Source organism: Salvelinus alpinus, chromosome 15 (genome assembly GCF_045679555.1).
Source record: "Salvelinus alpinus chromosome 15, SLU_Salpinus.1, whole genome shotgun sequence".
Lineage (NCBI taxonomy): Eukaryota > Metazoa > Chordata > Actinopteri > Salmoniformes > Salmonidae > Salvelinus > Salvelinus alpinus.
This window is the reverse complement of record NC_092100.1, coordinates 5,537,141-5,609,229: the sequence shown is the minus strand read 5'-3', so window position 1 is coordinate 5,609,229 and position 72,089 is coordinate 5,537,141. Positions and strand designations below refer to the sequence as shown.

At 43.7% G+C, this 72,089-nt stretch overlaps 1 protein-coding gene across 1 annotated transcript; it reads left to right on the top strand.

Annotated features, from left to right (window-relative positions):
- The first annotated feature begins 22,642 nt into the window (after positions 1-22,642).
- klhl30 (kelch-like family member 30) lies at positions 22,643-36,370 on the top strand. Its single transcript, XM_071342310.1, has 9 exons — positions 22,643-22,775; positions 26,513-26,560; positions 26,997-27,865; positions 28,110-28,296; positions 28,559-28,645; positions 29,154-29,307; positions 32,179-32,369; positions 32,812-32,957; positions 34,612-36,370. The coding sequence occupies exons 3-9, from the start codon at positions 27,092-27,094 to the stop codon at positions 34,858-34,860; spliced, it is 1,788 nt and encodes a 595-aa protein (XP_071198411.1). The 5' UTR covers positions 22,643-22,775; positions 26,513-26,560; positions 26,997-27,091; the 3' UTR covers positions 34,861-36,370.
- The last annotated feature ends 35,719 nt before the right edge of the window (positions 36,371-72,089 follow it).

Below are 72,089 nucleotides of genomic sequence, written 5' to 3'. Positions count from 1 at the left end.
CTGTAGATGTATGTATTTACTGATTGCTTACCCATGATAATGGACAGTCAGACGAGTCAACTTATTACCAATTCATATGGTGTTCATTATCTGTGTTGTTGAGTGACATATCGTTATTTTTACATTTACATTATTTAGCTGACGCTCTTATCCAGAGCGACTTACAAATTGGAAAGTTCATACATATTCATCCTGGTCCCCCCGTGGGGAATGAACCCACAACCCTGGCGTTGCAAGCGCCATGCTCTACCAACTGACCCACACAGACCACTGTGGGTCTGCCAAGCCACGGGATCCTGATGGATGATAGAGGGACTAGTCTACAGCTTAAAAAGAACATACTGTGATTTTTGTATCTCACACCAATATGTTGTTGAATAGTGAGATTATGACAATGATGCTTTAAAAAAAGAAAAATGACTCTGTACCTTTAAGAGAAAAATACATTAAACATTGATTCATGCTTTGAAATGGAACGTATCTCTCATGAGACAGGGTTGGTTGTAATTTCATGCACAGGCACACCAATCTGTTGTTGAATAGTGAGATTCTGGAAGGATTCGTTAGTCACCCGTTACAGTTAGCTGTATTATGTATTCATGAGTAGCAGCTGCATTTGGGCTGGACCTGTGTGGCTGATGACATTAGATACAAAAGCATCAACCCTGTAATTTGTGGGGCAGTTCTTGGCTTTAAAGTGTACAGCATGTCACTGTGTAGTAGGTGTGGTAGATGTGTATTTACATTCAGAATATTCAAGTTTACATTCCATGTTTACAATTGATCACCTTAAACCTGAACGTTTTCATTTATTTTAAGCTTTCTTCCTGTAGGATCCCATGTACTTTGACCTTATATCAAAGTATTTAGGATTAGTAGACTCTTTGCAAAATAATCTGTATTTTAAACTCCCAGACCTTCAACGTGATGGAAAAAAGCAGCTTTAGTTTGTAATGGTAGCAATAATGAGTGGCATGAAAGTTGAGACCAATGTAGTTGGGAATGTATACTGAAAAAACATGGAAATGCAACATGTAAAGTGTTTCATGAGCTGAAATAAAAGATCCTAGAATTTTTCCACCCGATGAAACTGAGGAGTATTTCTGTCTGTAATAAAGCCCTTTCGTGGGGAAAAACTAATTCTGAGCCGGGCCGGGCTCCCAAATGCCCTCCCAGGCCCACCCATGGCTGCGTCCCTGCCCAGTCATGTGAAATCCATAGATTAGGGCCTAAAGAATTTATTTCAATTGACTTAGTTCGTTATATGAACTGTAACTCAGTAAAATCTTAGAAATTGTTGCATGTGGCTTTTATATTTCTGTTCTTTATAAAATAGTTACAGGACACTGCATATGGTGCTCCATGCTGGGGTAATAAGGGCTGGGGTAATAAGGGCTGGGTTAATAAGGGCTGGGGTAATAAGGGCTGGGATAATAAGGGCTGGGGTAATAAGGGCTGGGGTAATAAGGGCTGGGGTAATAAGGGCTGGGGTAATAAGGGCTGGGGTAATAAGGGCTGGGGTAATAAGGGCTGGGGTAATTAGGGCTGGGGTAATAAGGGCTGGGGTAATAAGGGCTGGGGTAATAAGGGCTGGGGTAATAAGGGCTGGGATAATAAGGGCTGGGGTAATAAGGGCTGGGGTAATAAGGGCTGGGGTAATAAGGGCTGGGGTAATAAGGGCTGGGGTAATAAAGGCTGGGGTAATAAGGGCTGGGGTAATAAGGTTAATAAGGGCTGGGGTAATAAGGGCTGGGGTAATTAGGGCTGGGGTAATAAGGTTAATTAGGGCTGGGGTAATAAGGGCTGGGGTAATAAGGGCTGGGGTTATTAGGGCTGGGGTAATAAGGTTAATTAGGGCTGGGGTAATAAGGGCTGGTGTAATAAAGGCTGGGGTAATAAGGGCTGGGGTAATAAGGGCTGGGGTAATAAAGGCTGGGGTAATAAGGGCTGGGATAATAAGGGCTGGGGTAATAAGGGCTGGGGTAATAAGGTTAATAAGGGCTGGGTTAATAAGGGCTGGGATAATAAGGGTAATAAGGGCTGGGATAATAAGTGTAATAAGGGCTGGGATAATAAGGGTAATAAGGGTAATAAGGGCTGGGATAATAAGGGTAATAAGGGCTGGGGTAATAAGGGCTGGGATAATAAGGGTAATAAGGGCTGGGGTAATAAGGGCTGGGATAATAAGGGCTGGGATAATAAGGGTAATAAGGGTAATAAGGGCTGGGATAATAAGGGCTGGGATAATAAGGGTAATAAGGGTAATAAGGGCTGGGATAATAAGGGCTGGGATAATAAGGGCTGGGATAATAAGGGTAATAAGGGTAATAAGGGCTGGGATAATAAGGGCTGGGATAATAAGGGTAATAAGGGCTGGGTTAATAAGGGCTGGGATAATAAGGGTAATAAGGGCTGGGATAATAAGGGCTGGGATAATAAGGGTAATAAGGGCTGGGGTAATAAGGGCTGGGATAATAAGGTCTGGGATAATAAGGGCTGGGATAATAAGGGTAATAAGGGCTGGGGTAATAAGGGCTGGGATAATAAGGGTAATAAGGGCTGGGGTAATAAGGGCTGGGATAATAAGGGTAATAAGGGCTGGGATAATAAGGGTAATAGGGGCTGGGATAATAAGGGTAATAAGGGCTGGGATAATAAGGGCTGGGATAATAAGGGTAATAAGGGCTGGGATAATAAGGGCTGGGATAATAAGGGCTGGGGTAATTAGGGCTGGGGTAATAAAGGTAATAAGGGCTGGGGTAATAAGGGTAATAAGGGCTGGGGTAATAAGGGTAATAAGGGCTGGGATAATAAGGGCTGGGATAATAAGGGTAATAAGGGCTGGGGTAATAATGGTAATAAGGGCTGGGATAATAAGGGCTGGGATAATAAGGGTAATAAGGGCTGGGGTAATAAGGGCTGGGATAATAAGGGTAATAAGGGCTGGGGTAATAAGGGCTGGGATAATAAGGGTAATAAGGGCTGGGGTAATAAGGGCTGGGGTAATAAGGGCTGGGATAATAAGGGCTGGGATAATAAGGGTAATAAGGGCTGGGATAATAAGGGCTGGGATAATAAGGGATGGGATAATAAGGGCTGGGATAATAAGGGCTGGGGTAATAAGGCTAATAAGGGCTGGGATAATAAGGGCTGGGATAATAAGGGCTGGGATAATAAGGGTAATAAGGGCTGGGGTAATAAGGGTAATAAGGGTAATAAGGGTAATAAGGGCTGGGGTAATAAGGGCTGGGATAATAAGGGTAATAAGGGCTGGGGTAATAAGGGTAATAAGGGCTGGGATAATAAGGGCTGGGATAATAAGGGCTGGGGTAATAAGGGTAATAAGGGCTGGGGTAATAAGGGTAATAAGGGCTGGGATAATAAGGGCTGGGATAATAAGGGTAATAAGGGCTGGAGTAATAAGGGCTGGGATAATAAGGGCTGGGATAATAAGGGTAATAAGGGCTGGGGTAATAAGGGCTGGGGTAATAAGGGTAATAAGGGCTGGGATAATAAGGGCTGGGATAATAAGGGTAATAAGGGCTGGGGTAATAAGGGTAATAAGGGCTGGGATAATAAGGGCTGGGATAATAAGGGTAATAAGGGCTGGGGTAATAAGGGTAATAAGGGCTGGGGTAATAAGGGTAATAAGGGCTGGGATAATAAGGGCTGGGATAATAAGGGTAATAAGGGCTGGGGTAATAAGGGTAATAAGGGCTGGGATAATAAGGGCTGGGATAATAAGGGTAATAAGGGCTGGGGTAATAAGGGTAATAAGGGCTGGGGTAATAGGGGTAATAAGGGCTGGGATAATAAGGGCTGGGATAATAAGGGTAATAAGGGCTGGGGTAATAAGGGCTGGGGTAATAAGGGTAATAAGGGCTGGGATAATAAGGGCTGGGATAATAAGGGTAATAAGGGTTGGGGTAATAAGGGCTGGGATAATAAAGGTAATAAGGGCTGGGGTAATAAGGGCTGGGATAATAAGGGTAATAAGGGCTGGGATAATAAGGGCTGGGGTAATAAGGGTAATAAGGGCTGGGATAATAAGGGCTGGGATAATAAGGGTAATAAGGGCTGGGATAATAAGGGCTGGGATAATAAGGGTAATAAGGGCTGGGGTAATAAGGGCTGGGATAATAAGGGTAATAAGGGCTGGGGTAATAAGGGCTGGGGTAATTAGGGCTGGGGTAATAAGGGCTGGGATAATAAGGTTAATAAGGGCTGGGGTAATAAGGGCAGGGGTAATAAGGGCTGGGGTAATAAGGGCTGGGATAATAAGGGCTGGGGTAATAAGGGCTGGGGTAATAAGGGCTGGGGTAATAAGGGCTGGGATAATAAGGGCTGGGGTAATAAGGTTAATAAGGGCTGGGATAATAAGGTTAATAAGGGCTGGGGTAATAAGGGCTGGGGTAATAAGGGCTGGGGTAATAAGGGCTGGGGTAATAAGGGCTGGGGTAATAAGGGCAGGGGTAATAAGGGCTGGGGTAATAAGGGCTGGGGTAATAAGGGCTGGGATAATAAGGTTAATTAGGGCTGGGGTAATAAGGGCTGGGGTAATAAGGGCTGGGATAATAAGGGCTGGGTTAATAAGGGCTGGAGTAATAAGGGCTGTGGTAATAAGGTTAATAAGGGCTGGGGTAATAAGGGCAGGGGTAATAAGGGCTGGGGTAATAAGGGCTGGAGTAATAAGGGCTGGGGTAATTAGGGCTGGGGTAATAAGGGCTGGGATAATAAGGTTAATTAGGGCTGGGGTAATAAGGGCTGGGGTAATAAGGGCTGGGATAATAAGGGCTGGGATAATAAGGGCTGGAGTAATAAGGGCTGGGGTAATAAGGTTAATAAGGGCTGGGGTAATAAGGGCAGGGGTAATAAGGGCTGGGGTAATAAGGGCTGGAGTAATAAGTGCTGGGGTAATTAGGGCTGGGGTAATAAGGGCTGGGGTAATAAGGGCTGGGTTAATAAGGGCTGGGGTAATTAGGGCTGGGTTAATTAGGGCTGGGGTAATAAGGGCTGGGGTAATAAGGGCTGGAGTAATAAGGGCTGGGGTAATAAGGGCTGGGGTAATAAGGGCTGGGGTAATAAGGGCTGGGGTAATAAGGGCTGGGGTAATTAGGGCTGGGGTAATAAGGGCTGGGGTAATTAGGGCTGGGTTAATAAGGGCTGGGGTAATTAGGGCTGGGGTAATTAGGGCTGGGGTAATTAGGGCTGGGTTAATTAGGGCTGGGGTAATAAGGGCTGGGATAATAAGGGCTGGGGTAATTAGGGCTGGGGTAATTAGGGCTGGGGTAATTAGGGCTGGGTTAATTAGGGCTGGGGTAATAAGGGCTGGGGTAATAAGGGCTGGGTTAATAAGGGCTGGGGTAATAAGGGCTGGGTTAATTAGGGCTGGGGTAATTAGGGCTGGGTTAATTAGGGCTGGGGTAATAAGGGCTGGGGTAATAAGGGCTGGGGTAATAAGGGCTGGGGTAATAAGGGTTGGGGTAATAAGGGTTGGGGTAATAAGGGCTGGGGTAATAAGGGCTGGGATAATTAGGGCTGGGGTAATAAGGGCTGGGGTAATAAGGGTTGGGGTAATAAGGGCTGGGGTAATAAGGGCTGGGTTAATAAGGGCTGGGGTAATAAGGGCTGGGATAATTAGGGCTGGGGTAATAAGGGCTGGGGTAATAATGGCTGGGGTAATAAGGGTTGGGGTAATAAGGGCTGGGGTAATAAGGGCTGGGATAATTAGGGCTGGGTTAATTAGGGCTGGGGTAATAAGGGCTGGGTTAATAAGGGCTGGGGTAATAAGGGCTGGGTTAATAAGGGCTGGGTTAATAAGGGCTGGGTTAATAAGGGCTGGGGTAATAAGGGCTGGGGTAATAAGGGCTGGGGTAATAAGGGCTGGGGTAATAAGGGCTGGGTTAATAAGGGCTGGGGTAATAAGGGCTGGGGTAATAAGGGCTGGGGTAATAAGGGCTGGAGTAATAAAGGCTGGGGTAATTAGGGCTGGGGTAATAAGGGCTGGGGTAATAAGGGCTGGGGTAATAAGGGCTGGGGTAATAAGGGCTGGAGTAATAAAGGCTGGGGTAATTAGGGCTGGGGTAATAAGGGCTGGAGTAATAAGGGCTGGGGTAATAAGGGCTGGAGTAATAAAGGCTGGGGTAATAAGGGCTGGGGTAATAAGGGCTGGGGTAATAAAGGCTGGGGTAATAAGGGCTGGGTTAATAAGGGCTGGGGTAATAAAGGCTGGGGTAATTAGGGCTGGGGTAATAAGGGCTGGGGTAATAAAGGCTGGGGTAATAAGGGCTGGGTTAATAAGGGCTGGGGTAATAAAGGCTGGGGTAATTAGGGCTGGGGTAATAAGGGCTGGGGTAATAAGGGCTGGAGTAATAAAGGCTGGGGTAATAAGGGCTGGGGTAATAAAGTAATAAGGGCTGGGGTAATAAGGGCTGGGGTAATAAGGGCTGGAGTAATAAAGGCTGGGGTAATAAGGGCTGGGGTAATAAAGGCTGGGGTAATAAGGGCTGGAGTAATAAAGGCTGGGGTAATAAGGGCTGGGGTAATAAGGGCTGGGGTAATAAGGGCTGGGGTAATAAGGGCTGGGGTAATTAGGGCTGGGGTAATTAGGGCTGGGGTAATTAGGGCTGGGGTAATAAGGGCTGGGGTAATAAAGGCCAGTATCTTGTAAAGCACTTTTGACCAATTCTAAGCATTTGTCTTCAAGGTATGGCACCACTGTATAGCTATCTACTTTTCATGTGTTACTGTGATGGACATTACGTCCGGTGTACCTCCTTTAACATCACCTGCTGTTTAATACATCACTGAATGGCTCAGCTCTGTTGAATTGGCTCTGTATTAATGTAAGATACGTTTAATACGATCAACGTGGGATCTCTCCTGTTTTCCTCCCGAAATTCTGTTCGGGAGAATAGGCAGCTCATATCATAAACTCTGTTTGTCAGTCAGCGTTTTTTGTAGCCTTTTTTTTTAGACCCAGAACAGAGTGGGACCAGGGGTTAGTGCATTAATGTCTATGTCTTGTTTTTCTATCTCTCCTGGTCCAAAGTAGTGCACAAAATATGGAATAGGGTGCCATTTGGGAAGATGTAAGTGTCTGTGTGGCCTTAGAAACTGAGAGCAGAGCAGAGTAGTATGCGGGTTGTGGTTAGTAAAGTTGGTGTTATTAACCAATAGGGTTAGGGTTAGGGCGAGGGTTAACCAATAGAGTTAGGATTAGGGCTAGGGTTTACCAATAGGGTTAGGGCTAGGCTTAACCAACAGAGTTAGGATTAGGGCTAGGGTTTACCAATATGGTTAGGGCTAGGCTTAACCAATAGAGTTAGGGTTAGGGCTAGGGTTAACCAATAGGGTTAGGGCTAGGCTTAACCAATAGAGTTAGGGCTAGGGTTAACCAATAGGGTTAGGGCTAGGCTTAACCAGTAGAGTTAGGGTTAGGGCTAGGGTTAACCAATAGGGTTAGGGCTAGGGTTAGGGCTAGGGTTAACCAATAGGGTTAGGGGTTAGTCTAGTGGTTGGAGCGTTGGGCAAGTAACTGAAAGGTCGCTGGTTTAAATACCTGAGCCAACAATGTGAAGGCACTTAATAACCCTAATTTGCTCCAGAGGCTCTATATTACTATGGCTGATCTTGTTCCTCCAGAGGCTCTATATTACTATGGCTGATCTTGTTCCTCCAGAGGCTCTATATTACTATGGCTGATCTTGTTCCTCCAGAGGCTCTATATTACTATGGCTGATCTTGTTCCTCCAGAGGCTCTATATTACTATGGCTGATCTTGTTCCTCCAGAGGCCTTATATTACTATGGCTGATCTTGTTCCTCCAGAGGCTCCATATTCCTATGGCTGATCTTGTTCCTCCAGAGGCTCTATATTACTATGGCTGATCTTGTTCCTCCAGAGGCTCTATATTACTATGGCTGATCTTGTTCCTCCAGAGGCTCTATATTACTATGGCTGATCTTGTTCCTCCAGAGGCTCCATATTACTATGGCTGATCTTGTTCCTCCAGAGGCTCTATATTACTATGGCTGATCTTGTTGAAACAACCTTTTTCACTGCACCTATATGGTCTATGTGACAATATAAAATATTTAATTCCTTTTTGATTTGACTGATAGGGGTAGGGTTTGGGCTAGGGTTAACCAATAGGGTTAGGATGAGGGCTAGGGTTAACCAATAGGGTTAGGATTAGGACTAGGGTCAACCAATAGGGTTAGGATGAGGGCTAGGGTTAACCAATAGGGTTAGGATTAGGGCTAGGGTCAACCAATATGGTTAGGATTAGGGCTAGGGTTAACCAATAGGGTTAGGATTAGGGCTAGGGTCAACCAATAAGGTTAGGATTAGGGCTAGGGTTAACCAATAGGGTTAGGATTAGGGCTATGGTTAACCAATTGGGTTAGGATTAGGGCTAGGGTTAACCAATAGGGTTAGGATTAGGGCTAGGGTTAACCAATAGGGTAATGATTAGGCATATGGTTAACCAATAGGGTTAGGATTAGGGCTAGGGTTAACCAATAGGGTTAGGATTAGGGCTAGGGTTAACCAAAAGGGTTAGGACTAGGGCTAGGGTTAACCAATAGGGTTAGGATTAGGGCTAGGGTTAACCAATAGGGTTAGGATTAGGGCTAGGGTCAACCAATAGGGTTAGGACTAGGGCTAGGGTTAACCAATATGATTAGGGCTAGGGTTAACCAATAGGGTTAGGATTAGGGCTAGGGTTAACCAATAGGGTTAGGACTATGGTTAACCAATAGGGTTAGGATTAAGGCTAGGGTTATCCAATAGGGTTAGGATTAGGGCTAGGTTTAACCAATAGGGTTAGGATTAGGGCTAGGGTTAACCAATAGGGTTAGGATTAGGGCTAGGGTTAACCAATAGGGTTAGGATTAGGGCTAGGGTTAACCAATAGGGTTAGGATTAGGGCTAGGGTTAACCAATAGGGTTAGGGTTAGGGTTAGGGTTAGGGCTAGGGTTAACCAATAGGGTTAGGACTAGGGCTAGGGTCAACCAATAGGGTTAGGATTAGGACTAGGGTTAACCAATAGGGTTAGGATTAGGGCTATGGTAAACCAATCGGGTTAGGGTTAGGGCTAGGGTTAACCAATAGGGTTAATATTAGGGCTAGGGTCAACCAATAGGGTTAGGAGTAGGACTAGGGTTAACCAATAGGGTTAGGATTAGGGCTAGGGTTAACCAATAGGGTTAGGACTAGGGCTAGGGTTCACCAATGGGGTTAAAGATTAGGGCTAGGGTTAACATATGGGGTTAGGATTAGGGATAGGGTTAACCAATAGGGTTAGGACTAGGGCTAGGGTCAACCAATACGGTTAGGATTAGGACTAGGGTTAACCAATAGGGTTAGGATTAGGGCTAATGTTAACCAATAGGGTTAGGATTAGGACTAGGGTTTACCAATAGGGTTAGGACTAGCGCTAGGGCTAGGGCCAACCAATAGGGTTAGTATTAGGACTAGGGTTAACCAATAGGGTTAGTACTAGGACTAAGGTTAACCAATAGGGTTAGGACTAAGGCTAGGGTTAACCAATAGGGTTAGGATTAGGGCTAGGGTTAACCAATAGGGTTAGGATTAGGGCTAGGGTTAACCAATAGGGTTAGGATTAGGGCTAGGGTTAACCAATGGGGTTAGGATTAGGACTAGGGTTAACCAATAGGGTTAGGATTAGGGCTAGGGTTAGGGTCAACCAATAGGGTTAGGATTAGGGCTAGGGTTAACCAATAGGGTTAGGATTAGGGCTAGGGTTAACCAATAGGGTCAGGATTAGGGCTAGGGTTAACCAATAGGGTTAGGATTAGGGCTAGGGTTAACCAATAGGGTTAGGATTAGGCTTAGGGTTAACCAATAGGGTTAGGATTAGGGCTAGGGTTAACCAATAGGGTTAGGATTAGGGCTAGGGTTAACCAATAGGGTTAGGATTAGGGCTAGGGTTAACCAATAGTGTTAGGATTAGGGATAGGGTTAACCAATAGGGTTAGGACTAGGGCTAGGGTTAACCAATAGGGTTAGGATTAGGGCTAGGGTTAACCAATAGGGTTAGGATTAGGGCTAGGGTCAACCAATAGGGTTAGGACTAGGGCTAGGGTTAACCAATATGATTAGGGCTAGGGTTAACCAATAGGGTTAGGATTAGGGCTAGGGTTAACCAATAGGGTTAGGACTATGGTTAACCAATAGGGTTAGGATTAAGGCTAGGGTTATCCAATAGGGTTAGGATTAGGGCTAGGTTTAACCAATAGGGTTAGGATTAGGGCTAGGGTTAACCAATAGGGTTAGGATTAGGGCTAGGGTTAACCAATAGGGTTAGGATTAGGGCTAGGGTTAACCAATAGGGTTAGGATTAGGGCTAGGGTTAACCAATAGGGTTAGGGTTAGGGTTAGGGTTAGGGTTAGGGCTAGGGTTAACCAATAGGGTTAGGACTAGGGCTAGGGTCAACCAATAGGGTTAGGATTAGGACTAGGGTTAACCAATAGGGTTAGGATTAGGGCTATGGTTAACCAATCGGGTTAGGGTTAGGGCTAGGGTTAACCAATAGGGTTAATATTAGGGCTAGGGTCAACCAATAGGGTTAGGAGTAGGGCTAGGGTTAACCAATAGGGTTAGGATTAGGGCTAGGGTTAACCAATAGGGTTAGGACTAGGGCTAGGGTTAACCAATAGGGTTAGGACTAGGGCTAGGGTCAACCAATAGGGTTAAGACTAGGGCTAGGGTTAACCAATAGGGTTAGGATTAGGGCCAGGGTTAACCAATAGGGTTAGGATTAGGGCTAGGGTTAACCAATAGGGTGAGGATTAGGGCTAGGGTCAACCAATAGGGTTAGGATTAGGGCTAGGGTTAACCAATAGGGTTAGGATTAGGGCTAGAGTTAACCAATAGGGTTAGGATTAGGGCCAGGGTTAACCAATAGGGTTGGGATTAGGGCTAGGGTCAACCAATAGGGTTAGGATTAGGGCTAGGGTTAACCAATAGGGTTAGGATTAGGGCTAGGGTTAACCAATAGGGTTAGGATTAGGGCTAGGGTTAACCAATAGTGGTAGGATTAGGGATAGGGTTAACCAATAGGGTTAGGATTAGGGTTAGGGTTAACCAATAGGGTTAGGATTAGGGTTAGGGTTAACCAATAGGGTTAGGATTAGGGTTAGGGTTAACCAATAGAGTTAGGAGTAGGGCTAGGGTCAACCAATAGTGTTAGGATTAGGGTTAGGGTTAACCAATAGGGTTAGGATTAGGGTTAGGGTTAACCAATAGGGTTAGGACTAGGGCTAGGGTCAACCAATAGGGTTAAGACTAGGGCTAGGGTTAACCAATAGGGTTAGGATTAGGGCTAGGGTTAACCAATAGGGTTAGGATTAGGGCTAGGGTTAACCAATAGGGTGAGGATTAGGGCTAGGGTTAACCAATAGGGTTAGGATTAGGGCTAGGGTTAACCAATAGGGTTAGGATTAGGGCTAGAGTTAACCAATAGGGTTAGGATTAGGGCCAGGGTTAACCAATAGGGTTGGGATTAGGGCTAGGGTCAACCAATAGGGTTAGGATTAGGGCTAGTGTTAACCAATAGGGTTAGGATTAGGGCTAGTGTTAACCAATAGGGTTAGGATTAGGGCCAGGGTTAACCAATAGGGTTAGGATTAGGGCTAGTGTTAACCAATAGGGTTAGGATTAGGGCTAGTGTTAACCAATAGGGTTAGGATTAGGGCCAGGGTTAACCAATAGGGTTAGGATTAGGGCTAGTGTTAACCAATAGGGTTAGGATTAGGGCTAGTGTTAACCAATAGGGTTAGGATTAGGGCTAGTGTTAACCAATAGGGTTAGGATTAGGGCTAGTGTTAACCAATAGGGTTAGGATTAGGGCTAGTGTTAACCAATAGGGTTAGGATTAGGGCTAGTGTTAACCAATAGGGTTAGGATTAGGGTTAACCAATAGGGTTAGCACATCAGTCTGGTGATTATGAGGAGTTGTTAATGAAAACCAAATGCACCGCTGAGGCCACAGCACACACACACACACACACACACACACACACACACACACACACACACACACACACACACACACACACACAGACACACACACACACACACACACACACACACACACACACACACACACACACACACACACACACACACACACACACACACACACACACACACACACACACACACACACACACACACACACACACACACACACACACACCCCAGCCCCCTCCCTGTTCATCTCTTCATGTATTATATACCACTTCTGGGAAGTTAACAGCGAGAGCAAAAGCATTAATATCACAGCATATTCTGTTCCACATCAGAGTGGCGTGAGGAAATGCCCCTTGGAGACAAAGCACAACAGTGTGCTGCAACGCATCAGCCCTTGCCTTTGATGTTGCCTACGTCCCAAACAGCACTCTATTCCCGATAGCACACTGGAGCCCTATGGACCCTAGTAAAAAGTAGTGCACTATCATAGGGAATAGGGCACTGTGGGACCCCCACCGTTGTGTTTTAATCCTGTCCTTGGAGAGCAGAATTTGATCTGCCTCCATTAGGACATTACAGGTTCATTAGGGAAGATCTAAACACTTCCATATATCCTGCATCCTCCCCCGGTGGGGGTGTGGCATCCTGCCAATACATTCAACGTTTGTTCTTTTTCTCTCCTCGTCCTGTTGGTTTCCTCTCCTCTCTCTGCTCTGTTCTGGTTTCCTCTCCTCTCTGTTCTGTTCTGGTTTCCTCTCCTCTCCTCTCTCTGTTCTGTTCTGGTTTCCTCTCCTCTCTCTGTTCTGGTTTCCTCTCCTCTCTCTGTTCTGGTTTCCTCTCCTCTCTCTGTTCTGGTTTCCTCTCCTCTCCTCTCTCTGTTCTGTTCTGGTTTCCTCTCCTCTCTCTGTTCTGGTTTCCTCTCCTCTCTCTGTTCTGGTTTCCTCTCCTCTCCCTGTTCTGTTCTGGTTTCCTCTCCTCTCTCTGTTCTGGTTTCCTCTCCTCTCTCTGTTCTGTTCTGGTTTCCTCTCCTCTCTCTGTTCTGGTTTCCTCTCCTCTCTCTGTTCTGGTTTCCTCTCCTCTCTCTGTTCTGGTTTCCTCTCCTCTCCTCTCTCTGTTCTGTTCTGGTTTCCTCTCCTCTCTCTGTTCTGGTTTCCTCTCCTCTCTCTGTTCTGGTTTCCTCTCCTCTCCCTGTTCTGTTCTGGTTTCCTCTCCTCTCTCTGTTCTGGTTTCCTCTCCTCTCTCTGTTCTGGTTTCCTCTCCTCTCTCTGTTCTGGTTTCCTCTCCTCTCCCTGTTCTGTTCTGGTTTCCTCTCCTCTCTCTGTTCTGGTTTCCTCTCCTCTCCCTGTTCTGTTCTGGTTTCCTCTCCTCTCCCTGTTCTGTTCTGGTTTCCTCTCCTCTCCCTGTTCTGTTCTGGTTTCCTCTCCTCTCTCTGTTCTGGTTTCCTCTCCTCTCCCTGTTCTGTTCTGGTTTCCTCTCCTCTCTCTGTTCTGTTCTGGTTTCCTCCTCTCTCTGTTCTGTTCTGGTTTCCTCTCCTCTCTTTACGTCATACTATGTCTATATACAGTGTTATAATGATGTGTAAATAGTTAAAGTACAAAAGGGAAAATAAATAAACATAAATATGGGTTGTATTTACAATGGTGTTTGTTCTTCACTGATTGCCCTTTTCTTGTGGCAACAGGTCACAAATCTTGCTGCTGTGATACTGTGGTATTTCACCCAATAGATATGTGAGTCTATCAAAACCGGGTTTGTTTTCGAATTCTTTGTGGGTCTGTGTAATCTGAGGGAAATATGTGTATCTAATATTCTCATACATTTGGCAGGAGGTTAGGAAGTGCAGCTCAGTTTCCACCTCATTTTGTGGGCAGTGTGCACATAGCCTGTCTTCTCTTGAGAGCCAGGTCTGCCTACGGCGGCCTTTCTCAATAGCAAGGCTATGCTCACTGAGTCTCTACATAGTCAAAGCTTTGTAAATTCTTTCCAATGTGTCAAGTAATTATATTTTAGTTTTCTCATTATTTGGTTGGGTCTAATTGTGTTGCTGTCCTGGGGCTCTGTGGGGGCTCTGTGGGGTCTGTTTGTGAACAGAGCCCCAGGACCAGCTTGCTTATGGGGCTCTTCTCCAGGTTAATTTCTCTGTAGGTGATGGTTTTGTTATGGAAGGTTTGGGAATTTCAGTTGGTTGTAGAATTTAACGGCTCTTTTCTGGATTGTGATAAGTAGCGGGTTATCAGCCTAATTCTGCTCTGCATGCATTATTTGTTGTTCTACGTTGTACACAGAGGATAGTTTTGCAGAATGCTGAAGAAAAAAAAAAAAAAAATTGTGAATTATTGGTTGGTGAGCCGACCCCAGACCTCACAACCATAAAGGACAATGTATGGTCCTGTATGTATGTATGGGTATTTTTAACCAGATCCTAATTGGTATGTCAAATGTTTGTTTCTTTGACTGCCTTGCTCAGGGGCAGAATGACAGATTTTTACCTTGTCAGCTCGGGGATTCGATCCAGCAGCCTTCCGGTTACTGGCCCAACGCTCTAACCACTAGGATATCTGAGGCCGGGTGCTGAAGACTGTTCTAGTGCCCTCACCAATTCGTTGATATATATGTTGAAGAGGGTGGGCTTTAAGCTGCATCCCTGTCTCACCCCCCGGATTTTATGCCAAATTGAGTCGAAAGCTTTTTTGAAATCAACAAAGCATGAGAATACTTTGCATTTGTTTTGGTTTGTTTGCTTGTCGATTAGGGTGTGCAGGGTGAACACGTGGTCTGTCGTACGGTAATTTGGTAAAAACGCGAATTTGACATTTGCTCAGTAAAATGTTTTCACTGTGGAAATGCATGAGTCTGCTGTTAATGATAATGCAGAGGTTTTTCCCAAAGTTGCTGTTGACGCAAATCCCACGGTAGTTATTGTAGTCAAATTTATCTCCACTTTTGTGGACTCTCTCTCTCTATCTTTCTTTCTCTCTCTCCTCGACTTTCAGCTGACTGGCCGATAGAAGAACTAGGTCCGGTTGAGGAGGACGTGAGGGGGAGACAGGCTGTGACGTAGCGGACCAGCAAAGAGGACTCCTACCGTCGCCTTCAAGACCTATTCTGGGACTACTCTCCACAATAGCAACGTCACAAAAATGGAAAGCCTGAAGGTGATTGGCTGACATACCGATGGGCCTCCACTCTGCCTGGTTCCTCTCAAGGTTTCTTCTTTTAAGGAAATGTTCCTGTCCCACTGTGCTTCTGCTCTCTGAGGTATAAGCAATGTTACTGTTAAGCGTTTGGACATGTGTTGATTTCCAAAATATATTTAAATACATTTGATTGATATGGGTCATATTTTTGCCATAGAAGTCAATATGTCTACTGTGCAGTTGTCACGCCCTGACCATAGTTTGCTTTGTATGTTTTATGTTTTGTTTGGTCAGGGTGTGATCTGAGTGGGCATTCTATGTTGTATGTCTAGTTTGTCTATTTCTATGTGTTTGGCCTGATATGGTTCTCAATCAGAGGCAGGTGTTTGTCATTGTCTCTGATTGGGAGCCATATTTAGGTAGCCTGTTTTGTCATTGTGGGTTGTGGGTGATTGTTCCTGTTAGTGTTTTGTGTCAGCACTATTATTCGGTAGCTTCACGTTCGTTGTTTGTTATTTTTGTATAGATCGTTCAGTGTTCTCTTTTGTAATAAATATCAAGATGAACACTTACCACACTGCATATTGGTCCTCCGACTACTCCTCCTCAGACGAGGAGGAAGACGAACGTGACAGCAGTATATATTACAAGGCCTGACCCAATGCTTCTGTTCTGTCACCCAGCAACCAGAGACAAAAGTGTCTCCCCAGGCTAAATACCCTTCTCCTCCTGCACCTCCTCAACCCCTACACCTCCTCCTCTCCTCATCGCAAGCCTAACCATCTACCATCTCCAGTGTATAACATGTTAAAGTGGCATCAACTGGTGAGGATAACACCTATATATATATATAATATTTCTACTTGGTTATGTTTATTCATTCAACATTCTTTCACAAAGCAAGTCACTACTTCTAATAGTTGGTTTGGGAATTGATGTCACCGTTGGATCAATTCAATCATTGGTCAATCCATGATGTTTGGAATTTGATGTTTTGTGTCTGTTGTTGCCATGTGTTAATAACACGAGTAGGACACTGCTCTCATCCAAACACACAATAACAAAACACATCTGTCACAGTTTTCTTTCAGTTGTGAAAACTTTAACTGAGAGTAGCAAGGAGGTGAAAACTGTCCATATGGTTTCAGACAAAAACCTCCTCCTCGTGATAAAAAATCTCCTGACAGAAATGAAGTCGATGATTAGTTTAAACAAATCAGAGCTAATAGCAAGACAAGCAATAAGCGTCACATTACCTACCCCTTTTGATATGTCTCTTTCTATTTTTAGGATGATTTACCAGGCTGCTATACCGATAAATAGTTTTTGTCTTCTACAGAATAAGATAATGGCGGAAGAGATGACTGTCGATCTCACGAAATGTTCAACTGGGTGGCAAAAAGTCTTCAGCAGCTACAGCAGTTATATATTACAAGGCCTGACCCAATGCTCTGTTCTGCAACCCAGCAACACCACCAATCTGTATTTCTACTTCTTCCTCAGATGTTTCTTACATATTTTTTTAACCAAACACCTGTTTTGCTGCTCTTGAATTAATACGTCAACGTGTTGTGCTGATGAAAGTCTTTACATTTGGTTTCCATTGTATTTCCTCTTTCCTCAGATATGTGTTTTGGTTCTAATACTCCATTCTGTTATAATTATGGTGTCCTTTTTAGGACATCCGGATGTTGCAAACAAGTCCTGCTGAGAATGAGACTGTCCTAATATGGACACTGCATAATAACTGATGAATGATATGACTCAACAGAGTAAAATGGTGTCGTTTTCCACAGAAGAGGTCAAGCCTTCTGAACATCCTATTGTTGACCTGACCAACAACATCCTTGGGTTTGGTGGCAAATGCTCCATTGTGAAATGAGATCTCCGGAAGCTTCGACAAGCACCTTAAGTCCATATCTCTCCACTCTCAGATATTTTTTGGTTTCTGTTCTTGGACTTATAGGTCTATTTGACCAAGTTATTTTAACTGATGTGCGGTCTTGCCTTGTCTTCTTCAACAGAGTAAAATGGTGGTGAGACACGGCCTCTGCAAAAGGAGTCATTCAGAACAGTTCAGAATAGTTCTGCCCACAGAAGAGGCCAACCTGTCAGACATTGACTACCTTGTTCCCACTCATGACGAGCGGGGTCGGCCAATCGCTAGAGTGCAATGAGCCAAGCAAATTCCCCCCCGGCTAAACCCTCTTCTAACCAGGACCAATTATGTGCCGTCCTATGGGGCTCCAGGTCACGGCCAGTTGTGACACAGCCTGAGATCGAACCCGGGTCTGTAGTGACGCCTTAAGCACTGCGAAGCAGTTCGTTAGACCGCTGCGCCACTCGGGAGTGTGAATACCTTTGTGTTCTTTGTGAATAGTTGTAACAGCGTTTATTATTTAAAGAGAAGACCTACAGTAAACTTTCCAATCTCAGAAACTGGTAGTCAACTGCATAATACAAGCTATAACATTATTACAATAAATGTCACGTTCTGACTATAGTTCTTGTGTGTTTTTCTTGTTTTAGTGTTGGTCAGGACGTGAGCTGGGTGGGCATTCTATGTTGTGTGTCTAGTTTGTCTGTTTCTATGTTTGGCCTAATATGGTTCCCAATCAGAGGCAGGTGTTTTGTGTTGTCTCTGATTGGGAATCATATTTAGGTGGCTTGTTTTGTGTTGTGGATGGTGGGTGGTTGTTTCCTGTCTTTGTGTTCGTTTCACCAGAGAGGACTGTATCGGTTTGCCACATTTTGTTATTTTGTATTTGTAAGTGTTCACTGTTTATTGTCTTAATTAAACATGTTGAGCACAGGCTACGCTGCGTGTTGGTCCAATCCCTGCTACACCTCCTCTTCTCGTGAAGAGGAGGAAGGCTGCCGTTACAATAAATTAATTTAAAGGACTTTTTTTTTTTTTTTCTTCTTCTTCTTATTAAATTTTTTTTTTAATTGAATATCCGAAAAATACATTATACTTGCAGTGAAGCCGCTCAACAACTACATCATACAAGTCATCCAACAGACTCCCATTCAGAGCGACACACAGAAGCATCCAGGGTCAATGCCCTGCTCAAGGGCACGTTGACTGATCTACCACCAGGCCAAAAAAATGTGAACCCGAACCCTCCAAGATCCCCACCACAGTTCCCCAATAGCTGTCCCTCCACCATTCGAGACCCCTCCCACACTCCACCCCCCAGGAAGAAAAATACAATTAATTCCATTCCCCCAAGAACTCCTCAATGCACCAACATCCAAGAGAATGAACTAAAGAGAAAAAAGAAGAAGACAGAAGAAAACAGCAAAAAAAAACAAAAAAAACAAAGGACATCAAGGACAACTAAAATCATAACAGCAATGCCAACTGTATATGTTTGTAAGCATGTCTGGCACTATTATATGTATGTGTGTGTTATTGTATGCGTTTATTTGAATGAGTGTGTATATGCATGTGTACAAACACCTGCACGGCATCAGCCTCAGGCAAACCGGCATTAGCTGTAAAAACACTGCCGCTCAGTGTCATTCAAACATACTTTTTATTATGTTTTGCAATCTGTATGGCACAGTTGTCAACATCCTGGTTCTCAAATTAAACTGGTATACTTTCCTATTTATGCTATTTTTATTCCTCCGCATGTTTTGACCCTTTATATTGGGCAGACAGACCAGTTCCCTACCTCCTCCCGCTGCCACCTGCCTCCTCCATTTCTGGGGTAATGCTGTAATCAATTGGTTGTACAGACCTTCCCGTACAATTCTGATAACTCCATATAAGACAAAACTCTACCATTCCAATTTACAATATAATTTAAGAACAAAATACCCTTTTCGAACATCTTTCCCATAAATAGATATATTTTGTCAACCAGCACATTTGAGTTCAGCCATAATATCTGCTGTAATATTTGTTCTATCTTTTCTGGGGGATGAAATTGAAATTGTAGCCAGCTCTGTAATGCTTGTTTGAAAAAGAGAAAAACTTTGAAAGAAGTATTATTTTAAATTAATTGAAAATGAGACATGGCAATCTGCACAAAGGCAAAAATTGACATTTTTTAACAATGGATGAGCTTTTCTTAGTAATCTACTTGAGAACCATTTAGGGTTCAAGTAAAACTTTTGAATAAGTGAAGCTTTTAGAGAGAGGTTTAGTGCTTTTATATGTAATAATCTCAACCCACCCAATTCATATTCATTATATAGATAGGCACGTTTTATTTTGTCTGGTTTAGCGTCCCAGATAAAGCTATAAAAAAAAAATTCTCATATGATTTGAAAAACGAATCATCAGGACTAGGCAGGGTCATAAGTAAGTGAGTAAACTGAGATATGACTAAGGAGTTCATCAGGGCAATTTTTCCATAAATAGACAGGTATTAGGTATTTACCTCTCCATGGTTGCAGGATCTTGTCTATTTTTACAAGTTTTCTATTGAAATTCATTGTGGAGGGCTAATTTATATATTTTGTGATATGAATACCGAGTATGTCTACTTCACTATCAGCCCATTTTACAGGTGAACTGCAGGGTAATGTAAAAGTTGTATTTTTTAAAGATCCAATATGTAATATTGTACACTAGTTTTTAGTCCAGAGAGTACAGCAAAGTTATTTAGATCTTCAATGAGACATTGCAGGGATCTAGCTTGCGGACTTAATATAAAACTTGAGTCATCGGCATACATGGACACCTTTGTTTTTAAGCCTTGGATTTCTAATCCTCTAATGTTGTTATTGGATCTGATTTCGATGGCCAAAACGAATAGATATGGTGACAGCGGACACCCTTGTTTAACTCCTCTTGACAATTCAAAACTCTCTGAGAAGTAGCCGTTATTTACACCTGGGGTTGCTATACATTATTTTTACTCATTTTATAAGAGAATCACCGAAATTGAAAATATGTATATTTATAAATAAAACCAGTCGTACTTTATCAAATCTATTTTCAAAATCCGCTATAAAAATCAGGCCTGGCTTCTTAGATGTTTCATGATGTTCTATTATTTCTAGTGGTTGTCGTATATTATCTCCAATGTATCGTCCATGTAAAAAACCTGTCTGATCAGGATGAACAATACCTGGTAAAACCCTTTTAATTCTGAGTGCTATGCATTTTGCAAATATTTTTGTATCACAACATTGAAGTGTAAGGGGCCTCCTGTTTTTTAGATAGACTAGGTCTTTATATTTGCCATCCGGGTCTTGTTTTAATAATAGAGAAATCAGACCTTCCTGCTGAGTACCTGACAGACTACCATTTCTATAGGAGTAGCTAAAACAAAAGGACAGCTAGTGTCATGTGATTTCTTCTGAGAAGTGCCTTTACTGTCCACCTACTAATATCATAGCAGTAAACCACCCTGCATCCCACTGCTGGCTTGCCTCTAAAGCTAAGCAGGGTCGGTCCAGTTGGTCCCTGGATCGGAAACCAGACACTGCTGGAATTGTGACGTCTTTCGGAGGGTACGTTAAACGGGTGTCCTGACACTCTGACTCTCTCATAAATAGTCCCATGGCACTTATCGTAAGAATATGGGTGTTAACCCCAGTGTCATGGCAAATTCCCAACCAGGCCCCATTCTATCATGGCCACCTAATCATCCCCTTCATTCCTAATTGGCATATATGACTCCTCACCTCTCTATTGGATAGCTGATGAGCATTAGCTGATGAGCATTCTGGCCAAAAAATGGCCGCCGTGCATCACCCAGGTGGGTGCTACACATGGCTAGTGGATGAGGTAAGTTTCCCCCTACTATGTAAAGCGCTTTGAGTAACTCAGTTGGTGTCACACCCTGATCTGTTTCACCTGTCTTTGTGCTTGTCTCTACACTCCTCCAGGTGTCTCCCATCTTCTCCATTATCCCCTGTGTGTTTATACCTGTGTTCTCTGTTTGTTGCCAGTTCGTTTTGTTCATGAAACCTACCAGCAGCTCTTCTCCTGCTCCTGCCTGTTTTCCTGCTCCTGTTTTCTAGTCCTTCCTGGTTTTGACCGTTGTGCCTGCCCTGACCCTGAGTCTGCCTGCTGTTCTGGACCCTTTACACCCTCTCTGGAGTATTGACCCCTGCCTGCCCTGACCCTGAGTCTGCCTGCTGTTCTGGACCCTTTACACCCTCTCTGGAGTATTGACCCCTGCCTGCTCTGACCCTGAGACTGCCTGCTGTTCTGGTCCCTTTACACCCTCTCTGGATTATTGACCCCTGCCTGCCCTGACCCTGAGACTGCCTGCTGTTCTGGTCCCTTTACACCCTCTCTGGAGTATTGACCCCTGCCTGCCTTGACCTGTCGTTATGCCTGCTCCTGTTGTTAGGAATAAATGTATGTTTCTTCTACTCTGTCTGCATCTGGGTCATAATGTACCTCAAACGTGTTAGTTGGTAGAAAAGCATTATATAAATCCAATCAAATGAATTATTATAGCTTTTTTTCATCACTCACAATCCTAAGACACATCAGTATCATTACTGATATCGTGAAGTGTCACGATCGTCGTAATGGGCGGACCAAGGCGCAGCGTGAGTATAGTTCCACATATTTTTAATCTCCGTGAAACAAACAAAGCAATAAAGAAACAACGAAACGTGAAGTCATGACGTGCACACAGGCTACTAAACACAAACAATAACCCACAAAACACAGGTGGGGAAATGGCTACCTAAATAAGAGGCAACGATAAACTGCCTCTAATTGGGAACCATATTAGCACCAACATAGAAATAGACATACTAGAACACCCCCTAGTCACGCCCTGACCTACTACACCATAGAGAACCAAGGGCTCTCTATGGTCAGGGCGTGACAGTGAAGAGTGGCCTTAATACCATCATATTATAACACAGTGTTGAGTATTAGCCTATAACATCTCTACCCCCGGAGCACCGAGTCTGCTGTATCTTATCTATCATGGAGCCACTGTAACAGTAACAAATGAAACTGTGTTACTCCTTGACAAGCAGTTGTTATTTAAATTACAGTATCTCATTAACCACCTTCTAATTCTCCTGAGAACGGAGAGAGAAAGAGAGAGAGAGGGACTGAGAAAGAGAGAGGGGGGGGCTGAGAGAGAGAGAGAGAGAGAGAGAGGGGGGGACTGAGAGAGAGAGAGAGAGAGGGGGGGGGGTACTGAGAGAGAGAGTGAGAGAGAGAGAGAGAGGGGGGGGGTAGAGAGAGAGAGAGAGAGAGAGAGAGAGAGAGAGAGAGAGAGAGATAGAGAGAGAGAGAGAGAGAGAGAGAGAGAGAGAGAGAGTGTGTGTATGCATGTATGTCTGTCTGTGTTTGTGTATTTGTGTGTGTGTCCCTTTAACAGCAGGTGTGGAGTGTGTTGAAACCCACCATGCTGTTTGGAATCTGACTTTAGTCCCGAGTCTTTTGGCCATCCTAAAAATAGCCCTCTGAAAGACCAGCAGCTGCTGCCTCAATGGTACTCTAGCCTCCATAGAGCTCTGGTCCAAAATAGTGCACTACATAGGGAATAGGGTGCTATTTAGCCGAAGTAGTCTGGCCCAATGACTTGGCTCTAACAGTTGTCCTCCATACTGCCAACTACATGTTGTTCTAACTGGCCGTCCACTGAACCACACACTTCCAGTTACCGGAAATATGAGCAATTATTCCCTTTAGTTACCCTCTCTGGTAAGTCTTTCATTTCTTTTCTCCTGTTTGAAGATAGGAAATGTAATTTACTGTGGGCCGGAGGGAGCATGGGATACGGCTAGCTCCGTGACTGTTGTTCAACACGTAAACAGAATGCTATGGACTTAATTATGACACTAGAGTTTAGAAATGTATCTTGGTTCATAAGAACAAGGTTTGACTTTTTTTTTTAAACATTTCATGTCAACTCTCCTAGGATGAAAAGGAAATGTTATGAAATTCCACATACTATATAAAGTTTTCACAAAAGGTTGTGATCTTTCACTGCATGGCTCTACATTTAAGGCCTAGGTGTAAAAATCTCCCAAACTATTTTGTATTTTAAATTGGGCCGTGGCTGCTGATCTGACTTTTTCGGGAACTTTAATCCACGACTAAAAGATCCGAAGCTTCCTGAAGATTCTGGGCATGTGTGGATCACGTTCTGCGCATGTCTATATTGTCTATAGAGAACAGGCTACTCAGGCCAATGGTGCTCGTTTAATAAAGTTAGATTAAGCTGAAATCAATGTCTGCAATATCTCACGTAATGTTCACAGTATTCTTCATAACAGAACTGAATATAATAGCATAACGTTACTGTAAGACAAAAAGCACGGGCATTCAATCATGAACGATTGTTCTTTAAGTTTTACCCTTCTCAGTATGCACTTAGATCTTAGATTTCTGTTTTGAATGACTCACAGTGTTATTGTGAATGACTCACAGTGTTATTGTGAATGACGTACAGTGTTATTGTGAATGACGTACAGTGTTATTGTGAATGACTCACAGTGTTATTGTGAATGACCCACAGTGTTATTGTGAATGACCCACAGTGTTATTGTGAATGACTCACAGTGTTATTGTGAATGACTCACAGTGTTATTGTGAATGACTCACAGTGTTATTGTGAATGACTCACAGTGTTATTGTGAATGACCCACAGTGTTATTGTGAATGACCCACAGTGTTGTTGTGAATGACGTACAGTGTTGTTGTGAATGACTCACAGTGTTATTGTGAATGACTCACAGTGTTGTTGTGAATGACTCACAGTGTTATTGAGAATGACTCACAGTGTTATTGTGAATGACTCACAGTGTTATTGTGAATGACTCACAGTGTTATTGTGAATGACTCACAGTGTTATTGTGAATGACTCACAGTGTTATTGTGAATGACTCACAGTGTTGTTTTGAATGACGTACGGTGTTTAAAGATTTGAAGGTGCCAACACATTTTGTAGCCATCAGAAAAAAGTTGTACTGTCAAATACAAAAAATCTGCTCGTCCCTTTAACAGGGATCATCAACCTCACGTGTTTCAGCTTCGGCCCACCAATTTAAACGGAGGCATAGCCTTACCTGTGTATTTTGCCGAGTGGCGTGCACTGTTTGAGTTTTGGCCACATGAAGAAAAAAAACACGGTGGGTGTTTTTTGTCACACAGTAACGTTATACTATGCAATTATAAGCGGTTTTGTTATGTAGAATACTGTGTGATCATGATGTGATCTTGCAGACATTGCTTCAGCTTGATCTAACGTTGATCTAACATTGATCTAACGTTGATCTAACGTTGATCTAACGTTGATCTAACTTTGATCTAACGTTGATCTAACTTTGCCTTAGTTGCCTGAGTTGCCTTAGTTGCCTGAGTTGCCTTAGTTACCTGAGTTGCCTGAGTTTCCTTAGTTACCTTAGTTACCTTAGTTTCCTGAGTTTCCTTAGTTACCTTAGTTACCTTAGTTGCCTTAGTTAACTTAGTTGCCTGAGTTGCCTGAGTTCCCTGAGTTACCTTAGTTACCTTAGTTACCTTAGTTGCCTGAGTTGCCTGAGTTGTCTGAGTTGCCTTAGTTACCTTAGTTGCCTGAGTTGCCTGAGTTGCCTTAGTTGCCTTAGTTACCTGAGTTACCTTAGTTACCTTAGTTGCCTGAGTTGCCTGAGTTACCTGAGTTACCTGAGTTGCCTGAGTTGCCTGAGTTGCCTGAGTTGCCTGAGTTGCCTGAGTTGCCTGAGTTACCTGAGTTGCCTGAGTTGCCTGAGTTGCCTGAGTTGCCTTAGTTGCCTTAGTTGCCTGAGTTGCCTGAGTTGCCTGAGTTGCCTGAGTTGCCTTAGTTACCTGAGTTGCCTGAGTTGCCTGAGTTGCCTGAGTTGCCTGAGTTGCCTGAGTTACCTGAGTTGCCTGAGTTGCCTGAGTTGCCTGAGTTGCCTTAGTTGCCTGAGTTGCCTGAGTTGCCTGAGTTGCCTTAGTTACCTGAGTTGCCTGAGTTGCCTGAGTTGCCTGAGTTGCCTGAGTTGCCTGAGTTGCCTTAGTTGCCTGAGTTGCCTGAGTTGCCTGAGTTGCCTGAGTTGCCTGAGTTGCCTGAGTTGCCTGAGTTGCCTGAGTTGCCTGAGTTGCCTGAGTTACCTGAGTTGCCTGAGTTGCCTGAGTTGCCTTAGTTGCCTTAGTTGCATGAGTTGCCTGAGTTGCCTGAGTTACCTGAGTTGCCTGAGTTGCCTGAGTTGCCTGAGTTGCCTGAGTTGCCTGAGTTGCCTGAGTTGCCTGAGTTACCTGAGTTGTCTGAGTTGCCTGAGTTGCCTGAGTTGCCTGAGTTGCCTGAGTTGCCTGAGTTGCCTGAGTTGCCTGAGTTGCCTGAGTTGCCTGAGTTGCCTGAGTTACCTGAGTTGCCTGAGTTGCCTGAGTTGCCTGAGTTGCCTGAGTTACCTGAGTTACCTGAGTTGCCTGAGTTGCCTTAGTTACCTTAGTTGCCTGAGTTGCCTGAGTTGCCTTAGTTACCTGAGTTACCTGAGTTGCCTGAGTTGCCTTAGTTACCTGAGTTACCTGAGTTACCTGAGTTGCCTGAGTTGCCTGAGTTGCCTGAGTTGCCTGAGTTACCTTAGTTGCCTTAGTTGCCTGAGTTGCCTGAGTTGCCTTAGTTGCCTGAGTTGCCTGAGTTGCCTGAGTTGCCTTAGTTACCTTAGTTGCCTGAGTTGCCTTAGTTGCCTGAGTTACCTGAGTTGCCTTAGTTACCTTAGTTGCCTGAGTTGCCTGAGTTACCTGAGTTACCTGAGTTACCTGAGTTGCCTTAGTTACCTGAGTTACCTGAGTTACCTGAGTTACCTGAGTTGCCTGAGTTGCCTGAGTTGCCTGAGTTGCCTGAGTTGTCTGAGTTGCCTGAGTTGCCTTAGTTGCCTGAGTTGCCTGAGTTGCCTGAGTTGCCTTAGTTGCCTGAGTTGCCTGAGTTGCCTGAGTTGCCTGAGTTGCCTGAGTTACCTTAGTTGCCTTAGTTGCCTGAGTTGCCTGAGTTGCCTGAGTTGCCTTAGTTACCTTAGTTGCCTGAGTTGCCTGAGTTGCCTGAGTTGCCTTAGTTGCCTGAGTTACCTTAGTTGCCTGAGTTACCTTAGTTACCTTAGTTACCTTAGTTGCCTTAGTTACCTTAGTTGCCTTAGTTACCTTAGTTACCTGAGTTGCCTGAGTTGCCTGAGGACTGGATTGGGTTCAATCAGTGGTCCTGATGATCCCATCCCAGCTAGCTAGTTTATGCCGTAGGGGTCATCAGAAGCTTCAGGAAGTTCTGGTTCTTTTAGTCGGTGGATTAAAGATCCCCGGAAAAAGTCAGATCCGCATCCACTCCGTATAAAATGTTCATTATTTCCAAATAAGTTGTTGATTACTTTGTGTATTTTGCTTTTTTCCCCATTCTTTTTTTCTTGTTCTTTCTTTCTTTCTTTCTTTCTTTCTTTCTCTTATAGTTTCTCTTGTTTGAAAGCTGCAAAACACATTTTAACAACACTCTAGGGGTAGGAAATAACTTTATTTTGTTTGTTTCTTAATTCATTAGAAAATCAGCTTTAAAGTAACAAGTTGTTATTATGAACGCGACAGATTAATAACAGCCTTTTGCAACCACCTGTGTTCCCGAGCTTGTTGGTTGTTGTGTTCTATGAATAAACATGACGTGTATTCTGGCCATTTGACCGTACTGAACTTGGATGATCTAGCAAAACCGCTCTCAGGCCACTGCAGTTGTCATCCCCGGGTCTGTATTCACAAAGCGTCTCTGAGTAGGAATGCAGTTTTGCCTTTAATTTAAAAAAAAATCATAATGAATGAGAGGGGGGGGGCAACTTGATCCTGAAGATCAGCATTCTTACCCAGAGAACGCACTTTGTGGATACGAACCCTGAAGATTAAGTTTTGTCAGAGAAGTCTCATCCCTCATCTCTCCTCTTGTAGGTAACATTGACAGCAGCTGTTGGGCAGAGGGCTCTGAACAGATTAAGAAGTTAGAGATCAGAAGGGTAAAGGTGAAAAAAGGGGTCGTGGTCACCATGGTGCGTAATGTGGACGATCTGGACTTTTGCCTTGCCTCCCACCCCCAGAGCATCCTGGAGGGGCTGCGCTCCCTCTGCTGCAACCCCAAACTAGTGGACGTGACTCTGGCCGCGGGCGGCCGCGACTTCCCTTGCCACCGGGCCGTCCTGGCGCTCTGCAGCGTCTACTTCCACTCCATGTTCTCCGGGGACTTCGTGGAGAGCATAGCTGCCCGGGTGGAGCTGCACGGTGTGGATCCTGACGTAATGGCTTCCATTCTAGACTTCTGCTACACAGGGAAACTCACCATCAACCAGGGAAACGTGGAGGGCCTGATACGCACGTCCAGTCAGCTACAGTTCCAGGCGGTCCGGACTGTGTGCAGCCGTTATCTCCAGCACCAGATCGATGCCACCAACTGCCTGGGGATCCTGGAGTTCGGGGAGGTACACGGCTGTCCCGAGGTGGTAGCCAAGGCCTGGGGATTCCTTCTGGAGAACTTTGATGCCGTACAGCGCTGGGAGGAGTTTCCTCTGCTGGAGAAGGAGAGGTTAGTGGCATGTCTGTCCAACGAGAGGCTACAGACCAGGACAGAGTGTACCCGTGTGGAGGCAGCCCTGGCCTGGGTGAGACACCGCCAGGAGTCCCGACTCCCCCACCTCCCAGAGCTTCTGGGGCTGACCCGCCTGGCCCTCCTGTCCCCTGACTACCTCACTAACACCCTAATGAAGGACAGCCTGGTCCTAGCCTCTCTCAGCTGTGTGGAGGTGGTGGAGAGGGTATGCAGAGAGGTAAATGAACAACATAATAAAGTACCAATGTTTTAATCTTTTATACTTAACGATCCAATTTCCCAACCACCAATACGCCTAGTCCTTGACTCAAATACACTTTGAATGGGGGTTCTACATTGAGTTTATTTTTTATTCCAGGTCGAGGCTTGATCTGTGTCTAGGAAACAGGAACCTTAAGTTTTATCAGGGCAGAGAGAACTTCCATATTTCCCAACATTTCCAAATCACCGTCTTTGTGTAGAAAATGGAGGTGAAGCCAGGAGATGTGGTCCAGATTGGCAGCCCGAGTCCCCAACCCAACCTGGAGGAGGTGTTATTCGTGATGGGAGGACGCTCGTTGGACGACTCAGATGACGAAGACGACGATGATGAAGACAGAGATCCCAGGCTGCTGCCCGGGAACTGTGGCTTCTACAACCCTAAGACACGTAATGCTCCACTTCCTTCTCATCTTCCTCTTCCTCACTCATGTGTTCTGAGCATCTGTGTCCCTATAACCTGGTTCCAGATCTGTTTGTGCTGTCTGGCCAAATTTGTCATGTGACAATGACCATAGGAGTTGACAAGACAGCACAAACAGATCTGGGACCAGGCTAGAGTCCACCTAACAAAAACCCTATAGATAATGTGCATGTTGTGATGTCTCTCTCTACAGAGGAGTGGTATGAATAACATCATGTCTCTCTACAGAACAGTGGTATGAGCTGCCAGTCTTCCCCAACCACAACAAGTACGGATACTCTGTGGTCTCTCTGAATAATGACGTTTACGTCACAGGTCAGTTGGCTTTAATTTAGGGGCACTTGATTTGAAAAAATAAATGCATAAAATAAATATATAAAATGAAAGTATTCATTGTCAGTAAACCAAATTCAGATTTCCTCCAACTGGTGAAGTGTGCTTACTTGATAAATATAATTGATGCATCCAGTATCCTCAGTGTCCTGAAAAGAGGATTGACAATGATCTGATGGCCACTCTCTCTCCCTCCCTCCCTCCCGTCATCCCTCTCTCCCTCTCTCCCTCCCTCCCTTCATCCCTCCATCCATCCCTCCCTCCTAATCCTCCCTCCCTCCCCGCCTACCTAATCATCCCTCCCTCCATCCATCCCTTCATTCCGTCATCCCTCCCTCCCTCCCTCCCTTCATCCCTCCATCCATCCATCCCTCCCCGCCTCCTAATCCTCCCTCCCTCCCTCCATTTATCCTGTCATCCCTCCCTCCCTTCATCCCTCCTTCCCTTCATCCCTCCTTCCCTCCATCCCTCCTTCCCTCTCTCATCTTAGGGGGCTCGAGGGGTTCCCAATCCAACACCTGGTCGACCACAGAGACCTGGAAGTACATAACCAGAGAGGGACGGTGGGTGACGGTGGCTCCCATGCTCCGGCCCCGGACTAACCACACCTCAGCAGCCCTCAGTGGAGAGATATACGTCATCGGAGGAAAGAGAGAAATAGGAACTAGACCTCTAATAGGCCTATAATAGACCTATAATAGACTAGTCCAATAGGAACTAGAACAATAGGAACTAGTCCAATAGGAACTAGACCTATAGGAACTCGACCAATAGGAACTAGAACAATAGGAACTAGAACAATAGGAACTAGTCCAATAGGAACTAGTCCAATAGGAACTAGTCCAATAGGACCTAGAACAATAGGAACTCGTCCAATAGGAACTAGAACAATAGGAACTAGAACAATAGGAACTAGAACAATAGGAACTAGTCCAATATGAACTAGAACAATAGGAACTAGAACAATAGGACCTAGAACAATAGGAACTAGAACAATAGGAACTAGAACAATAGGACCTAGAACAATAGGAACTAGAACAATAAGAACTAGAACAATAAGAACTAGTCCAATAGGAACTAGTCCAATAGGAACTAGACCAATAGGAACTAGAACAATAGGAACTAGAACAATAGGAACTAGACCAATAGGAACTAGACCAATAGGAACTAGACCAATAGGAACTAGAACAATAGGAACTAGACCAATAGGAACTAGACCAATAGGAACTAGACCAATAGGAACTAGTCCAATAGGAACTAGACCAATAGGAACTAGACCAATAGGAACTAGAACAATAGGAACTAGACCAATAGGAACTAGAACAATAGGAACTAGAACAATATGAACTAGACCAATAGGAACTAGACCAATAGGAACTAGACCAATAGGAACTAGAACAATAGGAACTAGACCAATAGGAACTAGACCAATAGGAACTAGACCAATAGGAACTAGAACAATAGGAACTAGACCAATAGGAACTAGACCAATAGGAACTAGACCAATAGGAACTAGACCAATAGGAACTAGAACAATAGAAACTAGACCAATAGGAACTAGAACAATAGGAACTAGACCAATAGGAACTAAACCAATAGGAACTAGTCCAATAGGAACTAGACCAATAGAAACTAGACCAATAGAAACTAGACCAATAGAAACTAGACCAATAGGAACTAGACCAATATAAACTAGACCAATAGGAACTAGACCAATAGGAACTAGACCAATAGGAACTAGTCCAATAGGAGCTAGAACAATAGGAACTAAACCAATAGAAACTAGACCAATAGGAACTAGACCAATAGGAACTAAACCAATAGGAACTAGACCAATAGGAAGTAGACCAATAGGAACTAGACCAATAGGAACTCGACCAATAGGAACTAGAACAATAGGAACTAGAACAATAGGAACTAGAACAATAGGAACTAGACCAATAGGAACTAGACCAATAGGAACTAGAACAATAGGAACTCGACCAATAGGAACTCGAACAATAGGAACTAGAACAATAGGAACTAGACCAATAGGAACTAGAACAATAGGAACTAGAACAATAGGAACTAGTCCAATAGGAACTAGACCAATAGGAACTAGAACAATAGGAACTCGACCAATAGGAACTAGACCAATAGGAACTAGAACAATAGGAACTAGAACAATAGGAACTAGAACAATAGGAACTAGTCCAATAGGAACTAGACCAATAGGAACTAGTCCAATAGGAACTAGACCAATAGGAACTAGAACAATAGGAACTAGACCAATAGGAACTCGACCAATAGGACCTAGACCAATAGGAACTAGTTCAATAGGAACTAGACCAATAGGAACTAGACCAATAGGAACTAGACCAATAGGAACTAGACCAATAGAAACTAAACCAATAGAAACTAGACCAATATGAACTAGACCAATAGGAACTAGAACAATAGGAACTAGACCAATAGGAACTAGTCCAATAGGAACTAGACCAATAGGAACTAAACCAATAGGAACTAAACCAATAGAAACTAGACCAATAGGAACTAGACCAATAGGAACTAGACCAATAGAAACTAGACCAATAGGAACTAGACCAATAGGAACTAGACCAATAGGAACTAGACCAATAGGAACTAGAACAATAGGAACTAGACCAATAGGAACTAGACCAATAGGAACTAGACCAATAGGAACTAGACCAATAGGAACTAGACCAATAGGAACTAAACCAATAGGAACTAGTCCAATAGGAACTAGACCAATAGGAACTAGACCAATAGAAACTAGACCAATAGGAACTAGACCAATAGAAACTAGACCAATAGGAACTAGTCCAATAGGAACTAGACCAATAGGAACTAGACCAATAGGAACTAGTCCAATAGGAACTAAAGCAATAGAAACTAGACCAATAGGAACTAGAACAATAGGAACTAGACCAATAGGAACTAGACCAATAGGAACTAGACCAATAGGAACTAGAACAATAAGAACTAGACCAATAGGAACTAAACCAATAGAAACTAGACCAATAGGAACTAGACCTATAGGAACTAGACCAATAGGAACTAAACCAATAGAAACTAGACCAATAGGAACTAGACCAATAGAAACTAGACCAATAGGAACTAGTCCAATAGGAACTAGTCCAATAGGAACTAGACCAATAGGAACTAAACCAATAGAAACTAGACCAATAGGAACTAGACCAATAGGAACTAGTCCAATAGAAACTAGACCAATAGGAACTAGACAAATAGGAACTAGACAAATAGGAAGTAGACCTATAATAGACTAGTCCAATAGGAACTAGAACAATAGGAACTAGAACAATAGGAACTAGACCAATAGGAACTAGACCAATAGGAAGTAGACCGATTAGATCTAGACTAATTCTCTATACTGTACAGACCTCTAAACCACTGCAGCCTGCCGATCTGTAGTGATAGATATGCTTTGTCATAATAAGTCAACGTTTTTTTCTTAACATTGGTCTGGTCAGATAACACCAGTGTTTTCTCTCCACAGGCACTACAATGGACTTTGTAGACATTGAGCACTACGACCCATACAATGACACCTGGGCCCGAACATGCCCTGCAGTGAAATACGTGACAAACTTCACAGCGACTGCCTGTCATGGTAAACTATACGTGATAGGCTCCTGTGCTGTTAAGTACAACGCCTTGACTCTGCAGTGCTACAATCCTGTTATAGGTAGGTAGGAACGACATGGATCATCACGTAGGTTAATATGCTCACAACATGGAACCGTCACCAGTGTTTTTGCGAGGGGGGGGTCGATTCCATTTTCATGTTCACGTCTTGAATTTTACTAAATTGAAAGGGAATTGACCCCCAAAAACATGATCCCCAATAATTGATTATCACTTTAGAAATGGTGCAGGAAATGGTGCTCAAAACTGATTCCTTTTTCAGATCCATTTGAAATCTCTTGTCAGTGTAATCAATCATGTAGCCTACCTCTCAGATGTAACATGTGTTGTTCAGATTCACATCTCCACCTTTGTCCATTAAAAACCAAAAACAGTTTTAGTAAGAATTAAAGGAAATTCAAGTGGGCTTACTACACTTCTCAGATTCGCATCAGATCCTATCTCATATCTTTGCCCCCGTTGTGCCTCTCTGTCCCCTTAAGACGGGTGGAGTGTCATCTGCTCTCCCTTCATCCCCAAGTACCTGTCCTCTCCTCGCTGTGTCTCAGTGGAGGGGCTCATCTACCTGATCGCTGACAACACCAAGAAGGTTTACTGCTACGACCCACTGGCTAACATGTGGCAGAAGGTGGGTTAGGGGATAGACTGGCTAACATGTGGCAGAAGGTGGGTTAGGGGATAGAGTTAGGGTTAGGGGTTAGAGTTAGAGTTAGGGGTTAGAGTTAGGGTTAGAGTTAGAGTTAGAGTTAGAGTTAGGGGTTAGAGTTAGGGTTAGGGTTAGAGTTAGAGTTAGGGGTTAGAGTTAGGGTTAGAGTTAGGGGTTAGAGTTAGCGTTAGGGGTTAGAGTTAGGGTTAGGGTTAGAGTTAGGGTTAGAGTTAGAGTTAGGGGTTAGAGTTAGGGTTAGAGTTAGAGTTAGAGTTAGGGGTTAGAGTTAGGGTTAGAGTTAGGGGTTAGAGTTAGGGGTTAGAGTTAGGGGTTAGAGTTAGGGTTAGAGTTAGGGGTTAGAGTTAGGGGTTAGAGTTAGGGGTTAGAGTTAGGGTTAGAGTTAGGGGTTAGAGTTAGGGGTTAGAGTTAGGGTTAGGGGTTAGAGTTAGGGGTTAGAGTTAGGGGTTAGAGTTAGCGTTAGGGGTTAGAGTTAGGGTTAGGGTTAGAGTTAGGGTTAGAGTTAGAGTTAGAGTTAGGGTTAGGGTTAGAGTTAGGGTTAGAGTTAGAGTTAGAGTTAGGGTTAGGGTTAGAGTTAGAGTTAGGGTTAGGGTTAGAGTTAGAGTTAGGGTTAGGGTTAGGGTTAGAGTTAGAGTTAGGGTTAGGGTTAGGGTTAGAGTTAGAGTTAGAGTTAGGGTTAGGGTTAGAGTTAGAGTTAGAGTTAGAGTTAGGGTTAGGGTTAGGGTTAGAGTTAGAGTTAGAGTTAGAGTTAGAGTTAGAGTTAGGGTTAGAGTTAGAGTTAGAGTTAGAGTTAGAGTTAGGGTTAGGGTTAGAGTTAGAGTTAGAGTTAGAGTTAGAGTTAGGAGTTAGAGTTAGGGGTTAGAGTTAGCGTTAGGGGTTAGAGTTAGCGTTAGCGTTAGGGGTTAGGGGTTAGGGTTAGGGGTTAGAGTTAGCGTTAGGGGTTAGAGTTAGAGTTAGAGTTAGCGTTAGGGGTTAGGGGTTAGGGTTAGGGTTAGGGATTAGGGTTAGGGGTTAGAGTTAGCGTTAGGGGTTAGAGTTAGGGGTCAGGGTTAGAGTTAGAGTTAGAGCTAGCGTTAGGGGTTAGGGGTTAGGGTTAGGGATTAGGGTTAGGGGTTAGAGTTAGCGTTAGGGGTTAGAGTTAGGGGTCAGGGTTAGAGTTAGCGTTAGGGGTTAGAGTTAGCGTTAGGGGTTAGTGTTAGGGTTAGGGTTAGAGTTAGAGTTAGCGTTAGGGGTTAGAGGTTAAAGTTAGGGTAAGGGTTAGGGGTTAGAGTTAGGGTTAGGGGTTAGGGTTAGAGGTTAGGGTTAGAGGTTAGAGTTAGGGTTAGGGGTTAGGGGTTAGAGTTAGGGTTAGGGGTTAGGGTTAGAGGTTAGGGTTAGAGGTTAGAGTTAGGGTTAGGGGTTAGGGGTTAGAGTTAGGGGTTAGTGTTAGGGTTAGAGGTTAGAGTTAGGGTTAGGGGTTAGGGGTTAGAGTTAGGGTTTAGAGTTAGGGTTAGTGTTAGGGTTAGGGGTTAGTTAGCATTAGGGTAGTGTTAGAGTTAGGGTTAGCGTTAGGGTTATGGATGGATGGAGAGATGGATGGATGGACTGATTAATCCTCTCCTCCTGTGTATTCCCCCAGGTCCAGCTGCTGCACATGCTCCATGAGAACGGAGATCTTGTGTCGTTGGACAGTCAGCTCTTTGCAACGGGGGGTCACTGGAAGGGCATGGAGGGGGACTACGGGGTGGAGGTGGAGGTGTATAACAGAGCTTCTAACAACTGGAAGGTGGAGTGTTTCCTACCAAGGCTCTGGATCTACAGCGGCGCCTGTTCTGTCTTCCTGGACCCCTCCCAGTGGTCCGACCCATTCCCCCTCGATGAAACCTAAATGGAACGGTCGGGTCCATGGCATGCAGCACTTGAAGTGGAAAGAGGAAGGTGCCAATACTCACTTTAGGTGCCGGAAGGCTGCTCATTTTAGGTACAGATTTTAACTTAAAAGTACTGGTGTAGTCGACCATATTTTAGGGGGGGAATATTCTAGATGTGCAGTTAGCACTTAAAGGCTCAGTGCAGTCAAAAAACATGATGTGCCTGTGTTTTATTTATATTTATTTACACACTCTGAGGATGGAATAATACTGTGAAATTGTGAAAATTACGACTGTGCCCTTTTAGTGTAAGAGCCTGTTTGGATGGGATGGAGTTTTGGTCTGCCTGGTGACATCAACAGACCGTAAATTAGTTAATAGACCAATAAGAAAGAGAGTTACAAACCTCTCTGCCAATTACAGCTAGTTTTCAGTTTCCCCCTCCCCACCCAGACAGTCCTTGCAAAATAATTGATTGAGAAATTGCTCTGTGCTAATTCAAATAAACCAGAGTACTTAATTGTTACCCAGAAATGATTTAATATGGAGACCTTTAAGCAGTAGATGCAGATCTAATTCAAGCACTGAGCTCAAAGCACTGAGCCCACAGCACTGAGCCCACAGCACTGAGCCCACAGCACTGAGCCCACAGCACTGAGCCCACAGCACTGAGCCCACAGCACTGAGCCCACAGCACTGAGCCCACAGCACTGAGCTCAAAGCACTGAGCCCACAGCACTGAGCCCACAGCACTGAGCCCACAGCACTGAGCCCACAGCACTGAGCCCACAGCACTGAGCCCACAGCACTGAGCCCATGGCCATGACAGACTGATCTCAGGGTTATAGTTCACAGACTATTGTCAGACTTTTATGTCCGACCGTCTTGGCTGTCAGTAGCCTAGACTACTGTATGCATGTGGAATGTTGTTTCATCTCTAGATTATGGAGGATGTCTTTGTGCATTACAATAGCAGGTTACTTGATCCTCTATGCTGCCTTGCCCAATTCTTCTTCTCTTGTTTTTTTTTGTAACATTATACTCATGTAACGATGTGTTTATTTATATGGTTACATCCTGACTTCCTGAAACATCTGGTGGCATCTGCATTATTGAGTTTGTTTGTTTGTTTGTTTGTTTGTTTGTTTGTTGACTTATTCAAACTTTGTAGAAAATGTGATGTTTAATCAAAACATCTTTGTAAATATGTTGTTGTTTTTTATGGTGGAAAACATGGAATATTTCAGTATTTACAGTATATGCTTTTGTGTTATTATGCAACAGTGGCTTTCAACCTGTGTTTGTTTATAAGCAACTCGCTGGACACAGTGTCCGTTCAACATCTACTGGACACAGTGTCCGTTCAACATCTACTGGACACAGTGTCAGATCAACATCTACTGGACACAGTGTCAGATCAACATCTACTGGACACAGTGTCAGATCAATATCTACTGGACACAGTGTCAGATCAACATCTACTGGACACAGTGTCAGATCAATATCTACTGGACACAGTGTCAGATCAACATCTACTGGACACAGTGTCAGATCAATATCTACTGGACACAGTGTCAGATCAACATCTACTGGACACAGTGTCAGATCAATATCTACTGGACACAGTGTCAGATCAACATCTACTGGACACAGTGTCAGATCAACATCTACTGGACACAGTGTCAGATCAATATCTACTGGACACAGTGTCAGATCAACATCTACTGGATACAGTGTCAGATCAACATCTACTGGACACAGTGTCAGATCAACATCTACTGGACACAGTGTCAGATCAACATCTACTGGACACAGTGTCAGATCAACATCTACTGGACACAGTGTCAGATCAACATCTACTGGACACAGTGTCAGATCAACATCTACTGGACACAGTGTCAGATCAACATCTACTGGACACAGTGTCAGATCAATATCTACTGGACACAGTGTCAGATCAACATCTACTGGACACAGTGTCAGATCAATATCTACTGGTCACAGTGTCAGATCAACATCTACTGGACACAGTGTCAGATCAACATCTACTGGACACAGTGTCCGTTCAACATCTACTGGACACAGTGTCAGATCAACATCTACTGGACACAGTGTCAGATCAACATCTACTGGACACAGTGTCAGATCAACATCTACTGGACACAGTGTCAGATCAACATCTACTGGACACAGTGTCAGATCAACATCTACTGGACACAGTGTCAGATCAACATCTACTGGATACAGTGTCAGATCAACATCTACTGGACACAGTGTCCGTTCAACATCTACTGGTCACAGTGTCAGATCAACGTCTACTGGTCTTGCCACGAGGCACGCTGCTGTAACTGCTAAACTGCTTTTTGTACCCTGTACTGCACGATTGTAGTGGGTTCTGGTAGTTATATTGACTATGATGTTAGCTAATATTGTGACAATGATGTAGGCTGTGGGTAGTGGGTAGCGGTTATGGTATGAAGTTTTGGCTTGTAAAGGTTTTTTCACCCTGGTCATAGACAGCTGATGTGTTGTGCACTGAAGTCCATACATGAAGGGAAAAAGGTGAGAGGAGGAGAGAACGTAGATGCAAGAAGGAATAGAATGAGCAAAGGTGTCATGCTGTTACGTGGCTGCTATGAAAGTGAACTGTGTGTGCAAGATCAGGGGTGTATTAATTTCCGTCGATTCTGTTGAAAAACATTTCTTAAACAGAAGCAAAACGCAACAAAACGGGGATAAAGATACCTGAATTTGTCCAATAGCAACTTTTGTTTGCAACTGTTTGGACTAATGATTACACACTAGATCAGCTAGGTGCAGGCAAGAGTGTGCAAGGTGGTATTGAATGTGTCAATGTCTGTCAGCTTGTTTACTCTAATGTCTCTTGACCTGTGTGCACCTACGTTGTAAAGTTTAATTCGTAGGCTAGGTTGTAGTAACCTCGTTATGAGTATAGGGAAAAATGTTGTATCATGTAGTAGCTTAAACCTATGGATGTTACATTGAACTGGGTGAATGGAATATGAATGACAGTCATCCAATATGCTGTAATAGAAATAAGGCCGTGTTCATTAAAAAAATGTAAAATCATCCTCCCTAATCTTAAACGGCACCAACAGCCATTGTCGTATACCCACTTTGTTGTTGTTGTTGTTGTTGTTGCTGTTGTTGTTGCTGTTGTTGTTGTTGTTGTTGTTGTTGTTGTTGTTGCTGTTGTTGTTGTTGTTGCTGTTGTTGTTGTTGTTGTTGTTGTTGTTGTTGTTGCTGTTGTTGTTGTTGTTGCTGTTGTTGTTGTTGTTGTTGTTGTTGTTGTTGTTGCTGTTGTTGTTGTTGTGGGTATTGTTGTTGTTGTGGGCATTGCACACACTCACTTCTTACTGATCAAAGGGTGGCTACTTTGAAGAATCTCAAATTTAAAATGCATTTTGATTTGTTAAACACTTTTTTGGTTACTACATGATTCCATATGTGTGTTATTTCATAGTTTTGATGTCTTCACTATTATTCTACAATGTAGAAAATAGTAAAAACAAAAGAAAAAACTCTTGAATTAGTAGGTGTGTCCAAACTTTTGACTGGTGTTGTATAAATAGAAAATACACATGTATATTATTATTGTTTATTTTTTTACATTTGACTTAGAGATTGAAAATGGAACAAATCAGAAATCTGTGATTTTCTGACTCAGTTGACAGAGCCTCAATTACCTATTTCAATAATAGGCCTACTATTAGCCTTCTTCCACAGTACAGCTTGGGTTGGCCTGACTGTGAAAGACCAATATGGGATTCCTCATTTTCGGTCATTCAGAGTGTATGTCACTGTTTGTCAGAAGTTTTCACAAAGGTGCTTTTCCTTCAACCGGGGCGGCCGTTAGCGAAATGTTTATTTTATCCACTTCGCCAGGCACCACTACACCACAGCGTAATTCATCCCGTTTTTGCCCCATTATCAAATGGCTCATTAGATTTAGGCAATTAGAACCAATGATGTATACCATCATTTATATATGGTGTATATATAAATCATTGATTAGAACTCTATTGATCTGCCACGGAGGTCTTCAAATATTGATATCCCGCAGAAAGTCTGTTTCCTCCCGCTGCAGCAAAGGATTTGATCATTAACCAATTTGTATCGAAGCGAGGCCACAAAGTAGCCCTCCACTCTACCCATCGAACTCACCGCGTCCCTCTTGCTATGGAAACGGCCAAGCCGCTTTCTATTACTATGGAAACGGCCCGGGAGCGTCTGGTTACCCCGGCAACCTCTGCTGAGATTTGCCTCGCAAGTTCGCACTCTGTTGTTTGTCTCTGCAAGTTCTTTAAAAAGTTTTTATGGTGACTAGCAAAAGTTAGGAAATCGTTATTCGTCGTAGAATGCTTAGATTCAGTTAAATAAAAAAAATAGTATGCCAATTAGTTTATGCGTTACAACGACTTACTTTGGTTTTAAAAGCAATGCTTTTTGAAATAGTTTTTTCTTTTTTTCTATGACCAATTTGACCTTGCACGTGTGTTTTATGGATTGTAGCTAATCCTCTCTTGTCGGGCACAGTGTAGAAGTTCATATCAGTTTTTTCAATGAGTTCTCAAGGAGACCAACGCCAACCAACATCGCCTGGACTGGAAGCTGTGATTCAGGTTTGTGCAACAGTCGCCTGAGATTGAACATAATCTTGAACATGAGCTCAAATTGTGCATTTAAGATAGTTTTGCAAATAGAAGAAAGCCAGGCACTTGTTGTTATTAATAAATGAAAACAGAGGACCACAAACATTTCGATGCGTATTCCCTAATTGTGTTACACACTTCAGTAATTCACACACATCTGTGCACCTGACTCTAAACAAGGCTATACAGTCAAATTCAAATAAATCACTGTGAGTGCACTAGAAGGATAGAAGCCTTCTCACTCTGCAGGACTGTATTTAGTCGGGTTAAATGTTACCTTATGTATATCACAATCCATAAATATAAAAATATGAATCTGCCTAATATTTGGTTAGTCTCCTTAGGCAGAGAGGTTTCCTCCCACATTAAAAATGCTCCAGTGTACAGTAGTGCTATTGCCCTAGTAACCATTGAATGCTAATTATCCATGACAGTAATTACTGGTTGATGGTGTGATGATGGTGTGAGGCAATGGCTGTAGAAGCTGAAGGAGTCTCTCTGCTCCACCCTGACAGCAGCACACAGACAGAGAGACAGACAGACAGACAGACAGGCACGCACGCACGCACGCACACACACACACACACAGCTACAGTAACTATATTGGTGTCATGTCATGGTGTGTGTGTGTGTGTGTGTGTGTGTGTGTGTGTGTGTGTGTGTGTGTGTGTGTGTGTGTGTGTGTGTGTGTGTGTGTGTGTGTGTGTGTGTGTGTGTGTGTGTAGAAGCTGGAGGAGTCTCTACTCTCTAGTCTCCCTGACAGAAGCAGCAGGGTAGAGGAGAGTAACCTGTCTCTGACACCAAGAGGAGATGGACAGGACTCTGCTGCTGCCACACCCGCTGCCACGCCCGCCTCAGCGTCCGCCTGCTCTACAGCAACACCCGTCTCCTCCCGCATCAGACAGATCATCACCAGGAACCTGGCCAACCCTAACCCTGCTGGTAGACCAAGGCCATACCTTTCTCAGATCACAGCTCATTGAACATAATGTATAGAACCTACCTCTATCATCAACATACTGATATCTATCTCTATCATCAACATACTGATATCTACCTCTATCATCAACATACTGATATCTACCTCTATCATCAACATACTGATATCTACATCTATCATCAACATACTGATACCTACCTCTATCATCAACATACTGATACCTACCTCTATCATCAACATACTGATATCTACCTCTATCATCAACATACTGATATCTACCTCTATCATCAGCATACTGATATCTACCTCTATCATCAACATACTGATATCTACCTCTATCATCAACATACTGATATCTACCTCTATCATCAACATACTGATATCTACCTCTATCATCAACATACTGATATCTACCTCTATCATCAACATACTGATATCTACCTCTATCATCAACATACGGATATCTACCTCTATCATCAACATACTGATATCTACCTCCATCATCAACATACTAATATCTACCTCTATCATCAACATACTGATATCTACCTCTATCATCAACATACTGATATCTACCTCTATCATCAACATACTGATATCTACCTCTATATGTATAGAATGATACCTACCTCTATCATCAACATACTGATATCTACCTCTATCATCAACATACTGATATCTACCTCTATATGTATAGAATGATACCTACCTCTATCATCAACATACTGATATCTACCTCTATATGTATAGAATGATATCTACCTCTATCATCAACTTACTGATATCTACCTCTATCATCAGCATACTGATATCTACCTCTATATGTATAGAATGATACCTACCTCTATCATCAGCATACTGCTATCTACCTCTCTCATCAACATACTGATATCTACCTCTATCATCAACATACTGATATCTACCTCTATATGTATAGAATGATATCTACCTCTATCATCAACATACTGATATCTACCTCTATCATCAACATACTGATATCTACCTCTATCATCAACATACTGATATCTACCTCTATATGTATAGAATGATATCTACCTCTATCATCAACATACTGATATCTACCTCCATATGTATAGAACGATACCTAACTCTATCATCAACATACTGATATCTACCTCTATCATCAACATACTAATATCTACCTCTATCATCAACATACTGATATCTACCTCTATCATCAACATACTGATATCTACCTCTATCATCAACATACTGATACCTACCTCTATCATCAACATACTGATATCTACCTCTATCATCAACATACTGATATCTACCTCTATCATCAACATACTGATATCTACCTCTATCATCAACATACTGCTATCTACCTCTATCATCAACATACTGATATTTACCTCTATCATCAACATACTGATATCTACCTCTATATGTATAGAATGATATCTACCTCTATCATCAACATACTGATATCTAGCTCTATCATCAACATACTAATATCTACCTCTATCATCAACATACTGATATCTACCTCTATCATCAACATACTGATATCTACCTCTATATGTATAGAATGATATCTACCTTTATCATCAACATACTGATATCTACCTCTATCATCAACATACTGATATCTACCTCTATCATCAACATAATGATACCTACCTCTATCATCAACATACTGATATCTACCTCTATCATCAACATACTGATATCTACCTCTATCATCAACATACTGATATCTACATCTATCATCAACATACTGATATTTACCTCTATCATAAACATACTGATATCTACCTCTATATGTATAGAATGATATATACCTCTATCATCAACATACTGAAATCTACCTCTATCATCAACATACTAATATCTACCTCTATCATCAACATACTGATATCTACCTCTATCATCAACATACTGATATCTACCTCTATCATCAACATACTGATATCTACCTCTATCATCAACATACTGATACCTACCTCTATCATCAACATACTGATATCTACCTCTATCATCAACATACTGATATCTACCTCTATCATCAACATACTGATACCTACCTCTATCATCAACATACTGATATCTACCTCTATCATCAACATACTGATATCTACCTCTATCAGCTCATAGAACATCATCATTTGATAGTGTAATACAATGTAATAATGTTGCCTCAAAAGAATATACATTGAATTGAACTGATAACAGTATCTAGGCCTATATATATATGCACACTACACTGAGTGTAAAAAACATTAAGAACACCTGCTCTTTCCATGACATAGACTGACCAGGTGAATCCAGGTGAAAGCTATGATACCTTATTGATGTCACCTGTTAAATCCACTTCAATCAGTGTAGATGAAGGGGAGGAGACATGGTTAAAGAAGGATTTTTAAGCCTAGAGACAATTGAGACATGGATTGTGTATGTGTGCCATTCAGAGGGTGAACGGGCAAGACAAAAGATTGAAGTGCCTTTGAACGGGGTATGGTAGTAGGTGCCAGGCGCACCGGTTTGTGTCAAGGACTGCAACGCTGCTTGGTTTTTCACACTCAACAGTTTCCTGTGTGTATCAGGAATGGTCCATCACCCAAAGGACATCCAGCCAACTTGACACAACTGTGGGAAGCATTGGAGTCAACATGGGCCAGCATCCCTGTGGAACGCTTTCGACACCTTGTAGAGTCCATGCCCCGACGAATTGAGGCTGTTCTGAGGGGAAAAAGGGGAGGGGAGGGAGGGTGGGGCAACTCAATATCAGGAAGGTGTTTTTAATGTTTATACCTGTATGCTCTTTACCGTCAGATGATGACATCAGTCTACAGGAGGAGAACAGGGTCCTGAAGGAGCAGCTCTCTCAGACCAGGATGGACCGGGACCAGCTGCTGGTCAAACAGACCCAGCTCACAGACAGGGTAGGAACCATAGCATCATCACTGAACAGACTGCTCTCACAAACAGGGTAGTTAACAAGATTTACTCATGGGTTGCACGTCGGTCACGTCAAACCATTGTTATGAACGTTCTATGGAAGACTGGTATCCAACTGTCAGTTCTGCTCCAGACACTTCTGCTCCAGTAAATTGCTCAATTGTGCTCCAGTTCGGTCCCGTGTGGCTCAGTTGGTAGAGCATGGCGCTTGCAACGCCAGGGTTGTGGGTTCATTCCCCACGGGGGGACCAGGATGAATATGTATGAACTTTCCAATTTGTAAGTCGCTCTGGATAAGAGCGTCTGCTAAATGACTTAAATGTAAATGTAAATGCTCCAGTCACTTCTGCTCCAGTCACTTCTGCTCCAGACACTTCTGCTCCAGACACTTCTGCTCCAGACACTTCTGCTCCAGATACTTCTGCTCCAGACACTTCTGCTCCAGACACTTCTGCTCCAGACACTTCTGCTCCAGTCACTTCTGCTCCAGTCACTTCTGCTACAATCACTTCTGCTCCAGATACTTCTGCTCCAGTCACTTCTGCTCCAGACACTTCTGCTCCAGACGCTTCTGCTCCAGTCACTTCTGCTCCAGATACTTCTGCCAGATACTTCTGCTCCAGTCACTTCTGCTCCAGACACTTCTGCTCCATTCACTTCTGCTCCAGACACTTCTGCTCCAGTCAGTTCTGCTCCAGACACTTCTGCTCCAGACACTTCTGCTCCAGTCAGTTCTGCTCCATACACTTCTGCTCCAGACACTTCTGCTCCAGTCAGTTCTGCTCCAGTCACTTCTGCTCCAGATACTTCTGCTCCAGACACTTCTGCTCCAGTCACTTCTGCTCCAGATACTTCTGCTCCAGACACTTCTGCTCCAGACACTTCTGCTCCAGACACTTCTGCTCCAGATACTTCTGCTCCAGTCACTTCTGCTCCAGTCACTTCTGCTCCAGACACTTCTGCTCCAGTCACTTCTGCTCCAGTCACTTCTGCTCCAGACACTTCTGCTCCAGACACTTCTGCTCCAGACACTTCTGCTCCAGTTACTTCTGCTCCAGATACTTCTGCTCCAGACACTTCTGCTCCAGATACTTCTGCTCCAGACACTTCTGCTCCAGATACTTCTGCTCCAGATACTTCTGCTCCAGATACTTCTGCTCCAGACACTTCTGCTCCAGACACTTCTGCTCCAGATACTTCTGCTCCAGACACTTCTGCTCCAGACACTTCTGCTCCAGACACTTCTGCTCCAGACACTTCTGCTCCAGACACTTCTGCTCCAGTCACTTCTGCTCCAGACACTTCTGCTCCAGTCACTTCTGCTCCAGACACTTCTGCTCCAGATACTTCTGCTCCAGTCACTTCTGCTCCAGACACTTCTGCTCCAGATACTTCTGCTCCAGACACTTCTGCTCCAGATACTTCTGCTCCAGACACTTCTGCTCCAGACACTTCTGCTCCAGACACTTCTGCTTCAGTCAGTTCTGCTCCAGATACTTCCACAATAGTGGAAATAAGATTGCAAACAACAGACATTATTCCATGTGTTATTTTGGCGTGTTTTGATCTCCCCAGATTATCTGTCTGTTTAGAACTAGAATTGCAGTCTTTCTATGTCATTTTATGTCTATGAGCTTTATGTCTATGAGCTTTAGGTCTATGAGCTCACCCCAAATACATACCTAAGAGCGTCTGCTAAATGACTTAAATGTAAATGTAAATGTAGGTCTATGAGCTTTAGGTCTATGAGCTTTAGGTCTATGAGCTTTAGGTCTATGAGCTTTAGGTCTATGAGCTTTAGGTCTATGAGCTTTAGGTCTATGAGCTTTAGGTCTATGAGCTTTAGGTCTATGAGCTTTATGTCTATGAGCTCACCCCAAATACATACCGACTGTACGTGTTGCTGTGTCGGTGAAGCGCTAGGCCTGCTGAATGAAGCTTGAATAACTTCAGTGCACTAGTGAGGACTGCATGGCATCCCATTCACGATTACAAACTACTCTACTGTTTTCAGGAAAGGGCTTTAAACCGGGACTGTTTCTCTGTATTTTATTGATGTATTTTATTTCAACCTTTATTTAACCAGGTCGGCCAGTTGAGAACAACTTCTCATGTACAACTGCGACCTGGCCAAGACAAAAGCAAAGCAGTGCGACAAAAACAACAACACAGAGTTACACATGGAATAAACAAAAGTACAGTCAATAACACAATAGAAAAATCTTTATAGAGTGTGTGCAAATGAAGTAAGGAAGTAAGGCAATAAATAGGCCAATAGTGGCGAAGTAATCACAATTGAGCAATTTACACTGGAATGGTAAATGTGCAGATGAGGATGTGCAGTAGAAATACTGGTGTCCAAAAGAGCAGAAAAACAAAAAACAAATATGGGGATGAGGTAGGTAGTTGGTTGGATGGGCTATTTACAGATGGGCTGTGTACAGATGGGCTATTTACAGATGGGCTGTTTACAGATGGGCTATTTACAGATGGGCTATTTACAGATGGGCTATTTACAGATGGACTGTGTACAGATGGGCTATTTACAGATGGGCTATTTACAGATGGGCTATTTACAGATGGACTGTGTACAGATGGGCTATTTACAGATGGGCTGTGTACAGATGGGCTATTTACAGATGGACTGTGTACAGATGGGCTATTTACAGATGGACTGTGTACAGATGGGCTATTTACAGATGGACTGTGTACAGATGGGCTATTTACAGATGGGCTATTTACAGATGGGCTGTGTACAGATGGGCTATTTACAGATGGGCTATTTACAGATGGGCTGTGTACAGATGGGCTATTTACAGATGGGCTGTGTACAGATGGGCTATTTACAGATGGGCTATTTACAGATGGGCTATTTACAGATGGGCTATTTACAGATGGGCTGTGTACAGATGGGCTATTTACAGATGGACTGTGTACAGATGGGCTATTTACAGATGGGCTGTGTACAGATGGGCTATTTACAGATGGACTGTGTACAGATGGGCTATTTACAGATGGACTGTGTACAGATGGGCTATTTACAGATGGACTGTGTACAGATGGGCTATTTACAGATGGGCTGTGTACAGATGGGCTATTTACAGATGGGCTGTGTACAGATGGGCTATTTACAGATGGACTGTGTATAGCTGCAGTGATCGGTAAGCTGCTCTGACAGTTGATGCTTAAAGCTAGTGAGGGAGATATAAGACTCCAACTTCAGCAATTTTTGCAATTCGTTCCAGTCATTGGCAGCAGAGAACTGGAAGGAAAGTCGGCTAAAGGGGGTGTTGGCTTTGAGGATGACCAGTGGAATATACCTTCTGGAGCGCGTGTTACGGGTGGGTGTTGCTATGGTGACCAGTGAGCTGAGATAAGGCGGGGCTTTACCTAGCAAAGACTTATAGATGACCTGGAGCCAGTGTAATCCCACTCTCTAGTTTAATTTAGTAGGTGAGACTAGACAAGCTAAACACTGCTAATAACGTGAGAGTTTTTTTGAGATTTTCCTTCTGTAGGAGGGATCTGGGATGGTTAGTGTTCGAACGCGTCCCAAATGCCACCCCATTCCCTATATAGCGCACTACTTTTGAACTTGAGTCCATGTATTAGGGAGAGAGAGAAGGAGAGAGACGGAGAGACGGTAAGAGACTGGGGAGAGAGAAGGGGACAGAGAAGGAGAGAGACAGAGAGATACATAGAAAGAAGGAAAGAGAGACAGAGAGAGAGACAGAGAGAGAGACAGAGAGAGAATGAGAGAGAGAGAGACAGAGAGAGAGATACGGAGAGACTGAAAGAGAGAAGGGGAGAGAGAAGGGGAGATAGATGGAGAGACGGAAAGAGAGAAGGGGAGAGAGACGGAAAGAGAGCGACGGAGAGAGAAGGGGAGAGAAGGGTCACATCCGGGCTGCATCACAAATGGCACAGTCTTCCCTCTGTAGTGTATTATTTTGTACCAGGTTGCTATGGGATTCCCTAGATGCCCTGGTCAAAGGTAGTGCGCTAAATCTGACAAGATGTTGCCGACAGTAACGGTCGTCCTGTTTCTACATCCTACCTTCCAGTATAGTTTTTTTTACATGAATTGCTCAGAATGTTTCTTGCATTATTAGCTACAGCGGTAAATAACGTTTGGACATTAGATTGGCGGTCACTCACCAGAAATCAGAGCAGAAATTCGTTAATTAATGAGTGGGGCCCTAGTCAGACTCAGTTGTCGTGCTGGTTGAGAGAATGCCAAGTGTGTGCAAAGCTGTCATCAAGGCAACGGATGGCTACTTTGAAGAATCTCAAATATAAAATGTATTTTGATTTGTTTAACAGTTTTTTGGTTACTACTTGATTCCATATGTGTTATGTGTTACTATTTTATTTATTTATTTAACCTTTATTTAACTAGGCAAGTCAGTGAAGAACAAATTCTTATTTACAATGACGGCCTACCAGGGAACAGTGGGTCAACTACCTTGTTCAGGGGCAGAACGACAGAGTTGTACCTTGTCAGCTCTGGGATTCGGTCTAGCAACTAGCCCGGCCAAACCCTCCCCTAACACGGACGACGCTGGGCCAATTGTTAGCCGCCTTATTGTGTGTGCCGGCCGGTTGTGATACAACCTGGAATCGAACCGGGGTCTGTAGTGAAGCCTCTAGCTTCACTACAGACTTTTTTTTGCCTACCAAGAGGCAAAAGGCCTCCTGCGGGGACGGGGGCTGGGATAAAACAAACAAGCAATAAAGGACAAAACACACATCACGACAAGAGAGGCACTTCAACACTACATAAAGAGAGACCTCAACACAGCATGGTAGCAACACAACATGACAACACAGCATGGTAGCAACACAACATGACAACACAACACGGTAGCAACACAACATGACAACACAGCATGGTAGCAACACAACATGACAACAACACGGTAGCAACACAACATGACAACACAACACGGTAGCAACACAACATGACAACACAGCATGGTAGCAACACAACATGACAACACAACACGGTAGCAACACAACATGACAACACAACACGGTAGCAACACAACATGACAACACAGCATGGTAGCAACACAACATGACAACACAACACGGTAGCAACACAACATGACAACACAGCATGGTAGCAACACAACATGACAACACAGCACGGTAGCAACACAACATGACAACACAGCATGGTAGCAACACATGACAACACAGCATGGTAGCAACACATGACAATACAGCATGGTAGCAACACATCATGACAACACAGCATGGTAACAACACAACATAACAACACAGCATGGTAGAAACACAACATGACAACACAGCATGGTAGCAACACATGACAACACAGCATGGTAGCAACACATCATGACAACACAGCATGGTAACAACACAACATGACAACACAGCATGGTAGCAACACAACATGACAACACAGCATGGTAGCAACACAAAATGACAACACAGCATGGTAGCAACACATAATGACAACACAGCATGGTAACAACACAACATAACAACACAGCATGGTAGAAACACAACATGACAACACAGCATGGTAGCAACACATGACAACACAGCATGGTATCAACACAACATGAGAACACAGCATGGTAGCAACACAACATGACAACACAGCATGGTAGCAACACAACATGACAACACAGCATGGTAGCAACACATCATGACAACACAGCATGGTAACAACACAACATGACAACACAGCATGGTAGCAACACAACATGACAACACAGCATGGTAGCAACACAAAATGACAACACAGCATGGTAGCAACACAACATGACAACACAGCATGGTAGCAACACAACATGACAACACAGCATGGTAGCAACACAACATGACAACACAGCATGGTAGCAACACAACATGACAACACAACATGGTAGCAACACAACACAACATGACAACACAGCATGGTAGCAACACAACATGACAACAACACGGTAGCAACACAACATGACAACAACACGGTAGCAACACAACATGACAACAACACGGTAGTAACACAACATGACAACACAGCATGGTAGCAACACAACATGACAACACAGCATTGTAGCAACACAACATGACAACACAGCATGGTAGCAACACAACACAACATGACAACACAGCATGGTAGAAACACAACATGACAACACAGCATGGTATCAACACAACATGACAACAACACGGTAGCAACACAGCATAACAACAACATGGTAGCAACACAACATGACAACACAGCATGGTAGCAACACAACATGACAACACAGCATGGTAGCAACACAACATAACAACACAGCATGGTAGCAACACAACATGACAACACAGCATGGTAGCAACACAACATGACAACACAGCATGGTAGCAACACAACATGACAACACAGCATGGTAGCAACATAACAACACAGCATGGTAGCAACACAACATGACAACATAGCATGGTAGCAACACAACATGACAACACAGCATGGTAGCAACACAACATGACAACACAGCATGGTAGCAACACAACATGACAACACAGCATGGTGGCAACACAACATGACAACACAGCATGGTAGCAACACAACATGACAACACAACACGGTAGCAACACAGCATAACAACAACACGGTAGCAACACAACATGACAACACAGCATGGTAGCAACACGACATGACAACACAGCATGGTAGCAACACAACATAACAACACAGCATGGTAGCAACACAACATGACAACACAGCATGGTAGCAACACAACATGACAACACAGCATGGTAGCAAAATAACATGACAACACAGCATGGTAGCAACACAACATGACAACACAGCATGGTAGCAACATAACAACACAGCATGGTAGCAACACAACATGACAACATAGCATGGTAGCAACACAACATGACAACACAGCATGGTAGCAACACAACATGACAACACAGCATGGTAGCAACACAACATGACAACACAGCATGGTGGCAACACAACATGACAACACAGCATGGTAGCAACACAACATGACAACACAGCATGGTGGCAACACATCATGACAACACAGCACGGTAGCAACACAACATGACAACACAACACGGTAGCAACACAACATGACAACACAGCATGGTAGCAACACAACATGACAACACAACACGGTAGCAACACAACATGACAACACAGCATGGTAGCAACACAACATGACAACACAGCACGGTAGCAACACAACATGACAACACAGCATGGTAGCAACACATGACAACACAGCATGGTAGCAACACATGACAATACAGCATGGTAGCAACACATCATGACAACACAGCATGGTAACAACACAACATAACAACACAGCATGGTAGAAACACAACATGACAACACAGCATGGTAGCAACACATGACAACACAGCATGGTAGCAACACAACATGAGAACACAGCATGGTAGCAACACAACATGACAACACAGCATGGTAGCAACACAACATGACAACACAGCATGGTAGCAACACATCATGACAACACAGCATGGTAACAACACAACATGACAACACAGCATGGTAGCAACACAACATGACAACACAGCATGGTAGCAACACAAAATGACAACACAGCATGGTAGCAACACATAATGACAACACAGCATGGTAACAACACAACATAACAACACAGCATGGTAGAAACACAACATGACAACACAGCATGGTAGCAACACATGACAACACAGCATGGTAGCAACACAACATGAGAACACAGCATGGTAGCAACACAACATGACAACACAGCATGGTAGCAACACAACATGACAACACAGCATGGTAGCAACACATCATGACAACACAGCATGGTAACAACACAACATGACAACACAGCATGGTAGCAACACAACATGACAACACAGCATGGTAGCAACACAAAATGACAACACAGCATGGTAGCAACACAACATGACAACACAGCATGGTAGCAACACAACATGACAACACAGCATGGTAGCAACACAACATGACAACACAGCATGGTAGCAACACAACATGACAACACAGCATGGTAGCAACACAACACAACATGACAACACAGCATGGTAGCAACACAACATGACAACAACACGGTAGCAACACAACATGACAACAACACGGTAGCAACACAACATGACAACAACACGGTAGTAACACAACATGACAACACAGCATGGTAGCAACACAACATGACAACACAGCATTGTAGCAACACAACATGACAACACAGCATGGTAGCAACACAACACAACATGACAACACAGCATGGTAGAAACACAACATGACAACACAGCATGGTATCAACACAACATGACAACAACACGGTAGCAACACAGCATAACAACAACATGGTAGCAACACAACATGACAACACAGCATGGTAGCAACACAACATGACAACACAGCATGGTAGCAACACAACATAACAACACAGCATGGTAGCAACACAACATGACAACACAGCATGGTAGCAACACAACATGACAACACAGCATGGTAGCAACACAACATGACAACACAGCATGGTAGCAACATAACAACACAGCATGGTAGCAACACAACATGACAACATAGCATGGTAGCAACACAACATGACAACACAGCATGGTAGCAACACAACATGACAACACAGCATGGTAGAAACACAACATGACAACACAGCATGGTGGCAACACAACATGACAACACAGCATGGTAGCAACACAACATGACAACACAACACGGTAGCAACACAGCATAACAACAACACGGTAGCAACACAACATGACAACACAGCATGGTAGCAACACGACATGACAACACAGCATGGTAGCAACACAACATAACAACACAGCATGGTAGCAACACAACATGACAACACAGCATGGTAGCAACACAACATGACAACACAGCATGGTAGCAAAATAACATGACAACACAGCATGGTAGCAACACAACATGACAACACAGCATGGTAGCAACATAACAACACAGCATGGTAGCAACACAACATGACAACATAGCATGGTAGCAACACAACATGACAACACAGCATGGTAGCAACACAACATGACAACACAGCATGGTAGCAACACAACATGACAACACAGCATGGTGGCAACACAATATGACAACACAGCATGGTAGCAACACAACATGACAACACAGCATGGTGGCAACACATCATGACAACACAGCATGGTAGCAACATAACATGACAACACAGCATGGTAGCAACACAACATGACAACACAGCATGGTAGCAACACAACATGACAACACAGCATGGTCGCAACACATCATGACAACACAGCATGGTAGCAACACATGACAACACAGCATGGTAGCAACACAACATGACAACACAGCATGGTAGCAACACAGCATGGCAGCAACACAACATGACAACACAGCATGGTAGCAACACAACATGACAACACAGCATGGTAGCAACACATGACAACACAGCATGGTAGCAACACAACATGACAACACAGCATGGCAGCAACACATGACAACACAGCATGGTAGCAACACAACATGACAACACAGCATGGTAGCAACACAACACAACATGACAACACAGCATGGTAGAAACACAACATGACAACACAGCATGGTATCAACACAACATGTGAACAACACGGTAGCAACACAGCATAACAACAACACGGTAGCAACACAACATGACAACACAGCATGGTAGCAACACAACATGACAACACAGCATGGTAGCAACACAACATAACAACACAGCATGGTAGCAACACAACATGACAACACAGCATGGTAGCAACACAACATGACAACACAGCATGGTAGCAACACAACATGACAACACAGCATGGTAGCAACATAACAACACAGCATGGTAGCAACACAACATGACAACATAGCATGGTAGCAACACAACATGACAACACAGCATGGTAGCAACACAACATGACAACACAACACGGTAGCAACACAACATGACAACACAGCATGGTGGCAACACAACATGACAACACAGCATGGTAGCAACACAACATGACAACACAACACGGTAGCAACACAGCATAACAACAACACGGTAGCAACACAACATGACAACACAGCATGGTAGCAACACAACATGACAACACAGCATGGTAGCAACACAACATAACAACACAGCATGGTAGCAACACAACATGACAACACAGCATGGTAGCAACACAACATGACAACACAGCATGGTAGCAACATAACATGACAACACAGCATGGTAGCAACACAACATGACAACACAGCATGGTAGCAACATAACAACACAGCATGGTAGCAACACAACATGACAACATAGCATGGTAGCAACACAACATGACAACACAGCATGGTAGCAACACAACTTGACAACACAGCATGGTAGCAACACAACATGACAACACAGCATGGTGGCAACACAACATGACAACACAGCATGGTAGCAACACAACATGACAACACAGCATGGTGGCAACACATCATGACAACACAGCATGGTGGCAACACATCATGACAACACAGCATGGTAGCAACATAACATGACAACACAGCATGGTAGCAACACAACATGACAACACAGCATGGTAGCAACACAACATGACAACACAGCATGGTCGCAACACATCATGACAACACAGCATGGTAGCAACACATGACAACACAGCATGGTAGCAACACAACATGACAACACAGCATGGTAGCAACACAGCATGGCAGCAACACAACATGACAACACAGCATGGTAGCAACACAACATGACAACACAGCATGGTAGCAACACATGACAACACAGCATGGTAGCAACACAACATGACAACACAGCATGGCAAAAACACATGACAACACAGCATGGTAGCAACACAACATGACAACACAGCATGGTAGCAACACAACATGACAACACAGCATGGTAGCAACACACCATGACAACACAGCATGGTAGCAACACATGACAACACAGCATGGTAGAAACACAACATGACAACACAGCATGGTAGCAACACAACATGACAACACAGCATGGTAGCACATGACAACACAGCATGGTAGCAACACACCATAACAACACAGCATGGTAGCAACACAACATGACAACACAGCATGGTAGCAACACATGACAACACAGCATGGTAGCAACACATGACAACACAGCAGGGCAGCAACACAACATGACAACACAGCATGGTAGCAACATAACATGGTTGTTGCAGAACGGGTGTTGTTTGTGGAGGATGAGGGCTGCAGTGGATATCTCAGATAGGGGGGAGTGAGGCCTTAGAGGGTTTTATAAATAAGCATCATCCAGTGGGTCTTGCGACGAGTATATAGAGATGACCAGTTTACAGAGGAGTACAGAGTGTAGCCATGTGTCCTATAAGGAGCATTGGTTGCAAATCTGATGGCCGAATGGTAAAGAACATCTAGCCGCTCGAGAGCACCCTTACCTGCCGATCTATAAATTACGTCTCAGTAATCTAGGATGGGTAGGATGGTCATCTGAATCAGGGTTAGTTTGGCAGCTGGGGTGAAAGAGGAGTGATTACAATAGAGGAATCCAAGTCTAAATTTAACTTTAGCCTGCAGCTTTGATATGTGCTGAGAGAAGGACAGTGTAACGTCTAGCCATACTCCCAAATACTTGTATGAGGTGACAACTTTAAGTTCTAAACCCTCAGAGGCACTAATCACACTTGTGGGGAGAGGGGCATTCTTCTTACCAAACCACATGACCTTTGTTTTGGAGGTGTTCAGAACAAGGTTAATGGCAGAGAAAGCTTGTTGGATACTAAGAAAGCTTTGCTGTAGAGCGTTTAACACAAAATCCGTGGAGGGGGCAGCTGAGTATAAGACTATATCATCTGCATATAAATGGATGAGTGAGCTTCCTACTGCCTGAGCTATGTTGTTGATGTAAATTGAGAAGAGCGTGGGGCCTAGGATTGAGCCTTGGGGTACTTCCTTGGTGACAGGCAGTGGCTGAGAGAGCAGATTTTCTGACTTTATACACTGCACTCTTTGAGAGAGGGAGTTAGCAAACCAGGCCAAAGACCCCTCAGAGACACCAATATTCATTAGCCGGCCCACAAGAATGGAATGGTCCACCGTATCAAAAGCTTCAATAAAAAAAAAAAGTCAATAAAAATAGGAGTACAACGCTGCTTAGAATCAACGGCAATGGTGACATCAATTTTAGGTAATAAGCTTCTAGTGTTAACATGCAGAAAACTCAGGCCTTTACGAGAGCAGAAATCAGTGTTAACAAGCAAAAATCTGAGCTCAAGTCAGCATTTGGGGCTAGCAACAGTAGACGGGCCAGAATGTACATGCACATTTCCTGAAATAATCAGCAGTAATATAATCAAGGCACGGCAGAGGACAGGGAGAACTCTGCAGTGTTGATTTTTTATGACATTTGAATGTGCATCAGATGGCAACAAGATCATATTTGTACAGCAATTTCATCAGGTAACATGAATACAAAGCCGACGAGAGGTGGTTAGAATAGGATGGGAGGACAAGAGTCTGTGTAACCAATAGAGAGTCAGCGTGTTACGGCAGATTTCCTCCTCTTCGTCAGATACAAAAACAACAAACGAGAATCAAACCGAAAGCAGTCCCGTGCGGCACGAACACTGACACGAAATACAAACACCCACAAACACACACGTGAACCCCGGCTGCCTAAGTATGATTCTCAATCAGGGACAACGATTGACAGCTGCCTCTGATTGAGAATCATACCAGGCCGAACGCACAAAACCCCAACATAGAAAACAACACATAGACAACCCACCCCAACTCACGCCCTGACCATACTAAATAAATACAAAACAAGAGAAAACAGGTCAGGAACGTGACACAGCGTCATGAGTGTGGGAACAAACATCGTCTGTCCCACGGTTGGGTAGTCGAGCAAGTTCATTGTCAACAAAGCGTGCAGGAGTCATGAGGCAAAATAGCATAAAGCACAAGAAAAAAATATAACGACTTGGGGCCATTGTCAGGTCAAAGAGTCACTCGCCCAAACAAGATAACTTGAGAGAGTAACTCTCTATGAGTCCAGGAGGCGATAAAAGTCTGAGATAAAATAAATAAATAAATAGTAAGCCTATACTAGTTAATAACTTTTTATGTTCAAAAGTGTGCACTCTCCTCAAACAATAGCATGGTATTCTTTCACTGTAATAGCTACTGTAAATTGGACAGTGCAGTTAGATTAATACGAATTTAAGCTTTCTGACAATATCAGATATGTCTATGTCCTGGGAAACGTTCTTGTTACTTACAACCTCATGCTAATCACATTAGCCTACGTTAGCTCAACCATCCCGTGGAAGGGAAACCGAGTAAGCTCACATAATAAGCTTTACAAGTTAATTAGCCTACCTAAAATTCAGATCAGAGCAGAGTTTGCGGTGTGTGAGTATGTGCGTGTGTGCTGGTGATGAGCAAAATCTCGGGAGAGAGGGGGGAGTGTGGCCGGGGTACCTGTACCAGACCAGGTACCTGTACCAGGGGGAGACAGGCCAGGGCAGACAGTGAGCAGATAGCCGGGTGGGACCCAAGCGGCAGTGCAGCAGGCATCGGGAGGCTGAGTAGGGTAGAAGGTGTTCAACCTTACCAGACAGGTGTGTGGGAGAGTAGAGAAAAAACATCCGAAACGAAAAGCTTGGTTAAAAACCGTGGTAAAGTTGGCTTGAGTTTCGATATTCGATTCCATGTCGCCAGACATTCGGCCCTTCAAACTTCATCAGCTCACAAACCATTTCCTGACATTCAGATATTCTACTCGCAACAGACCGAAGACTGAACACACATTTACATCATTAGTAAAGAGAAAGAGCAGGCAGGCCGTTTATCATCTAGTTTATCATGGAATTGTTTTATGGAAGCTATAAGCTTATATGGAATTGTTTTATGGAAGCTATAAGCTATATGGAATTGTTTTATGGAAGCTATAAGCTATATGGAATTGTTTTATGGAAGCTATAAGCTATATGGAATTGTTTTATGGAAGCTATAAGCTATATGGAATTGTTTTATGGAAGCTATAAGCTATATGGAATTGTTTTATGGAAGCTATAAGCTTATATGGAATTGTTTTATGGAAGCTATAAGTTATATGTAATTGTTATATGGAAGCTATAAGCTATATGGAATTGTTTTAAGAAGAGATAGGATGGCTGGTCATTTTGGCAATGTTATTAAAATGTTGTGGTCAACACCAACGACATTAAGCCATGAGAGGGAGAAGAGAGGGAAGACATAAAGTTCTGTGTGGACTCTTTTGGCTTATGAGTGGATTTCCTACCGCCATTCTTTACGTTTGAGTTTTTTTTCCGTATGATTCCAAGTTGAAGAAGATCCATTGTGAGCTCCTTAGTAAGGATTTGTTGAATCCACTTTTACTCCGGAGGAATCCTCCGGATTAAAAGATGCGAGTGCCCCCCTTTCCTGTACTTTGTGGTCCTTTGTAGTCCTCCAGGAGATAATAAGTGAAACCCTTCTATGCAGTAATTCAATAGAAAACTATCAGCTGAATCTAGACTTTGTTGTAAATTTCTTATCCGGTTTCAAATTGACTCGAACACAATTATCAGTAATTGATTAGCTACTCAAAAACAAAAGATTATTCAAAAAAAATACACATGAAAAAAAACAAGTTAAAATGATAAAATGCCCAAAAATATCGCAGAGGAATGGTCCTAGGCTGCCAGAAGGGCGCCATGGCAACAAATCCAATCAATATATATAGCATATTCACTGTATATTCATTAGTACTGCACTGTTGGAGCTAGAAACACAAGCATTTCGCTACACCTGCGATAACTTCTGCAAATCTGTGTACGCAACCAATAAACTTTGATTTGATATTGATTTGATGTAGGGAATAGGGTGACAGTGGGAAGCTCAACACAGTCTCTTTCCAGGAGAGAAAACCCCTGGAGTTGGATAAACAAACACGGTGACAAGGTGTTGTGTTTTTACCTGCTTGAAGCTAACCATCGGAAGACGCACTGAGAGACCAGGAACACTTTAATAGATGACTGAATCTCAGCTAACCATCGGAAGACGCTCTGAGAGAACAGGAACACTTTAATAGATGACTGAATCTCAGCTAACCATCGGAAGACGCTCTGAGAGAACAGGAACACTTTAATAGATGACTGAATCTCAGCTAACCATCGGAAGACGCTCTGAGGGAACAGGAACACTTTAATAGATGACTGAATCTCAGCTAACCATCGGAAGACGCTCTGAGAGAACAGGAACACTTTAATAGATGACTGAATCTCAGCTAACCATCGGAAGACGCTCTGAGGGAACAGGAACACTTTAATAGATGACTGAATCTCAGCTAACCATCGGAAGACGCTCTGAGGGAACAGGAACACTTTAATAGATGACTGAATCTCAGCTAACTATCGGAAGACACTCCCAAAAAAACAGGCACATTGTAATAGATTACAATTTAATTTGGCGAAGCAGAATATGTTTTAAATGTTTACCATCCTAATTGAAACGTGGAGGGAAAATACTGTGTTTACGAATTGACAGAGTTAGGAGAGTGTTCATTGTGTATTTTCTGTGTGTGTGTGTGTGTGTGTGTGTGTGTGTGTGTGTGTGTGTGTGTGTGTGTGTGTGTGTGTGTGTGTGTGCGTGCGTGCGTGCGTGCGTGCGTGCGTGCGTGCGTGCGTGCGTGTGTGTGTGTGTGTGTACGTGTGTACGTGTGTACGTGTGTACGTGCGTGCGTGCGTGCGTGCGTGCGTGCGTGTGTGCGTGTGTGTGTGCGTGTGTGTGTGTGTGTGTCAGGGTGCATGTATGCAGCTGTAGGAGTAAAGATCCATGAAGGCTTTCCTTGTGGTCTGTCCAGCCAGAATTAGACCCCCCCGTGCCCTCCGACTGGTGCCAGCGTCTCCCCTTCGCCTCTCCAACCCTCTTCCCCCCACCCCACCTAGGTGCTGCTGTTTGGGGGGAAATTAGAAGGTCAATGGCATCCTCCCTGGAGTCCCTGGAAGAAAAAGCTGATTTTTCAGCGTGGTACAAAGCGGTCGTTTGTGGTAACACTACTCTCTTTCTGCTGCTCTGATGAACACTGCTGGAACTTATTATGAAAAACCTGAGCTATAAATACAATTTAATTAGTTTGGCTTACAAATAGAATATTTATTTATTTATTTGGGAGATATTTGGAAGGTGTGAAAAGCCAGAGAGAGAGAGAGAGAGAGATAATTATTGTGTTCCAAAAAAAGGTCCAGTCGCCAGGATCACAAATCCAAATTCCATCTAGACACCGTTAGAGCACACAGAAAACTATGCATACCTCGGCCTAAACATCAGCGCCACAGGTAACTTCTACAAAGCTGTGAACGAGCTGAGAGACAAGGCAAGAAGGGCCTTCTATGCCATCAAAAGGAACATCAAATTCGACATACCAATTATTGAATCAGTTATAGAACCCATTGCCCTTCATGGTTGTGAGGTCTGGGGTCCGCTCACCAGTCAAGAATTCACTAAATGGGCCCAGCACCAAATTGAGACTCTGCATGCATTATTCTGCAAAAATATCCTCAGTGTACAACGTAAAACACCAAATAATGCATGCAGAGCAGAATTAGGCCGATACCCACTAATTATCAAAATCCAGAAAAGAGCCGTTAAATTCTACAACCACCTAAATGGAAGCGATTCCCAAACCTTCCATAACAAAGCCATCACCTACAGCGAGATGAACCTGGAGAAGAGTCCCCTAAGCAAGTTGGTCCTGGGGCTCTGTTCACAAACACAAACACACCCCACAGAGCCCCAGGACAGCAACACAATTAGACCCAACCAAATCATGAGAAAACAAAAAGATAATTACTTGACACATTGGAAAGAATTAACAAAAAAAACTGAGCAAACTAGAATGCTATTTGGCCCTAAACAGAGAGTACACAGTGGCAGAATACCTGACCACTGTGACTGACCCAAACTTAAGGAAAGCTTTGACTATGTAGAGACTCAGGGAGCATAGCCTTGCTATTGAGAAAGGCTGCTGTAGGCAGACCTGGCTCTCAAGAGAAGAGCTATGTGCTCACTGCCCACAACATGAGGTGGAAACTGAGCTGCACTTCCTAAACTCCTGACAAATGTTTGACAATATTACAGACACATATGTCCCTCAGATTACACAGATACACAAAGAATTTGAAGACAAACCCAATTTTGATAAACTCTCATATGTTTTGTGTGAAATATCAGTGTGCCATCACAGCAACAAGATTTGTGTTTTCCTGTTGCCTCAAGAAAAGGGCAACCAGTGAAGAACATCACCATTGTAAATACAACCCATATTTATGTTTATTTATAACATAAATATGTCTTTATTCTTTTTGAACTTTAGCGAATGTAAAGTTTACTCAATCAACATTGAGAGAGAGAGAGAGGCAGAGAGCAGAGTATTAAATGCACTGGCCATTGAAAAGTAATTATGGAGAAGGTGAGGCCAGGCCACAGACAGACGGGCCTCGCCCTGCAATTTACTGCAGTCATGCAAAATGAAAACGTTTGTGTACACAAAGGTCATATCACGACTGCCTTCAAGGAACTTCACTGGACGTTATTCAAACTGGAAACCATATATCCTGATGCTGCTTTTTATTGTAACTGTGAATTTTAACAAATCAAATTTAAAAAATAAAATAAAATAAAAAAAATTACATTGACTCTAATCACACTGGAGAAACACTGGATCACTGCTACTCTAACTTCCGTGATGCAAAGCCCTCCCCTGCCCTCCTTTCGGCATATCTGACCACGACTCCATTTTGCTCCTCTCTTCCTATAGGCAGAAACTCAAACAGGATGTATCCTTGTTAAGGACTATTCAACGCTGATCTGACCAATCGTAATCCACGCTTCCAAAAATGTTTTGAATACACGGACTGGGACATGTTCCCGGTAGACTCAGGGGTTAATATTGACATAATTAATTCAGTGAGTAAGTTTATAAGGGAGTGTATAGGAGATGATGGACCTAATGTGACTATTGAAACCTACCCAAACCAGAAACCGTGGATAGATGGCAGCATTCGCGCAAAACTGAAAGCGTGAACCACCGCATTTAACCATGGAAAGTTACTGAGAATATGGCCGAATACAAACAGTGTAGTTATTCGCTCCGCAAGGCAATCAAAACAAGCGAAACGTCAGTACAGAGACAAAGTGAAGTCGCAATTCAACGGCTCAGACACAAGACATATGTGGCAGGGTCTACAGACAATCACGCCACGGACACCGACGTCTTGCTTCCAGACAAACTAAACACCTTCTTTTCCCGCTTTGAGGATAACACGGTGCCACTGACGGGGTCCACTTCCAAGGACTGTGGGCTCTCCTTCTCCGTGGCCGACGTGAGTAAGACATTTAAACGTTTTAACCCTCGCAAGGCTGCCGGCACAGATGGCATCCCAAGCCGCGTCCTCAGAGCATGACCAGACCATTTGGCTGGCGTGTTTACGGACATATTCAATCTCTCCTTAATCTCTCTGCTGTCCCCACATGCTTCAAGATGGCCACCATTGTTCCTGTCCCCAAGAAGACAAAGGTACCTGAACTAAATGAGTCTCGCTCCATAGCACTCACTTCTGTCATCATGAAGTGCTTTGAGAGACTAGTCAAGGATCATATCACCTCCACCCTACCTGTCACACTAGACCCAATTCAATTTGCTTACCGCCCCAATAGGTTCACAGATGATGCAATCGCCATCACACTGCACACTGCCCTAACCCATCTGGACAAGAGGAATACCTATGTAAGAATGCTGTTCATTGACTACAGCTCAGCATTCAACACCATAGTACCCTCCAAACTCATCATCAAGCTGGAGGCCCTGGGTCTCAACCCCTCCCTGTACAACTGGGTCCTGGACTTCCTGACGAGCCGCCCCCCAGGTGGTGAAGATAGGAAACAAGGCCTCCACTTTGCTGATCGTAAACACTGGGGCCCCACAAGTGTGCATGCTCAGCCCCCTCCTGTACTCCCTGTTCACCTATGACTGCATGGTAATGCAATTCCAACTCAATCAACAAGTTTACAGACGACACAACAGTAGTAGGCTTGATTACCAACAACGACGAGACAGCCTAGGTGAGGGCACTCGGAGTGTGGTATGAGGAAAACAAAAAACAACCTCTCACTCAACATCAAGAAAACAAAGGAGATGATTGTGGACTTCAGGAAACAGCAGAGGGAGCACCCCCCTATCCACATCGAAGGGACAGCAGTGGAGAAGGTAGAACGTTTTAAGATCCTTGGCGTACACATCATGGACGCTCTGAAATGGTCCACCCACACAGACAGTGTGGTGAAGAAGACGTAACAGCGCCTCTTCAACCTCAAGAGGCTGAAGAAATGTGGCTTGTCACCTAAAACCCTCACAAACTTTTACAGATGAACAATTGAGAGCATCCTGTCGGGCTTTATCACTGCCAGGTACGGCAACTGCACCGCCCACAACCGTAGGGCTCTCCAGAGGCTGGTGCGGGCTGCACAACGCATCACCGAGGGCAACTACCTGCCCTCCAGGACACCTACATCACCTGATGTCATAGGAAGGCCATAAAGATCATCAAGGACAACAACCCCCCGAGCCACTGCCTGTTCACCCCGCTATCATCCAGAAGGCGAGGTCAGTACAGGTGCATCAAAGCTGGGACAGAGAGACTGAAAAAACAGCTTCTATCTCAAGGACATAAAACTGTTTAACAGCCATCACTAACACAGAGAGGCTGCTGCCTACATACAGACTTGAAATCATTGGCCACTTTAATAAATGGATAACTAGTCACTTTACTAATGTTTACATATCTTGCATTACTCATATCATATGTATATTTTGTATTTTATACCATCTACTGCATCTTGCCTATGCCGCTCTGTCTTTGATCATCCATATATTTATATGTAGATATTCTCATTCACCCCTTTAGATTTGTGTGTATTAGGTAGTTGTTGGGGAATTGTTAGATTACTTGTTAGATATTACTGCACTGTCGGAACTAGAAGCACAAGCATTTCGCTACATTCGCATTAACATCTGCTAACCATGTGTGTGTCACCAATACAATTTGATTTGGATTTGATTTGATTCCCGAGGAGTGTCACGAGAGTCAAGGCCCTTGCTGTCAGCTGCTTAGTCCTCTCCTCTCCTCTCCTCTCCTCTCCTCTCCTCTCCTCTCCTCTCCTCTCCTCTCCTCTCCTCTCCTCTCCTCTCCTCTCCTCTCCTCTCCTCTCCTCTCCTCTCCTCTCCTCTCCTGTCCTGTCCTCTCCTCTCCTCTCCTCTCCTGTCCTGTCCTGTCCTCTCCGCTCCTCTCCTGTCCTCTCCTCTCCTCTCCTCTCCCTGTCAGACTGTGTTTTTTCCTACGTAGCGTGATTGTTTGGCAGTAGCCTCTGATGTTAAAGCTGTGTGCTAATCAACGTCCTGGAGCAACATACCGGCCTAACTGACTGTGGTATGCAGCACGCAGAGCACGCAGAGCAAGGGTGCAGAGCACACAGAGCAAGGGTACAGAGCACACAGAGCAAGGGTGCAGAGCACACAGAGCAAGGGTGCAGAGCACACAGAGCAAGTGTGCATCCCAAGTGGCACCCTATTCCCTACATAGTGCACTACTGTTGACCAAAGGCCCCATAGGGACGAGGGGGCATTTGGAACACAGTCTTTGCCTCAACACTTGTGTCTTACTCCACACAGCCTGCATGTCCTGAAGGATCGCATATCACTGCATCATGTGATCCACATTAATTTATCAAACCTGTTGTGGCCCATGTCAAACACTATGTCCTTAACTGTCTTTGATTGATGCGGCCTGCCAGTTAGCCTGTGGATACGTACAAATAAAGGAGAACCGCAGGAGCTCAGATGCAAAAAAATGTAATGTCCAACGTTTCGACAGCCAAGCTGTCTTCATCAGGGTATAATCACAAACACTGCGGGACGACTCGTTTATATAGTGTCAAAAGACACACACAGGTGTCTGTAATCATGGCCAAGAGTGGCCTAATATCATTGGTTAATTTCTCAAATATTAAAATAGCATACAAAGAGCAGCAAACAAAAAAAACAAATGGATAGCACACGATCATAGATTCATTTTAGACTACACAAGCTTACAAACAATTACAATGGCAAAGTCACAATAATCACAAGAATGGCTTGTGTAACAAATTGCTCCCTATTCCCCATATAATACACTACTTTAGACTAGCGTCCCTAGGGGTCGCGACCTGTATCTAACATGCATGTACATAAAGAGCACAACACGTTTCTGAGTATCCCTAACAAGCAGTTTATAGAGAAACTGAGACTCTTATGGAAACGTATGGAAACTGTCCACATGATCCTTTTCCTTTAAGGCATTTCATACATGGGAATCTTCATGCATTACCATGATCAGGTATTTGCCTAAACTATGAATTATTATACAAGAAGTGTCGTTTAAAAACATTTTTTTAATACTGGTATCAGACCACAGCAAGATTATTAAATAGTAGAGAGAAAGCAGAAGGGAGAAAGTATTGTCCCCTCGTAATACTCATGGTTTTTTGTTTTTGTTTTTGTGGGAGATGGACTATGCAGCCTTCAGCACTTAACATGCATTCCGCCACAGCTCTCTAGATCCAATGGCCCGTACCTCTGCTACATTATCCAGGACTAAAGATTGTACAAGACGTTGTCTAATTACTCTCGGTCGTTACTGAAGTCATGACGCGTTTCTTTCACGGATCATCCAGGATGACTGTCTCTGAGACAGAGGATAAGGCAGGCTTGTAATTGCGGGCTCGTGAGTTTCGGGGTAACACGAAGCAGTCTTTTTGGATCTGTCCTCAACGGTATCCTATCCTATGGGACCTGGTGAAATGTAGTGCACTATGTAGGGAGCAGGGTTCCACTTGGGACACAAGCTTGGTCTTTTGGATTGAGGTAACGTGGTGTTGTTCCCCTTTGACCTCCTACTCCTCTTCCTCCTGCTCCTCCTCCTCCTCCTTCGTCAGGGGGAGGCCATGCCAGATGTGGAGTTTTTTCCCCTTTGACCTCCTCCTCCTCTTCCTCCTGCTCTTACTCCTCCTGCTCCTCCTCCTCCTTCGTCAGGGGGAGTCCATGCCAGATGTGGAGTTTTTTCCCCTTTGACCTCCTCCTCCTCTTCCTCCTGCTCTTACTCCTCCTGCTCCTCCTCCTCCTTCGTCAGGGGGAGTCCATGCCAGATGTGGCGTTTTTTTCCCCTTTGACCTCCTCTTCCTCTTCCTCTTCCTCTTCCTCCTCCTCTCCCTCCTCCTCCTCCTCCTCCGTCAGGGTGAGTCTATGCCAGATGTAGAGTTTTTTTTCCCTTTGACGTCCTCCTCCTCATCCTCCTCCTCCTCCTCCTCCTCCTCCGTCAGGGTGAGTCTATGCCAGATGTAGAGTTTTTTTCCCCTTTGACCTCCCCCTCCTCTTCATCCTCCTCCTCATCCTCCTCCTCCTCCTCCTCCTCATCCTCCTCCTCCTCCTCCTCTTCATCCTCCTCCTCTTCATCCTCCTCCTCTTCATCCTCCTCCTCTTCCTCCTCCTCCACCTCCTCCGTCAGGGGGAGTCTATGCCAGATGTGGAGTTTTCTTCCTTTTTTATTGTATTTTTCATTTCTGTAATGAAGTCTGTATGTAGAGATGGTGAGAGCAGCCAGCGGATAGCTAGTCTTTGATCAGGAGAGGGGTAGCATCCCTCCCTTCATCCCTCCCTCCCTTCATCCCTCCCTTTCATCCTCCCTTCATCCCTCCCTTCTATCTATCCATTCTATATCTCCCTTCATTCCTCCCTTCTATCCCACCCTTCACCCCTCCCTTCTATCTCTCCATTCTATCTCTCCCTTCATCCCTCCCTTCTATCTCTCCCTTCATCCCTCCCTTCTATCCCTCCATTCTATCTCTCCCTTCTATCCCTCCCTTCTATCTCTCCCTTCTATCCCTCCCTTCTATCTCTCCCTTCTATCTATCCCTTCAATCTCTCCATTCTATCTCTCCCTTCACCCCTCCCTTCTATCTCTCCCTTCATCCCTCCCTTCTATCCCTCCCATCTATCTCTCCCTTCTATCCATCCCTTCTATACCTCCCTTCTATCTCTCCCTTCAATCTCTCCCTTCTATCTCTCCCTTCAATCTCTCCCTTCAATCTCTCCCTTCTATCTCTCCCTTCTAAAAAATAAATAGGGGGATGACCCCTGTAAACAGTCCCTGAACCAGATGACCCCTGTAAACAGTCCCTGAACCAGATGACCCCTGTAAACAGTCCCTGAACCAGATGACCCCTGTAAACAGTCCCTGAACCAGATGACCCCTGTAAACAGTCCCTGAACCAGATGACCTCTGTAAACAGTCCCAGAACCACATGACCCCTGTAAACAGTCCCTGAACCAGATGACCCCTGTAAACAGTCCCTGAACCAGATGACCCCTGTAAACAGTCCCTGAACCACATGACCCCTGTAAACAGTCCCTGAACCAGATGACCCCTGTAAACAGTCCCTGAACCAGATGACCCCTGTAAACAGTCCCTGAACCAGATGACCTCTGTAAACAGTCCCTGAACCACATGACCCCTGTAAACAGTCCCTGAACCAGATGACCCCTGTAAACAGTCCCTGAACCAGATGACCCCTGTAAACAGTCCCTGAACCAGATGACCCCTGTAAACAGTCCCTGAACCAGATGACCCCTGTAAACAGTCCCTGAACCAGATAACCCCTGTAAACAGTCCCTGAACCAGATTACCCCTGTAAACAGTCCCTGAACCAGATAACCCCTGTAAACAGTCCCTGAACCAGATGACCTCTGTAAACAGTCCCTGAACCAGATAACCCCTGTAAACAGTCCCTGAACCAGATGACCCCTGTAAACAGTCCCTGAACCAGATGACCCCTGACACAGTTAGCAGAGCTGGAGCACACACACACACACACACACACACACACACACACACACACACACACACACACACACACACACACACACACACACACACACACACACACACACACACACACACACACACACACACACACACACACACACACACACACACACAGTTAGCAGAGCTGGAGCGTCTCAGGAGACCAGAGAATGAGTCTATGTGAACTCTGACCCCTCTGTGTTGATATTGGGGAGGTGCCAGCAGGCCGTCTCTGTTTCTCAGGCAGAAAGGAGAGGCTGTTAGAGTGTGTGTGTGTGTGTGTGTGTGTGTGTGTGTGTGTGTGTGTGTGTGTGTGTGTGTGTGTGTGTGTGTGTGTGTGTGTGTGTGTGTGTGTGTGTGTGTGTGTGTGTGTGTGCAGCATGTATATATTTAGCATTGCCAGCAGTTCTGGACAAAGCTTTACAGAAGTAAATATTTTCTACTGCATTTTTTTTGTGTGCTTCCAGAGTGTTAACAATCACAATCAAACATATGACTGGCCGCCCCTCATTGCCTGGTTCCTCTCTGGGTTTCTTCCTAGGTTTTGGCCTTTCTAGGGAGTTTTTCCTAGCCACCGTGTTTCTACACCTGCATTGCTTGCTGTTTGGGGGTTTTAGGCCTGGTTTCTGTACAGCACTTTGAGATATCAGCTGATGTAAGAAGGGCTATATAAATACATTTGATTTGATTTGATGTTGATATGTTAGATACACTTCTATTAGTAGAATATGGAGTGGTCCGATTCTCACTAAAGAAAACACAACTTCACTGTTTGAAGCTGCTGAAATGTAGAATTTTTAATCTTCAACTTTCTGGAGACTTTTGACGTAAACTTTATTTAACCAGGCAAGTCAGTTAATTAACAACAAATTCTTATTTACAATGACGGCCTACTAGGGAACAGTGGGTTTAACTGCAATGTTCCGGGGCAGAGTGACAGATTTTTTACCTTGTCAGCTCTGGGATTCAAATTAGTAGGCTTACCTGCCTTCCCCCCGCTAATCGAAGCTCTTAACGCAGCTGTACATTTTATGCAAACGCAGAGCGGTAGTTCTAGTAATTTTGTTCAGCGCGAATGTTTTTATAAATTAGGTGTGGGGTATGTAGAGCCTTAAGCAGGGTTTCCCTAACATCTTAAACCCTCCCTGGTTCTTTGTGAAAAAGTTCTGTCAAACATAAACCCCTTTAAACTCAAAAAAAAGAAAAGAAATATTAACACGCTATATCTTTATGTGAATCAAGAAATAACTGCGACAAACGCCCTGGAAAACCATTTAAAACGACTTTAGGTGCACTAGAGCAAATTAGATAAATTCGCTTCGGAAAGAGGTGGTTTGAACTGAATTCTAATGTGGACTTTGCTTTTTTGGAAAAGCGTATCGCGCAAGTGAAATGTCTTACACATGCTCAGCTGTTTTGGTCTCGAGCACTGCACGAGTGGAAATTTGAAAAATGGAACTCCCTTGCCTTCTGTGATGGTGGAAAAATTCACAATGAAACTCACATTAAATACGGAGATACATTTGCATCTGTTTTGCCATCGTGTAATTAGTTCTATGCCATTGTAGGCTACTGAAAACCTGCATTTGATGCAAATCGATTTGTGCCGCTTGTGTGGCCTTTACCTGGAGCTGGCAAACAGATTTAATAAATAAGTAGGCGGTCTTTGAATTTGTAGTCTCACTCAACCCTCCAACTATCCCCACTGCATTTCCTAGCCAGGTTCTGTAGCCAACAAAGCCAAATCATCCTCTTTCCTCTGGAGAAAACATTTGTAGCCATGGTAACATTACCAATAGTCTACTGAATGTAGCCATGGTAACATTACCAGTAGTCTACTGAATGTAGCCATGGTAACATTACCAGTAGTCTACTGAATGTAGCCATGGTAACATTACCAGTAGTCTACTGAATGTAGCCATGGTAACATTACCAGTAGTCTACTGAATGTAGCCATGGTAACATTACCAGTAGTCTACTGAATGTAGCCATGGTAACATTACCAGTAGTCTACTGAATGTAGCCATGGTTACATTACCAATAGTCTACTGAATGTAGCCATGGTAACATTACCAGTAGTCTAATGAACGTAGCCATGGTAACATTACCAATAGTCTACTGAATGTAGCCATGGTAACATTACCAGTAGTCTACTGAATGTAGCCATGGTAACATTACCAGTAGTCTAATGAACGTAGTCATGGTAACATTATCAGTAGTCTACTGAATGTAGCCATAGTAACATTACCAGTAGTCTACTGAACGTAGTCATGGTAACATTACCAGTAGTCTACTGAACGTAGCCATGGTAACATTACCAGTAGTCTACTGAACGTAGTCATGGTAACATTACCAGTAGTCTACTGAATGTAGCCATGGTAACATTACCAGTAGTCTACTGAATGTGGCCATGGTAACATTACCAGTAGTCTACTGAATGTAGCCATGGTAACATTACCAGTAGTCTACTGAACGTAGCCATGGTAACATTACCAGTAGTCTACTGAATGTAGCCATAGTAACATTACCAGTAGTCTACTGAATGTAGCCATGGTAACATTACCAGTAGTCTACTGAACGTAGTCATGGTAACATTACCAGTAGTCTACTGAATGTAGCCATGGTAACATTACCAGTAGTCTACTGAATGTAGCCATGGTAACATTACCAGTAGTCTACTGAACGTAGTCATGGTAACATTACCAGTAGTCTACTGAATGTAGCCATGGTAACATTACCAGTAGTCTACTGAACGTAGCCATGGTAACATTACCAGTAGTCTACTGAATGTAGCCATGGTAACATTACCAGTAGTCTACTGAATGTAGCCATAGTAACATTACCAGTAGTCTACTGAATGTAGCCATGGTAACATTACCAGTAGTCTACTGAACGTAGTCATGGTAACATTACCAGTAGTCTACTGCACGTAGCCATGGTAACATTATCAGTAGTCTACTGAATGTAGCCATGGTAACATTACCAGTAGTCTACTGAACGTAGCCATGGTAACATTATCAGTAGTCTACTGAATGTAGCCATGGTAACATTACCAGTAGTCTACTGAACGTAGCCATGGTAACATTACCAGTAGTCTACTGAATGTAGCCATGGTAACATTACCAGTAGTCTACTGACCGTAGTCATGGTAACATTACCAGTAGTCTACTGAATGTAGCCATGGTAACATTACCAGTAGTCTACTGAACGTAGCCATGGTAACATTATCAGTAGTCTACTGAATGTAGCCATGGTAACATTACCAGTAGTCTACTGAACGTAGCCATGGTAACATTACCAGTAGTCTACTGAATGTAGTCATGGTAACATGACCAGTAGTCTACTGAATGTAGCCATAGTAACATTACCAGTAGTCTACTGAATGTAGCCATGGTAACATTACCAGTAGTCTACTGAATGTAGCCATGGTAACATTACCAGTAGTCTACTGAACGTAGTCATGGTAACATTACCAGTAGTCTACTGAATGTAGCCATGGTAACATTACCAGTAGTCTACTGAACGTAGCCATGGTAACATTATCAGTAGTCTACTGAATGTAGCCATGGTAACATTACCAGTAGTCTACTGAACGTAGCCATGGTAACATTACCAGTAGTCTACTGAATGTAGCCATAGTAACATTACCAGTAGTCTACTGAATGTAGCCATGGTAACATTACCAGTAGTCTACTGAACGTAGTCATGGTAACATTACCAGTAGTCTACTGAATGTAGTCATGGTAACATTACCAGTAGTCTACTGAATGTAGTCATGGTAACATTACCAGTAGTCTACTGAATGTAGCCATGGTAACATTACCAGTAGTCTACTGAACGTAGTCATGGTAACATTACCAGTAGTCTACTGAATGTAGTCATGGTAACATTACCAGTAGTCTACTGAACGTAGTCATGGTAACATTACCAGTAGTCTACTGAATGTAGCCATGGTAACATTACCAGTAGTCTACTGAATGTAGTCATGGTAACATTACCAGTAGTCTACTGAACGTAGTCATGGTAACATTACCAGTAGTCTACTGAACGTAGCCATGGTAACATTACCAGTAGTCTACTGAATGTAGCCATGGTAACATTACCAGTAGTCTACTGAATGTAGCCATGGTAACATTACCAGTAGTCTACTGAATGTAGCCATGGTAACATTACCAGTAGTCTACTGAATGTAGTCATGGTAACATTACCAGTAGTCTACTGAATGTAGCCATGGTAACATTACCAGTAGTCTACTGAACGTAGTCATGGTAACATTACCAGTAGTCTACTGAATGTAGTCATGGTAACATTACCAGTAGTCTACTGAACGTAGTCATGGTAACATTACCAGTAGTCTACTGAATGTAGCCATGGTAACATTACCAGTAGTCTACTGAATGTAGTCATGGTAACATTACCAGTAGTCTACTGAACGTAGTCATGGTAACATTACCAGTAGTCTACTGAACGTAGCCATGGTAACATTACCAGTAGTCTACTGAATGTAGCCATGGTAACATTACCAGTAGTCTACTGAATGTAGCCATGGTAACATTACCAGTAGTCTACTGAATGTAGCCATGGTAACATTACCAGTAGTCTACTGAATGTAGCCATAGTAACATTACCAGTAGTCTACTGAATGTAGCCATGGTAACATTACCAGTAGTCTACTGAATGTAGTCATGGTAACATTACCAGTAGTCTACTGAATGTAGCCATGGTAACATTACCAGTAGTCTACTGAATGTAGCCATAGTAACATTACCAGTAG

Bases quoted from the DNA above. Each gene is read 5' to 3' on its own strand.
- klhl30 (XM_071342310.1), top strand. From the start codon at position 27,092: ATGGTGCGTAATGTGGACGATCTGGACTTTTGCCTTGCCTCCCACCCC. The intron at 28,297-28,558 runs GTAATGCTCCAC...GTCTCTCTACAG, and splicing joins CTTCTACAACCCTAAGACAC to AACAGTGGTATGAGCTGCCA. The intron at 32,370-32,811 runs GTAGGTAGGAAC...TGTCCCCTTAAG, and splicing joins GTGCTACAATCCTGTTATAG to ACGGGTGGAGTGTCATCTGC.